At 32.4% G+C, this 63,915-nt stretch overlaps 4 protein-coding genes across 9 annotated transcripts; 2 read left to right on the top strand and 2 right to left on the bottom strand.

The window, feature by feature from the left end:
* The first annotated feature begins 1,049 nt into the window (after positions 1–1,049).
* Positions 1,050–5,085, top strand: LOC148609518 (uncharacterized). Its single transcript, XM_088540537.1, has 3 exons — positions 1,050–1,611; positions 3,915–4,052; positions 4,305–5,085. Exons 1-3 carry the CDS (start codon positions 1,389–1,391, stop codon positions 4,496–4,498), a joined length of 555 nt encoding a protein of 184 aa, XP_088396663.1. The 5' UTR covers positions 1,050–1,388; the 3' UTR covers positions 4,499–5,085.
* Positions 5,086–16,054: 10,969 nt separating this feature from the next.
* LOC148609517 (transmembrane protein 41B-like) lies at positions 16,055–31,540 on the bottom strand. The gene is made up of 7 exons (XM_088540443.1): positions 31,464–31,540; positions 24,244–24,382; positions 23,328–23,456; positions 22,504–22,597; positions 21,746–21,850; positions 20,743–20,881; positions 16,055–19,000 (listed from the first exon to the last, which is right to left on the bottom strand). The coding sequence occupies exons 1-7, from the start codon at positions 31,522–31,524 to the stop codon at positions 18,831–18,833; spliced, it is 837 nt and encodes a 278-aa protein (XP_088396569.1). The 5' UTR covers positions 31,525–31,540; the 3' UTR covers positions 16,055–18,830.
* A 4,066-nt stretch (positions 31,541–35,606) lies between these two features.
* On the top strand, positions 35,607–50,768 carry LOC148609516 (polyglutamylase complex subunit TTLL1-like). 5 transcript variants are annotated; one of them, XM_088596338.1, is made up of 15 exons: positions 35,607–35,702; positions 39,903–40,046; positions 40,570–40,635; positions 40,996–41,138; positions 42,149–42,253; positions 43,315–43,390; positions 45,722–45,856; positions 46,339–46,447; positions 46,766–46,846; positions 47,084–47,146; positions 48,308–48,348; positions 48,729–48,774; positions 49,091–49,200; positions 49,772–49,825; positions 50,218–50,768. In XM_088596338.1, the coding sequence occupies exons 2-15, from the start codon at positions 39,922–39,924 to the stop codon at positions 50,333–50,335; spliced, it is 1,272 nt and encodes a 423-aa protein (XP_088452464.1). In that variant the 5' UTR covers positions 35,607–35,702; positions 39,903–39,921; the 3' UTR covers positions 50,336–50,768. The 5 variants fall into 5 exon arrangements, with proteins under 5 accessions (XP_088452464.1, XP_088452465.1, XP_088452461.1 ...); XM_088596339.1 differs by lacking the exons at positions 35,607–35,702; positions 43,315–43,390 and adding exons at positions 35,710–35,849; positions 43,948–44,014; XM_088596335.1 differs by lacking the exon at positions 35,607–35,702 and adding an exon at positions 35,710–35,849.
* An 8-nt stretch (positions 50,769–50,776) lies between these two features.
* LOC148609515 (RNA ligase 1-like) lies at positions 50,777–60,826 on the bottom strand. 2 transcript variants are annotated; one of them, XM_088596340.1, is made up of 8 exons: positions 60,700–60,826; positions 56,793–57,057; positions 56,011–56,165; positions 54,775–54,859; positions 54,384–54,471; positions 53,712–53,818; positions 52,586–52,758; positions 50,777–52,089 (listed from the first exon to the last, which is right to left on the bottom strand). In XM_088596340.1, exons 2-8 carry the CDS (start codon positions 56,998–57,000, stop codon positions 51,880–51,882), a joined length of 1,026 nt encoding a protein of 341 aa, XP_088452466.1. In that variant the 5' UTR covers positions 57,001–57,057; positions 60,700–60,826; the 3' UTR covers positions 50,777–51,879. The 2 variants fall into 2 exon arrangements, with proteins under 2 accessions (XP_088452466.1, XP_088452467.1); XM_088596341.1 differs by having other exon boundaries at positions 60,619–60,773.
* Positions 60,827–63,915: the final 3,089 nt, after the last annotated feature.

Genomic DNA, 63,915 nt, shown 5'->3' with positions numbered 1-63,915 from the left:
GATACTATAGGGTTAATAAATGGTTATTTTCATATTAATCCTGTATTATGTCCAAGTACAGTCGTATTGGGTTGAGATCACTTGTATTGGCCCAAGGCGAAGCCGAGGGCCAATACAAGTGGTCGAAACCCAATACGACTGTACGAGGACATAATACAGGATTAATATGAAAATAACCATTTTATGATCCCTTTATTAACTGATGACTTAAAATAACAGGAGTTATCTGTACAAACCTTTAAATACAGCTCAGTATGACATATTTCCTAGTGAAGACTGTAACAAAATTCTATAGTCTGTTTCAAACAAAATGGCGGACAAGTTTAACTTTTATACAGGGCCAGAATTAATACAGGGCATGTGCCCTGTATTAAATTAATACAGGGCAATTGCCCTGTATAAATTATGGTTGCTAAAACCTCCTGTTGTATTAAAGGGGCAATTTACATTGTATTTTAAGTCATCAGTTAATAAATAGTAATATTATACGAATATAGTATAGGCAATATAGTATGATAAGAAATAATAATAAAAACATCTATTCAGAATGTAGCCCTAATTTAATCGGTCTCTGCAGGCTTCTAGCTTCTTTTTGACCCGATGTATCAAAACCCAAATAAGTTATTCCACCAGGAGATTTTTGTATCCATCTAAGTCCATTCAAACTGCGGATCCATGATAGGGATTGGGTGAGGCGTCTTGGGCATGGGTTAGAAAGTTTAGTGAAATTTGTGCATGATCTTTTGATTAATTTCTGAATAAGCGTTCCCTTTGAAACTTTTTGGTAGGCCCTTTCTTCCATAGGGAGCATCAATTTGTATTTAATGGGAAAATAAATGAAACATATATCATAACATTACAATGTTATATTTAATGCAATTGACTAGTTTTTCCAAAAATACTCACAAAATGCATAGTTAATAATGTAATTTAAAATTACTGAAATATGAATATTTAAATTCACACTTTAATAGGGAAGTTTAAAAGACAAAGGGAAATTTTCGTTCTTTACGTCACTTTTAAATTTTAGATAGACAAACTAATTTCAAATACTTCCTCTTTTTACAGATTTCTATTGTGTTGATTACCAACTTTAAAAAGTTCATAACTTTTAACCTTATAATAAATATTATCTAAAGCTTAAGGATTAGCAGTCGAAGATGCAGATTTGAAGGTTTCGGAACGGATGCTACTTAACGTACACTGAATATTTATACAGTTAATTTTAAACATATTATGTATACGGAGATTTGTGGCGTTTTTAAAAAATCCGTTTAAGATCATTTCCTGTCAGGAAGTTTGGCTAATAAGACATTGTTAACTAACAAGGACGTACACAAATCAAGACATTTTTTGTATATGATTTTTATGCAGTAGAAATGTGAAAAATGTCTAATAAACCATCAATTCGAGCTATTGATATTGCTGCTTTTATCTTAACTATAATAGCTATTGGTGTGCAGTGTGGTGGCTTTTTCTATCCAGTATGGTGGAGTTATGAATCTAAAACTACACAACAAAAATTGGAATATGGAATGATATTTTCAAAGGAATGTTCCTCAAATGGACAATGTGAGAACAAAGCAGCTGTGGTCATTGAAGGAGGGAAAGGTTAGTATTATTTTTGATACTCATGAAAAGATTAGAACTCATATAAAGTACCATTTAGGGAGAATCATTCTCGATGTTTAGGCTAGACTAAACTGTGACCAATTTTGTTCCTCAACTTTGATAAGTTATCTCCGTAGTTATTTTCCTTATCATGGATATTACATATTTATCGACGTATAACATCTTCTTGAAAGTATTTGTAGTAACTGGTCATATATATTGTATAAGCACCTTGGACTGTGATAAATGGTTTGTTGAAATTACGGGTAATAAAAAAGTTTTTACACCAAAAATGCTTCATATTCGTGGTGTGATGTTTAATTGTGTAATATTTTTTTCCACAGTGGCCAGATTTTAAAATGGGGTTGTGATCATGCCAAATTAAGTACTTTAAACTCGCAGCATTTTTGCGACTGTCCCAAGTCAGGGATTTCTGTCCTATGTATATTGTTGCTTCGTTTTCACTTTCAGTTTACTTTTATGTTGCTATCTTCAAGCAACCATTTCTATGTACCTGTGTATATTATTGTTTTGTGGTCAGCTGCAGCCCGCCCTGTGGTGTGAGTGTTTCCTCGTCCTTCATTGAACACCCATGGTGGCCTTGAGCTGACATATTTTTCCTCCCGATGGGGTTGTTGTCTTATTGATATATTCACTATACCCATTCTCGTTATATTTCAACTGGTAACCGCTGCATGGTCTGACCACTACATGTCGGACTAAATGTACATGCCATACAGGCGCGTAGCTGCCGTTAGGCAAAAAAGCTTTTGCCTGCACTTAATTTTGCCCCCCCTTTTTTTTTTAGATAAAATACATCCAGGAGAGGCATAAATGATGCTCTAAAACGCTATCTCCGCGGAGCTTCGGGGGGGGGGCAAAGACCCCCCCCCAGACCCCCTGCCGTAATTTTGCCTTCACTTCAATTTGGCCTCAGCTACGCGCCTGCCATACATCTTAACACGAATGTAATATAATATCAACCGTCTATGTCACAATACACTTAGAATACCACTTAACGGAAGCTATATAAATTGGCTCATATAATGTCACTCTCCTCCACCATAGAAAATAGATTGCTAGCTTGGTTGTGTTACTGATAGTGTAGATATTTGTAACAAGGTGTTTACGCAAATGAATTATAAAAATGTAGCTATTGGCAAAATGTAATTTTATTAATTATCCTTTCACTTCCTTACTTTTAGGTTTGAAGTGATAACGATTTGATGCAGTATGAATAAGTTGGTTTACTTTATAAAATTTCTAGATAAACTAACTTGATGGAAAATACGCACCATACAATTTATATGTGTCCATCCAGTTAGCACATAAGAAATTTGTTATCATTCCGTAGAATAAGCATTTACACGAAACCATCACATACTATATTTAAGAAATAAACCACGGAAACTGAATTTCACCATTGTTTTGCTCCGGGCTGGCCATTTATATCACATTGTTGTAGCTAAGAACCATGCAAATTCTGTAATATGTGTTAAACCCACAAAAAGGGCTACACATTTTTATTTGAACAGAGGTTATATGAAAAGCTACATGTTAATTCATGTTTACTATAACATTTTTAACAAAATATCAAAAATAAAAATATGTAGGCTTTTCAACCATGAATCACATTTTGCATGATCCTTAGCTGGGGTACTACCTAAAAAGAAATAGTAAGATTTCTCTTTTTGGAAAATCAGAATAATTACCATATGTAACGAGAAAAAAAGTTAACATTTAAATCATAGCCCCTCCCCCATTTTTCCATGAAGTTAATTGGTTCGTCTTTAAGAAATACGTTTCATTTAAGCACGTGACTATTTTCTCAATATAAAAACAAAAAAAATACTCCAGTATCATCTCTACACGTTGACGTCCTCCAAAACAGTTAGAGTGGGGAAACGCTCTCGGACCCACGTGGGGCCTGGGAGTAGGTCAGAGCGTCAACAGAGCAGCCCAGCCGCTAGTACCTCCAACTACTGACAGAGATTTTCTGACAGAATCCCCGTAAGGGGCGGTCGTGGGAGATCCGTAAGGATAGTCAAGACCGTAAAAACACCCAATCATCATCATACTTCAGTATCATAACTTTTCTTCACGGAAGTTTTATAGAATGGTTTCGAAAATACATTCTTAAGTAAAAAATTTCGGTTTCTTAAAATGAGAACATAGTATTTATAAGTTGTGAGTAGGCGACGACGACAAAACGTGAATGTACATGATTCGATGACGTGATTTTATCAATTCAATTCAAGTATGTGGTATTCATCATGAAGATTGAACAACTATTTTTCTTTCAGAATGGCTGTTTTTGACAAGAGTGTTTGAAGCCTTTGGAGTCTTACTATGCCTGATAGCCGTTGTAGTACATATAATATTTTTACCAACAAGAAAGTATTCAGTTCGATCGGCAGCTATCTATACTCTAGGAGCTGCTGGTAAGTTTCTTTTGTCCGTGTATTCTGTAACGAAGTTTTCATTACTTCTATGAATGATACTTTACAAATTAAACAAATATACATGATCGGAAGGAAAAGACTATACAACTACATGTATGTAACAAACGACCGAACTAAACAAAGTTGACATGTATACAAACAATCAAATAAGTAGTTGATTCCTGTTATTTATTCATAACAAGCATGTATACTTATTGTAAATAAAACATAACACTGAACAATACCTTTCAGGTTTATTCATATGGGCTGGAGCTTTCCTATTTGTAGCAAAATATAACGACTTGGGTTCCAATCTACCATCAGGATCACAAGGTACTCTGGCACCGGGGTTTGGACTTTGTATAGCGGCTGGAATATTTGCGTTTGCAGCTGCCGTAGTAACAGCAGTTGCCACAGTGAAGAAAGGAGATGATTATTATGGTTAAAACCACTACCAATGACATGTAGGACTATGAAATATGACATGTATGGAAATACTTACATGTAATTTTATGAATGAAGTTAAGATTCTTATTGGGAGAGAACATTGTGTTTGAATCAAAAGTATTATGTTTTTCCCCATATTACATTAAGATTTTAAATTACTCCTGTATTTTATTGAAGGGTTAAAAGTGAAATTGAAACACTTGAAACAGTTACCATATCAACAGTCAGTATTCAAAGGTACTACGTATGTCAAGCCTAAAACATTTGACATTTGATCTAAATAAAATATACGTGATTAGTGGTGAACTGCTACTTGTACATAATCTATTGAGTCATGACGACTAAGGTCATCCATAAAAAATGTTCATGTCTTAAGGTCATCCCACACAAATTAAAAATACCAAAATAGCTTTAGAATTTCTTAAATCTGAAATTGAAATCAAAAATATACTTGGTCTAAATAGCACAAGTTTACTTGACACTGCACTAAGAAAGGGTTTATTAATTTAATTTAATTTGTAGCACAGGTTATCTTGACTATTTTTTCATTATTTCATGTTATGAATAAAAATAAATGCAGACTGTAGCATGATGTTTTAATTTGATGAATAAAAGAGGACAATGTTATCATAACGGTAAACAATACAATTTTAACCTATGACTTTAAAAGCATGCACTGAGGCACAAGGATATTTCTGTCGCTCAACGGTGACCAGAGATCTCCCGCAAATAGTGCCAGATGACTGCGTACTAATGTACACATATTGGAGTTTATTTATATCTACTTTCGCTTTACCAAAAACGTGGTTTTGTTGCATAGAAAAAAAGGAGTTTTTTTGCCGAAAAATAATCACTAAATACATGTAATTACACACACACACACACGCACACTTACACAAATATATATAATAATAAAGGATTTACAATACTTAACTGCTTAATTAATGTAATACATTAGATCGAAACCCCGATTCATAGATATAATTGTTAAGTGAATCCTTTTTTTTTTTTTATAAAAGTGAGAAATTTTAATTCTTAAGAGGTTCTCAGTAGATGATATAGCTATAAACAGCTTATAAAGGACAGTGTTTATTCTATCTGTTGGAACAAATACATACAGATATAAAATTGGGCAACCCATGGTAGGAGCAAACATATATATATATATATATAATATAGGGTTACCAATGGTCCCCCATAGGAACAAACATATAGATATAACATTATTGGGTTACCTATGGTCCCCTATTGGAACATACATATAGATATAACATTCGGTTACCCATGGTCCCCGATAGGAACATGCATATATAGATATAACATTGGGTGACCATTGGTCCCCTATAGGAACAAACATATATAAAATAACACTGGGTTACTCATTGTCCCCTATAAGAACATACATACAGATGTAACACTGGTTACCCGTGGTCCCCTATGGGAACATACATATATAGATATAACATTGGGTTACCCATGGTCCTCTATAAGAAAAAAAAACATATAAATATACATGTAACATTGGGTTACTCATGGTCCCTTGTTGGAACATTCATATAATATAAATATAACATAGGGTTACCCAAACTCTACCATTGCCGGTCCCAAGTCCGGATGAGAAATGAGGAGGGTTTGGGGTGGGGTCAGCTACCCCACCCTGCAAAAACAGAGGCAGCTACAGAAACACCGACAAGAAATTTACCAGTAAACTCAGCTCTTGGAAGTTCCTTCTTATAGAAGACCTATGACGCCTAAAAAGCCGATTATTCTTACTACAACCAGAGCAACCGACTTGGGAACATGAAACCATGAATGAAGTGGGGAAGTGTTCCCAAGTAGCAGCAGAGATGCATGCTAACAACCTAACCCTGCTTGGAATATGTGAAACGAGATGGATACAATCAGGACAGAAACGTTTAAGTACAGGGGACATGTTACTTTACTTTGGTCATGAAGCGGAGAACAGCCCACATACACGAGGTGTGGCCTTTTTGCAGACAAAGAAGCGCAGAGAGCTCTGATAGGATAGGAACCGCATGGACCACGGATAATAAAGGCAGTTTTCAAAACGAAAGAGAAAAAGTTCAACATGAACATCATACAGTGCTATGCCCCAACAAATGACAGTGAAGAAGAAGATAAGATGCAGTTTTAAGAAAGACTTCAAACATTAATGGACAAAAATGACAGCGTCTCCAACTTAAATGTTTAAACTTTACACAGTGAATCCTGCGTGCAGGTTAAATTTAGGATTATTGCGCCTGCAGAAGTATTACTTACGCTCTAAAAACCAGCTGCGTACAAAAGGGGGAGGGGTTACACACACAATGACATTTTTCATCACTGGAATCATGTTATTGATTCACTTTATGATTTTACGTTAAGTGTATAAAGTTACAGTTGTTCTCATTTGTAGGGTATTCAGATTAAGATTTGTCAACATGTCAATGTTTTGGTATTCTGAATGTCTACCTCAAATGAGGGATGCAATGCTCTGTTTTTCACGATCAAATTATCTGCTATTGATTTTTACATTAGTTTAGGAGTGTTGTTCTATATTATGGTTAGACATGCTTTGTGCAATATTTCAGGTGGTCTTTTGCCTGAACAGTTATGTTCTGACAAACATTGGTAGGGGTAAGACTTCTGTAAAGTGGTCCAAAAAGGTAAATTTTCATATTTGCTGCAAAATCAAACATAAGAAAAATCTGGTCGAAAAAATGAAAGTGTCCTTATAAGTCATGCGCATAAGGCATTATGATTTAATTGACATCACTCAGATTGTACTAATTACATCTAGATAAACACTTTGAATCAAATAATGTAATTTTAACTAATGAATTATTAAAAGGAGTTACTCTCGTATACACAAAACTCTGTGCTAAGATCATGTTCGCTCTACTGGTAAGGTGAGGTCCTTTCGGCTATTTGTTCTCAATCAGTTCTTGACATATTTGGTCGTTCTGAAAATACATCTCACAAGCATCTAGATACTTCTCACAGGCATCTGGAAACTTTGCAGAAGCATCCAGCTCCCTACAACTACTTAGATAATTCTCAGAAGCATCTAGATGCTCCCCACAACTATCTAGATACTTCTCACAAGCACCTAGATACTTCTCACAAGTATCTAGACGCTTGCCTTATTCACATGTATCTAGATACTTTATCCAACTATCTAGACACTGCTAAAAATTAAAAAAAAATACGCAAAACGGATAAAAAATAATATACGTCTCCGCCAATAAAATGCATTGTTTCCTTATTCTCTAAAAAATAAGCTTATGTAACTTGGTTATGCTGTCGTTAATCTAACATGCCATTATCGAACTTACTGATAAATGTAGGATCATATAGCGTTATCATACCTGCTATGAGGAAGTATCAATACAGTGTGAGAAGAATTTAGATGCTTTTGCGAAGTATCTAGATATTTATGAGAAGCATTTAATTTTTTTTATGTATCTAGAAACTTGTACGAATTTTTTGTGTATCTAGATACTTGTAAAAAGCAGCTAGATACTAGTCAGAAGTATCTAGATAGTAGTGCGAAGTATCTAGATGGTTTAGATAAATATCTATATGTATGTTCCTACATGGAACCATGGATAACCCAATGGTATATCTATATATGTATTTTCCTATAGGGGACCATGGGTAACCCAATGGTATATCTATATGTATGTTCCTATAGGGGACCAATGGTCACCCAATGTTATATCTATATATTTATGTTCCTATAGGAGACCATGGTAACCACATGTTACATCTGTAGGTATGTTCCTATAGGAATCCATGGGTAACTCAGTGTTATTTTTATATATGTTTGTTCCTGTAAGGGACCAAGGGAAATCAGTGTTATATCTATATGTATTTTCCTAAAAGGGACCAATGGTCACCCAGTGTTATATCTATATATGTATATTCATATAGGGAACCATGGGTAATCCAATGTTATATCTACATATGAAGGTTCCTTTAAGGGACCATGGGAAACCCAGTGTTATATATATGTATGTTCCCATAGGGGACCATGGGTATCAAAGTGTTACATCTGTATGTATGTTCCTATAGGGGACCATGGGTAATCCAGCGTTATTTTTATATATGTTTGTTCCTATAGGGGACCATGGGAAACCCAGTGTTATATCTATGTGTATGTTCCTATTCGGGACCATGGGTAACCCAGTGTTATATCTATATGTATGTTCCAATAATGGACCATGGGTATCAAAGTGTTATATCTGTATGTATGTTCCTGTAGGGGACCATGGGAAACCAGTGTTATATCTATATGTATGTTCCTATTTGGGACCATGGGTAACCCAGTGTTATATCTATATGTATGTTCCAATAGGGGACCAAGGGTACCCAGTGTTATATCTATATGTATGTTCCTATAGAGGACCAATGGTCACCCAATGTTACATCTATATATGTATGTTCCTATACGGGACCATGAGTAACCCAACGTTATATAAATATGTATGTTCCTATAGGGGGCCATTGATAACCCAATGTTATATCAATATATATGTTTCAATAGGGGACCATGGGTAACCCAATGTTATATCTATATATATTGTCAAATGGATCATTGGTAAATAAATGTAAAATCTATTTGTATATTTTCATAGTCAATTACGAAAGTTAAGAAAATTTGAAAATTAACCATGTATGTTATAAAAGTCAAATAAAATCCAACTGTGGAGCTGCACTTAAACAGGCTAATCTTGCGAAATCAGCCAACAAATGATATCATAATCATCCAGTAATATATTTAACGTTGAGCTACAAGCACAGCTTCTGTTTGTCTGTAAAAACTATATTGTTTTTCTTTTTTTATAATCAGCATAATTTGTTGTTATTGCTATTATTGTATATAGTGTACACTGTTATGTTTATCTTTTCCCTACTTTCATTTTCATTTGCACCAAACTATATTTTGCGTATTAAAAGAGGTTGTGATTAGGTGGGGGACCTCTGGTCACCGTTTGAGCGACAGAAATATCCTCCTGCTGCACTGAGAGCCAGACCTTCATCTGACAGGAAGTTAACCAGTAATACAGAGTATGGATATTCACTTGTTTCGTATCTTTAATGAACAAAATGTTCAAAGTCATAGCTCACATCTTAAAATTTTGTCTAATTATGAAGAAAAATGTTATAACTATTTAATGTAAAACTGAAAAGGCATAAAAATACCAGCTTCGGCCTCTAACAGGCTACACCTGCCTCATATTAAAGTAAAAATAGAATCATTTATAAATCAGTGATGAACCGAGGGTGTTGTTCCAGGTTTGAAACCTTCTCTTTCGTAAGAAAACTTTGTTAATTTTGTGCAATTGTCTTTACAAAAATGAGGAAATTATAATCTGGAACACCCCCTTTTTATCAATTTAGATCGAAGATCAGAGTTGATATAGCAGTCGCCAGAGCATTTAGATGTTTAAAACCTGTTAGCATCTGAAATTATCTTACTCTACCGCAAGAAAATAGTTCCATTTGCATATCCCTTTAAGGTTCAAATACAGAGTTAGGTCCACTTAATAGGTATTTCTAATACTTCATACTTAATTCTAAGCTATTTACGCCAATAAACAACCCCAATAAACAACTTTTACCGCGAACTAAATATTTCATTTGGTTTGTTTTAACAACTTAATCAAAAATAGTTTACTCTAACCTCACCAGTATCTGTTTATTTCTACGCATTTACCCGAAAAAAACCCAAAAACAATCGTTCATTATATAATATGTCGATTTAAGTTGCCTACCAGTGCAATATTCTTAGACGCACAATAAACCATTTGATGGTTACCTAGTAATGAAAACCCTCGGAAGCCCGGAGGTGACAAATAAAAATGGAACTTTGCGTAGAGACAATGGCATAGCAATTTCGATAATGCATTCCTCAGGAATGGTGTCAGTCGGTGGTCTAGTGATATTGCTTTTTGTAATATTTCTATTTGGCTATTTGGCCATGTGTTAAAATGATAGAGCTGTAGGTGCTTCAGGTCCTTAAATGTGCATGGCGAGTGTTTCCTACACCAGACATAATTGTTGAAATTGTATTCTAAGACTTTGGCGTTTATGTCAATGTACATGTCTCTGGAACTATGTTGTCTATGAGATAACTTGAGGGATTTGAGCTATATAGCTTATCAACTTAGAAATGTACCTAGTTGAGAGGGACATGTATCTTAAGGGTATGCTTAATTTCAATGAGCCCCGTGCAGGTCCGGGTGTTAAAAGAATAGGCCTGCAGCAGCGCTAAGCTTGTCGTAAAAGGCGACTAAATAGTGCTCAGAACCCTAGCCGGGGGCTAGGGCGCTCTGCCCCAGAGCAACTGAGATGTGTGTCCCAGGTGGTGGAATGGGGTACCCCTGGCGTGTTACATGCTGGGGTTGTCAGGCTATGGTACGGAAAACCTGACCGCAAACCATAGTGGTGCACCGTGTTGGGAAAGATGCCACATTCCTCGCACTTTACAAAACCCTACTGTGGTATTCTCCCGGAGCAGGAATCATAGGGCTCCGCCACAGGAGGCTAAATTGCCCGACCCTGCCCACCTCTCCCTATTTCTAGTGCAAATCAAAATTTGTCGACCCTGTTGTCCTTGTGTCCCATCCCTTTTTCATTTCATCATCATTTCATGTTCATTTTATCATCAGTTTCATGTTCATCGTCTGAATATAGCTGAAATATTGCTGCTCGGACGTTAAACCCCAACAAACAAACAAACAAACATAATTTCAATGATTGTGGTTAAAGTTTGAATGATTTAACAGACAGTTTCCATCTGGAGATCATTAAATTGAATTTCCACTTGAAAATTTAGAATTTGGGAAAATCCAAACATAGCAGTTTGTTGTTCAATTATGCAGTATGTTTGATGTGTTGTGTTAATTCATCTAGAGGTTCCATGTAAACCAGCACTGAACCCGAGTATTTCGCAAACTGGCGCTCATCATGCCACGATGCATCACGAATTTTGTTGTGTGTTTAATCAAATGTCCTTGAGAATCAGAACGGTGAATTTAAAAAATAAATCAAGAGGTCATTCCATCCATCTGTCTAAATAGATTACAACATTTAGAATCATGAAATACAGATAAATCCGGATTTTAGCCCGATTGGATTATTTGTACAAAAGATGTACACTCCCCAAATTTTGTTGATGAAATGGGGGGTCATCTTTCAATATTAACCATTTAGATACGTTTGAATTCGATCACTGTTAACTTTCCTTTTATCCCTGCTTTTATACCATATTTTTTTTTAATTTGACGATTATTTGAGGCGTACAATTCAATGATCGATATAAATTGACTCAGTACGTGAGTGCTTTGATTAACTTTGGATCTTGACTTTTTACACACTTCTGGGTCTGTCCTGGATCATGGACTGAAAGCCCCAATTAATTGGAATTTAAGCATTTTTAAATGTCGTAAACAAATTCAAAACAAAATATTATGTCCAGGAGGAGATTTGTCCAGACCAGTTTCACTATACTAATACATAACAAAAAAACCCAATAAATATCAATTTATTAAAAGTAAGACTAAGTTGTCCTCTGTGTAACAATTCAATAGAACACTGAATATGATATGAAATTGTGGCCATAACAAAGTAATTCATTTGTTCTCATTTGTTAAAGATATAATTGTAGTAAAAATTATCAATTGATCAAGTGAAAACAATGTTTCTTTGTTGTTTTTCCGTTCTTACATTAGTATACTGAAATACATTAACATAAGACACGTGAGAACAAAGCAATTAGTTAGTATGGCCTAAGAACCAAATACAAATGTTTAAATAATAAAAATTATTATGATAGACTTTATTTTTAGTGGGTAACAGAGTTATTTTAGACTTAAATCTAAGAGATACGTAATGTTCTGATCTGTGCACAAAAGTTTGTTTTTCAACACACAATAATTTCATCATATATCAGTTTCTCCATCATGCTTGTGTGAAAGTGTAATATTGCCAAAAGGATTAATTTTTTTAAACTGCTACATCTCATATCTTCATATTTTTAACTTCAAACTTTAAGAGATATTTAAGTAACATTTTCTGTGGTGAAAATGTCAACATGCAAAACTTATGATAGACAAGAGGCTCCCAGGAGCCTGAATACCTCACCTGGTTAACTTTTTGTCTTTCAATGGCAATAACTCTAACAAGGAGCTGTCTGACAATTTTGACTCAATGAAAACATCCGTAGGCCTTATCATAAGGACCATTTCAGCAATTGAAAGTTTCATTCTATCTATCAAAGTTTTCAAGATAAACTGTTAAAAAACATCATCTTTCACCTTTCAAGAAAAAGTCTGACAACTTTGATCCCTGGAGACTTTTGTAGGCCTTATAATAAGGATCATTTCAGCAAAAAAAAATAATTGGCTAACAGTTTTGGAGATACACGCAAAAAACTTCTGTCTGACCCCTTTTTTTTTAATTTATAGTAACTGCGGCCATGTTTTTCGACAAATCAAAAATTGCCACACCAGTTCCATGCAGGATACCCCAAATAACATTCATACCAAGTTTGGTTCCAATTGGTCATGTATTGTCGAGAAGAAGATTTTGAAAAGAAATAACATTAAAAATAGCAAAAAGTCGAATAAGGGCAATAACTCCAACGTCGTTTGACAGATTAAAACAAACATTCGACCACAGATAGATCTCATTATGCTAAACACTTTTATCCTGTCAAAATCTGGCTAAACCTAACGATTGTGGAAATATATGGGAAAAACTACTGTCTGACCCTTATGTTCTATTTTTAGTAACATCGGCAATATTTTTCGACAGATCAAAAATCCCCACATAGTTATATGCAGGATACCCCAAGAAATATTCATACTAAGTTTGGTTCCAATTAGTCAAATAGTGTCAGAGGAGAAGATTTTTGTAAGAAATAACATTAAAAATAGCAAAAAACGTCGAAAAAGGACAGTAACTCCAACATGGCTTAGCATGGCTTAAAGTTGATCAAAACAAAAATTTGACCACAGATAGATCTCAACATGCTGAACACTTTTACCCACATCAGAATTAGGCTTTACTTGATGGTTTTGGAGATATATGGAAGAAAATTAATGTCTGATCCCTTTGTTCTATTTTTAGTAAAAGCGGCCATGTTTTTCAACAGATCAAAAATCCCCACATCAATTCTATGTAAAATATCCAAAGGAACATTTCAATTAGTCAAGTAGTGTCAGAGGAGAGGAGTTTTGAAAAATTGATGATGACAATGAGGACAGACTTCTAGTGAATGCAATAGCTCACATGGCCTTAGGCCAGTTGAGCAATAAATAGCCTGATTTAAAATACAATACAATAAAACAACATACAATATGGAGGCTATTTGTCAAATAAAGTTATTACTTATCATTTTTTTAAGAGACTTCAGATATCTATAGTACAAAGCTCCTCCTAACAGACAAACTAAGCCTACCTCCATGGAACTCTTCCTAACGAAAGAAGTGAGCCTACCTCCATGGAACTCTTCCTAACAAAGGAAGTGAGCCTACCTATATGGAGGTTGTTTGGCTCCTGAATTATGATCTGAGATTCATCAAACAAATGAAAGCATCAATAGTCTATATGATTTAAAGTAGATCATTCTTAAACAGATAAACAGTACATCATCAATTCAGAAATTATCTAAAAACTCAGATTGGATTAGCTTCAGTTTTTCTACTAGTTGCATTATAGAAATTTAAATGAAACTGAATATGGATTTATATCGAAAACTTATCAAAATTGTAGGTGAGTACAAAGTGTAAAATGTGTTTTAATTAATACACATTGATAGTTACTGAATGTTTCAATGTATTTGTCTATAGGTTATCCTAATTTTACAGTAAGAAGACTTCAGAAAAAGTACTTACTGGTACGTAGGTCTTCCTAACATATGCTTATTAAAAAATCAACAAAATTTTGTAAGTATCCCCCTCCCCCCCAAAAAAAAATATAAAATAAAATGAAAGAGTAAGTATGATCTACCTTAAACAATATAAAACACACCATAAATATTCCTGAGAAACAATTATTTATCTAATATTGATTGTGGATAATTTCAGAATCAGTTGTGGTTTATCAGGTTAACTTTTTATAAAATAAGAAAAAAAATTATCCAAAAAGATTTTCAGTAATAGACCTGCAAAGATACCAGAATGATAACAAACCATATTTTCTATAAAGTTGATGATTGAAGTAATACAAGATCACATAAATCTAAAATATATCCAATTAAAAATTTTCTGTTTAATTTGCCAAAATTGGACTTTGAACTTAAACTGTTATATTGTATAGCCTGCAATTTACAAGATTTTCATCTTCTCTGAATTGTAGTGAACATGTTATTAGAATCACAAAAATAAAATCTTGTGTAGTTAACAATAAAATGCCTCTAATATAATCTAATTCCTGAGGCATTAAAATCAATGTTGATATAAGACCATAATAAAATATTAGGGGAAAAGTATCCCAATACATTACTTCATTCATTACACAGATACAAATAAAAATGCTGCGTGCACACTCACCACTCATTCTATCAGTCCTCAACAAAATGTAAAATAAAGTAACATTGTCTTCTATATAAATACCACATTCTCTATACTAAAACACAATAACAAGGTTAACAATATCAAGACAATACAGAAATGACATAAAAACAGGTAAATTACAATGAATTGTTGCAGATAAAAGATATATACATGTAAGTTGGATACTTTAATATACATGTACAAAAAGGGAGGGTCATATCTTACTGATTGCTTTACTAGTATGAATGGTATAAGGAACAGGTATGGTGAAAACCAACAGATGTACCAGTATATAACCCACATATAAAATAGTAAACACTTTCAGAGATCACCAAAAAGTCATCAATAAGTACAAACCCCACCTTTAAGTAAGCTCTAAAAGGCCCAAACAACAAAAGTCCATCGTAACACACTTCTGCAAAATAAACTTAAAAATAAAATAAGGACACATAGACAAATTATGTTCAACATCTCTGGACTGCAGAGAGGTGCATGAAGGTAATTAATCAAATATAAATATTAACTCTACAATAATGCTATTAAGAAATACATGTAAAATCAAGGATAGCCGGTTATACTATAAAGTATTCAAAATGCAATGTGTGCAAAAATATAAAGAACAAACTTTAAAAAGAGCACCACTATTACTATCATCAATTCATAGACAGAGGTAAGTATCAATTATGTTATGCCACTGTTTGTAAAGATGGGCTGGCAAAGTAAATTGCATATTTGATTTTTCTGAAACTTCTAAGGCAATTCCTTCCTTAAAAACATATCAACCTGCTCATATTTATAAGTGTTACAATTATTCTAATTATCATCCCATTTATATATTTCTCAACATATTCTATGTGGTTTGTACCTTATATAACAAATCTTTTAAATACAAAGCAGAGAAATCTCATGCAGCCAAGTAGGGAAATTCAGAATTTCTCTGACAAGCCTCTGATAAGTTCCAGGCTATTGAATCTTTCTTCAGAGTATTTGAGATTTTTCTTTTTTTTTTTGCATACAGTAAATGAACCCATCCGTGCATCTGTAATTGCAATCGGTTATCGATTACCAATCAGTTTCTAATCAGTCATTGATCTGTCAAACCAATCCGTTAAACCAGTGATCACATCATGTGACCACTGAGCGTTAAATATATTTTACGGATTCTGTTGCTTTATATAATAGATTTAAATATTGATTAATTACTTTTACTCTACATTTCTATTATTATTCACAAAATAATATATAGATTTACTATCTTAAATTTAAGATAAATCTTATATGGTATTACATTGGATTCGTTTCAATGAAAATTCTGAAAATTACATGAACCGATCATCTGCCATTTTATGTAACAAAACTGCAATCAGATCGGTCACCAGTCATCGGTTTTTGATTAGTCAACGATCAATCCAACATCGATCTGTCAAACAGATGCACAGATCCCTTCAGGGACAGTAACAACTTTGATTGCCCTAGCTAGATGATGCTGGCTGTTTATATGACATCATGAAATGATTTCTATGGACATCACAGAAAAAATATAATCTCTCATGTCTAAAATAGAAATAACCTCATGTTTAATCTAAAAAGTTAAATAAATAAACAGATAAAATCACTTCATTTAACATCATTTTTCCTGCTTCTTATTAATCTTTATAAATATCAGACAGGAAGTGAAACATCCTTGTAAAGAACTCAACAAATTCAATTAAATTTTTTATTCAGACAGTTAAACCCCATAACCGTCTTGTTTTTTTTATATTAGTTTGTTGAGATAAGAATGGTATATATTTTGTATGACATTGTTTTGATTCGGAAGGTTTCAGTGGCAGATGAAAGCATGATTTTCTAAAAAATACAGACTACTGTTCCACAAAAATATAGCAAACGTAGACTTAAAAAATATTTGTTAGATGTGTTTTTCTACACCATGAGTTCACTCTTCCATTGCCAGTGTCTGAACTTTATATGGACTGGTACTAAATGACTGTGTAAGATTGACAACAGGTGTAACATATATTTTTGCTAGGAAATGACAACACTTGCTGAAATAGTGGAAGTAAAAAATTTTTTTCTAACATCAATCATCAGTTAATACAGGATATTAAAAATATTGACATGCCCTGATAACACTTTAAATGTATTTCCTGTTTACATATTAAATATTATACTAGTCATTTAAAAATTTAAACAATGTAGTACTAAATATAGACACAGTTAAACCATTAGATATAGCTGAAGGATCCTTCAGTAGAATGATGTATAGAATGGTATATTTCAAAGAATCAGGAAATATGATTTATCTTACTGGGAAGTTAGAATAAAAAACAGAAACTCTGAAACCAGGATGACTTCTAAATGTACTTACGTACCTTGAGAGTAGCAAAATAAGGTACATATCTCAGTAAAAAAATTTTCATTTGTAAAGAAAATGTCTAATTAGAGTAAAAATGGATCCATCATCCATACAAGAAAATATTAAAAATGAGATAGTCAAGTAATCAAACAAAAAGAAGGACTAAATTTTCTGAACAGATGAAATATAATATGAATTAGCCAGCCATCTTGTCGTTAAAAGTTAAAAATTCTTGCTACAAATACTAAAAAAAAGTTTTCTTATTCCTATTCAAACTTTTTTTACAGTGTATTTATCATGTTTATGGTCTCAGGGTAAAATATAATAGCTTTAACCATTTATGGAGTTGGAACAAAAACTCTTAATTATAAGTCAGTAACAAACATGAAGTAGCATGCCTTGTAATGCAAGATAAACCCCCATTCATACAGAAAGTTGATACTGTACAGCACTCAAATTTGCTCACTATGTATGTTATATCTACATAAAGCCACATACTATATTTGAAATCAATACATCCGTCATTAGCTGAGATAATTGCAACAGACAAGGTGACACCAATATACTGCGGACTCGATGAGTGGGGTAGAATAAATCATAGCAAGTAGGATTAACTTAATCAGAAGTTTGCTTTCAAAAATACTAGGAGACTGAATGATAAGCAAAATTCAACCAAGCAACAAATGAGGCTACCGTACTTAAAAGTTGCAGCACTATCATTAGTACACTTTTTATATAGATTGGGTATAAAATATTTGCAGTATCCAATAACCTAAGCGATATAAACATACCCACATTAACAAATACACATAGAGTTGTAACACAACTGATAATAACATACAATATTGCACCATATGAAATTATACTCATATTTCTTAACATTAGTACACATCATATTGAGTTCAAGTTTTCACCAACATTATAAATTCACATTTTTTTATTAGCACAAGTTAAAGTTTATGGGAAGAGGTATTTTTGTGGGGTGCTAATTTTGGCATATTTCAGCAGCCTGGCTAAAAATGTCATAATTAATTTAAAAAATCAATCATGGCTTAAGATCTTAGTGCACAACTTAGCATCTGCCAAAATTAGAAACACAAAATTGTTTTGTATACGTTTCTGCCTCACATCTGCCAAAATAACCAACCATATTATATCAGAAAATTTGGTCTGCTATTTTCTTTGAGTGTCTTGGCTTTCAATAAGGTTTGGTCAATAGTTTTAAAATTTTCTTTGACTGGCCTACATTGTATATATTAAAATTATGAGCAAATATAAAATCTCAAATACATACATTGTATGACTACATTGGAATTACAGCAAATTTTAGCCAGTTTCTGGAACTCAATTTCATGTGGACAAACATCCTACATTTGAAAGGAATGCAGAAAGAAAACACTATACAAAACATCTTCAGTCTAATTTTTCTTGCAATTTCTTTTTGAATATTACTGGGAGTAAAGAAACCAGAGCAAACAATCCTAGAAGCCCTACAGAGCTCCATGAAAACATATCACTTGATGATGTCAGCTGATGTAATGTTGTTCCAGCCTGTATTGCCAGAAATGTTGGTGGTATTACACCTGAAAAATATGAGATAGTCCAATTTAAAACCAAATATAGGTTGTTAAATATGGTCTTTTTCTTAATCTTACATACAGTGAACCCTTTCTAAAATGAACCCGGAAAAAAAGGAAGCTTGTCTACACCAGATAGTTTTTTAATCTGTTCATGTCAATTTAAATGTATTATGTATCAAGTAAACTGTCTGAAGTGAACAAAAACAAGCATTGGGACTTACATCTCATTATGAACACAACAACTGGTTTTGACGCAAAACTGCACAAAATTTGTCATAAAAATTTTCAAAATCAGACCAAAAATTTAAAAGTTGGTCCCTTTGACCCCTCACAACTCAAAAACCATAAGAGATATCTGAAAATCTGATTTATAATGCAGGTGGGAAATGTCATGAAGAATCCAATAAAAAAATTTAGGTTTCAAACCAAAAATAAAAAAGTAGAATTTTTTGGGGTGTAGCCCCTTTGACCTCTTATAACTCGAAAAAATTCAAAAACACATTGAATCTGCTTGATACATGGGTTTACCAGAATAAAATAAGGAACACAATAAAAAAGAAATAATCAAAATGGGAAGAAAAACAAAAATTGTACATGGGTTTTAATACAACACCTTATTCTACAACGGTAGGAGCCACAAACATCACATTAATAATCTTACTTAAGTGGTTAGTAAAATCAGATCAAAATATCTTAACAACTGGTCTACCTAACTTAAGTTATGGCATGAAAACCAAGTGTCTACTGACGGCAATGATGAAGATAGTGCCATACCAATTTATGACAGAAAATGTTTTGCGGTCATATAAAAATAAAAAATAAATACCAAGAACAACCATTCAGAAATGGCCCTTTGTGAGTTGAGAAAATCAGTGTAAGACAAAGTCACCCCCACTCATTTTAACTCGTTCTCTTAACCAATGAAGCATCTTGAAAGTGGCAGCGTCATATTTTCAAAACATAGGTAAGAGAAATGTTACATCACTATATACTTAGTTTCCAGAAATGGTGGTGCCCTCTTATAGAAGCCAACAAAATATTTATGTTTTGAAAGAAAACCTGATCTTTCATCTTTACTCATGTAAAATTTTTTAAAAATTTTCCCAGTATAGTAAGGATGAAGTGTCAGCAACATCTTTCATATTTAACTTGAAACATAAATGGTTCAAAAGTGTTCTGTCGGAAATGACGTATATAATTCAAAAGTGGTTGTTTGAGGTTTAGAATACAGTCATAGAATTGGTTTTGTAAGGAGTCAAGCATCCTATTGGGGGAAACGTAACCATAACAACATGGTAGTACATTATTAACTTAATCATTATTAAAAGGATAATTAATTGGAAAAAGTAGATAGCCAAAATATGATCACGAGTGCCGAAGAACACCTAGATTTAAAGATTGGATGGAACTTGTTCTGCACACGAGTTAAAACTTGAAGCGTTCTTGGTACGAGTGATCATGTTTTGGTTATTCACTATAACCAATTGATTATCCTATTTATTATATAGATTTCTTCCATTCTTCATTGCTATTTTCAACACAAATTTTAAATTTTGTGAAAGGCTTAATGACATTCGTGTTGTGACGTTTTGGTGGGAGAAAGGGCGAGAGTGAGATTACCAAATTTATTTCACAGTGTGAATTATCAAAAAATTGTACACAAGGAACATTCAGTAAAAAACTGCTATCTTTATAATAATTGAGTATAAGCTCTGTCCATAAAATCAAATAAATATTAAACATACCTAGAAATGTGCCTATGAAGAAAGGTAGCAGAGGTACATTTATAACTGGTGATGTTATATTTATGAACCAGTTTGGTAAAAATGGTGTAATTCTTAAGAATATGATGTAGTTCAATAAATGCTCCCGATGCCTATTTACCTGTAAATAAAATAACAAAGTCTTGATAAAGTAAAAAACAAAACAGATTTTTAATTCAGTTGTTATTCCTATTTTTACCCTTTCAAGCACAATATTTCTAACATGTATGTGGATTCTTGTCTTAAGGTACTGCTAGGATTCAAAAGTTAAATAATAAAAAAAGTTCTCATAACAGGGTTTGAAAGTTAGGGTACATTTACTAGTGACATTTGCTTACTGATTATTTTGTGGAAAGTGACGTGTTAAGCCTCAAGTTACATCTCTTACATCAATATTTTGTCTGAACTGCAACAGTTGGTCAAAGGTTATGATTTCCAATAACTTTCTCAAGTCATGAGCTTTTGGATAGTCTACTCTGGTGCAGACATCACATTTTTGAAGAACAAAATCAATTTTTTGTCCTCTTTTTCTTTGTATTTTTTTGCAGTTTTGTGTTGTTATATTATTCAGTTTGCCCATACTTAGCAAGAACTGATTGAAACTACCTTAATTGGTAACGCAATTATACTTTATTCAGTTTTTTACAAATCTGTATGGTGGTTTTACTCTATTTCAAAGTTTCAAAAATATGATAATTGACTGCCATGCAAAATTCGGTTTAGTACTGATATATTGAAGGGATATATAAGTATAAGCTCAAATTTATGTAATACTAAATTCATACTTTACTTTATTGTTACAGCATGAAAGTGGGAAAACTTTATCATAAGCTGATCTTCTAGCAGCTGCATGTATTAAAAGCAATTTAATTCTTTCAAACAGGGTTACCAAAAAGTGCTTCCTATATAATTTTTTTTTCATAATAGAATGATTCACCAAAAGTACCCCTCCCCTTATATCAATTCTCAATGCCGCTTTACTCACATGAGATTGCCATTCTGCCACCCTCTCTGGGATGTATTTCATAACAAGTCTTTTACCAACCAGATATGACAATAAATAACAAAATGAAGCACCAAGACCTGAACACTGAAAACAAAAACATACAATAAAATCATTGTGGAATACAACATTCTATAATGATGACAGTGTTGACCTGATGAGGATTTGTTGAGTCGTTGCCTAATGGGTTATTATTTTGTTTGTGATTATTTGAGCACAAACATTTTATTGTTTATCACCATAACCATAACACCAAAATGTGCCATTTAAAGTAGAATTTCAATAAACAAAAACTCATAACCAGTGACCGATCCGATTGATGTTTTGTTTTGTAAACTAACAGCTGATCGGTTCATGAAAATTTAAGAATTTTTATTGGGAAGAATCTAATGTATTGTTTTATTAAATTTACGTGGAATTTTAAACATTAACTTTATGTTTTGTATTTTTTCTTAAAAAAAAAACAATGTAAATAAAATGTATCTTAAGTTATGTCTTAAATTATAGCATTTAGTAAATTTGTGTAAAATGGAAATGTAAAACAAACAATTCTGTAAACTATATGAATCAATCAGTGGTCACATGATATAACACTGAAGCAATCAGTGGTTTACAAACTGGTTTGAATGAATGCCAACTGATCTGAAATTGTTGATGGATCACAATTTTTTTTGTATGAATAGGTTCAGGTACAGTAAAATACTCTAACCAGCCCATGTAAAAAACAAAAATTAACTCACCAAACAGACTAGAAATAATGCTAGTGGAAATGGAAACAGAAATCCTGAAAGTATACTGAGAAATATAGAACCTGGAATGGCAAATGACTGTAAGCTGTTTGTAATTAAGGATCTAATTCATTTTTGGATAAATACACACTCAAGATAAGGGTATTGTAGAAATAAAACAGCCTGTGTTGTGCTCAGTACTCATACAGGCTGTTTGTTGTTTGTAATTTTTTTTTATTTAAAAAAAAACCATAAATATACTTTTAAATATCAGTAAATATTTATTAAATACATGTATCCATACTGTCACCCTGCTATTGGAGGTAAACTGGTCATTTTTGTACCATATTCTGATAATATCCACTTCGAAAATATAGTACTCATTATGTATAGTATTGTAAAAAAAAAACACTATTTATTCTTCATGACTTGTCATGGAACCATGTGCTTTAATTCAGTGCTATATGTAAGGCAAAAAATGTGCCAAGAAATTCTTACATAAGAGTTAATATCAGCATGAAGATCATTTACTGTAAAATTGTGAAATCATTACTAAAGCTGTTTGTATTTTTGTTAAAAATCAGAAAAGTGATCAGTGAAAACAGGGATTAATGTAGAAGGAAATTATCTCATTTAATATCTGTAAACAGTTTGTAGTACATACTTATCATTTGTTATTTAAATGAATCTTTCCTACAGACTGCAGTTACAAGTTGTGTATCTCAGGAAAGGTGATACAAAATATACGTGTACAGGTATTAAAACAGGTGATACAAAATATACATGTACAGGTATTAAAACAGGTACACTTAAAGGTTAATGTCTTAAAAGGATACAATATGTAAGTTATAAAGTATGCCCCTAAAACTTGAACAAAGAATCTGTCGTTGTAACGTGACAAAACATTTCCTAGTCTTTTTGCGTCTTCTATATCTCTAGGCAACTTAATATACTGTTTTTCTGACCTGAAAATATACGACAAAACTTTATGGATATTTATACATGCAGACAATCTTTGACCATCTGTACATCATTAATGTTCTGATTCAAGTTGTTACAGTGAGTGCAAGAAATACAAAATGGCTCAATGTTGTTTTTTTATGACAACTTTGGTCCTGATTCCTGAAAATTATGTCTCCAGAAAAAAATCTATGAACTCATTGTTTTGGTGTATACTGCGCACCACTCTCCTGGAGCAATGAAAAAGTTGAAAAAAAGTGTGCCGTATTTGCGGAAGAATACAGTATTTAAGCTAAAATTATCAATGAAAATCATGTATTGCTACTTTTCTTACGATGAACATTAAACTTTGAAAATGATAAAACACAAATCTAGTGTTCCAATAATAATTTTGTCAACAGAAAAAATCATCAACCAGAAAGATCACGCGACAAAAATCACAATACAGCAAGATTAGTAATAATCAATGTATCTTATACAGATTTTTTGTTACATTCTAACACGTTCATCTTTAGCAGAGATTATTTTAATTTAAATCCAAATTAACTTTTCATTCTTTATTAGAGATTCAATGTATATTTTCAAGTTTTTATAATCAGTTTTTCTTTCTCTCTTGATTCACTGTGCTAATAACTACATGTACATGTAAATCTTTATAAGAAAATTTGATAGAATTAAATATGCAACTCTTTTTAATTGACTCCATCTTTGTCATGACATGATGAAGCAAAGATATTCTGGATGGTGTGTATACTCTAAAGAACTAGCAAATACATTTGTACATTAACTTACTCTTCCAGTTTTGGAAAATTTAAATATACTACTCCTAATGCAATGATAGCAGCCAAAAATATCAGAACTAATATAATAAAAGACCCTGTACTACTATCATCATCTGGTTTGGGTTGTAACTGCTCAGATTCTTTGTCATCTGTAAAGAAGATAAAAGAAGAATTAGAATTCAGCTATCTTGAATTACCGGCTTCTTCAAAGGTCTTTTACACTTGTTAAAGACCTTTAGGTGAACTCTGGAAGTATTTACTATTTTGTTTTTTTTGTTTGTTTTTAGGTTATTCCAGTAAAATTTCCCTGAATAGGGTGGAATACCACAATTCATAATGGGTATCATCATGAGACTTAATTTCATTCTTGCAATTCATTATATTGAGTAAAATATCAGAAATACCTCTTACCAAGGTATAAATATTTAAGTGGCTTTCCAACACCTCCAAGGAAATTTTACAGGAATAGCCCTTACGTTATACCCTGGTGCATTTGTAGTGTTTCGTCACATTCATTCTTTTTTTACTGCTTCCATAACATAAGAAACAAAAACAAGGACTTTTTGGTAAACAGAAGGAGCAACTGCTTGCTAGAAAAAAAAATAACTACTTAAATCATTCAGACTGTACTTTAAACACTCAGTAACAATTCATTTCCAATATTGATACAAAATGTATGTTTAGATCTGACAGACACTTAGATAACCAGTAAAAATGTTAAGTAATTGAGCAACTAGATCATTAAATTTTATCATTTTCAGAAATGCAGAATTGTTGGACATAGTGTCCCCTTTCACAAAGTAGTATTCATAGTTTTCCACATTAATAAGTTCAACAAACAGTGAACAAAAACATCTTTTCATATAAGACTGAACCGGACTTAAGTTCAATGTTATTGCCCATGCATTGCGCACTTTGACCTAAGATTTGAGTTCTACACCACAGGGCTGATATTAAACCTATGTTTAAGATAAAGAGCAGGTAATGCTACTTCACAATACTAACAGCCCCTGATAATGTGAGAATTGCCATATATTAAGGTTGCAGCTAAGCTTCCCTAATGGCCTCAAGTCAGCAGAAGAAGGGGTACAAGAAAACCTAGTATTACTTTAAGAGCAGGCACGTTATGTAGGTCAATACAAAAATGTAAATATATGTATATGTACATTTGTACCAATATTAATGCACATACAATAATGTACTGTCAAACACTCAGTCAGCAGGTTGATTTCATTTTGTCAAAAATATTTTTACTTACATATGTAGCTAAAGAAAAAGTAACATTTGTCTCAATTAAAGAAAATGAATACATCAAACTGCTTGTTTATATTGTGTGCATGTAAGTAACATATAACACATTTAATTTTAAAGAGCTTTGGTAAAATGATGTGCATGCTCGTTCATTTCTCCCTGTTCATTCCCCACTTCTCCCTAGTGTCTCTCTGAAAGCGAAGTCACTTCTCCCTGTTTTTCTCAAGTACATTGAAGCTTGAGCCTTGGTACATGTATGCAATGTAGAGATTTTCAAAAATGTATGCCATGTAATGCAAAAGTAATCAAGGGAACCAAGATTCTAGAGGAAATCAAAAGAATGTAATCCAGAGACAAAGACCAGACATGGAAACCAGACACACACAACAAAGAATATAAAATAACCAAAATAACACACAAAAGTAACAAATGTAAATGAGAAACTCGGGACTCCACTAAAAACTGAAGCATGGACCATGTGCACTGGAACAGTAAGTGCCCTCTGCTTTCTAGAAACACCCGCCGAGTAGATCATAAAAAGTCCAGGGCAAACGAAAGAAGAAATGAAAACTGTGACACATTTAATAAATCAGTTTCATAATAGAGATGGATACCATGTAATGATGCATGAGTTCATGATGACGACCAGAAAGATTCTGTAGTGATGCAATGAAGCAAATGTAAATATACGCTGTATACACATGTATAACATGTGTGGAATTTGGAATTTTGTTTGGCATGACTGGGGGTCAATGCATTAAGATATCATCCTTTAATTTACGCATACAATTCATAATAAATCCATTGTAAATAATTCTAAGAAATGTATTTAACTACATTGCACTACATTAAATCATTCCATTCCACCTTCAGAAAAGTACATATCAAATCATTTGTGCTATAATAAACCAGCAATATACCATTGTTTATTGTATCCTATTCAGATAAGTGGATGCAACCTGTTACTTGTACAATGCAATGTTAACAGTGACATATAACTACATTGTACATGTTTACAAAAGAAAACAATGTATCAATAAGTCAATTTTTAAGTTAAATTGACAGATTGCTTTAGAAAATGTAAATGCACTTTAAATATGGATATTATTCTAATTTTTTTAAAAAGTATATATTTATTTTTTAAAAAAGTACAAGCATTTGATACTCTGATCCTATTTTGAGGCTCTTTTATAATAATATTTGTCTAAGCCAAATTTATTACAAATCAAGTTCAATAACATTAATTTGAAGACATTATCCTTAAACATTGTTGAAAAGTTAAACTCATCAAAAGTTTGGGTTGTCAAAAAATACATGCACATTGTACTAAATGTACAAAGTACATGTATGTACATTTATTCACATCTACAGATGTGTAGATGTGAAAAAAATGTTGTATTTGTAAATTAATATACATGTGCATGTATACATGTATATATTATATAACAAATACATGTACATGTAAGAATAGATGAATAGGATCCTCAGTGAGTTAACACAGTGAGAATGTACACTGTTGTTAAATGTAAATGAAATGACATGAAAGCTGACAGTGAATTTTTTTCAGTTGGGCAATAATGTAAGAGAATGATGCACTCATAATTCCTCCTACCACTGTATGCTGATGCACTACCAACTGAGCTAAAGAAGTACTTAATGAGCACAGCTAACAATGTGTGGTTCAGTTACATGTATTTACAAAAGTAAGACTACTCTCTGAACAAGGTATCCACCTCTACTACTAATAAAACCTACATTATATGTACATGTGACTACACAAACATCAGAAAGTATTCTGACAAAGAGAACTTAATACAGACAGAGCATCAGTGATGTCCTGTATGTAAAATGTAAGACAGAAACTATGAATGGCTCAAAATATTCTGATGGAAGTGAAGAAATTTGTTGACATAGAAGTAGACTATTGCGCAAGTGCGGGGTGCTGTTTTGCCTAAAATATGACATTGAGCTATGTCTATCATAGGCATACATGTTGCTCACAAAAATCATACTACATTTGTAGTTAGGAAGTCCAAACAATTGTAAAATGAATATTAAGAATCTGATACACTCAGGGGTTTCATCATTATTTTTTTGCAATTCAGGTACCTTTTCATTTGTAGGGGTATTTTTCGTCATTTTCTTTTACAAAACTATATGAAATGTGAAAATTCTGGTGGAACCCTTCAGTAGCTTAGAAGGGTAAAAGTACCTGGTACCACCTCTTGATGAAAAGGCTGTACACACCATTGGTCCATAGCAGTAGGGGTATAAGAATTTCAGCACGGCTTTGGTGAAGACAATTTACTCCACATGACTTAGTTCAAGTCCTAGGATAGCATGAAGTCATAATGAATCAGAGATGAGCAACAATTACCGAAAGAACCAAATACATACATGTATGTAATTGCGAATAGTGTAATTTGTGTAATCGATTGCAATCAATTAAATTAAATTTTGGATAAAGCTATTTAAATTGAATTTCAATTACATGAGTATGGCTATGCATGTTAAGATACACAACTTCAATCATAACACATTACGTAGAATGAAGTTAAGTGTTTAGGGATTAGTAAGAAGTAAACATTGCATACTAACAGGATTAGCAACGTACTGAATACCTGGTTTTCCAAGTTGGGGAAAACCAAGATTTATCTGGGTTGGGTAATATTCCCTGTAATGGCTTATACCAGCTTAAATCTTAAAAAAATAGATAAAGACATGCCATGATTTTATTTTATTATTGATACACCTCTAGTTTTCCAATCTATTTTTTTTCCTCTCAAGATTCTATCAGTTTTTCACATATCTTATGAGTAAACACTCTTCGCCTCTGGATATTTCAAGTGGAGTGTCCTACATGTAGGTGTATTCTGGTTGATTTGAGTGGTTCCCTATGTCCCAACAAATGATATGGTCCAAGCTATAGCCAAAAATGTCATTACAAAATGTATAAAACCCTACCAAATCAATAAATGAAGGTCTGTGGCCAATTGTTTGTTTTTAACTAAGAGTAATTGAAGTTCATTTTGATTTTTAATTACTGTTAATTTATATTTTCAGCTGTAATTGATTATATCTATTCTTAAATTCATCTGATAGAGAGATATAACAGTCATATTTACAAGCATGTACAAAGATTAAAGAAAAGAGGTGAAGTATTTATCAGGTCAGTTTGAAAGAAAAAAAAAGAAAAAAAGACAACTACGAAACGATTAAAGTTCTTCAAATTATCCAATCATTGGAAAAATAGATACATGCCAATTCTCTTGGCAACTTTGCAGAAATGTTAATAAATTTGGGAATGACATCAGACTCTAGACTCGGACAATGTTCCATTAACACAGTAACATTTCCAAGAATCACTTGGAGTAAGCATTCTCTGTTAGTTGAGAAGAGTCAAGGCAGGATTTTTTTTCAAGATTTTGAAAGCTTTGATCACTTTCGCGTGAGAAAATTAGCATCATTTTAATGGTTTGTGTTTTTTTAAGTGTGATAGTATTTGCACCTGACATAAGATATTTCAGCATCATCTGTTATTTACAACACTGTATAAAGACATGAAATAAAACTTAAATGTACATTGCATAAATGAATATACATAATTTTCTTCCACTGTTATGCAAGCATGTTTTCCAGAGAATCCAAATAGCATGTCCGAGATTTAATTAAAAAAGAAACTTCCCAGCCTTTAAGAATAATCAAAAATAGAAATCCCTTTTGACTCTTTTACATTTATCAGGGGCATACATTGTACATTCCTGAGATAATTATAAATGTATTTCATATAATAAAAAATGCTGTTTTCTCCATTGCCACCCTTGTAGAAACACAGAAATACATCTAGCACAGTGTAGATATAGAACTGCCTTAAAATGCACCAGTGCTACATTGGACATACCGTATATAGATATTTTCAAATAGGTATTTCCCAATTGTTACCTCATTAAATTCTATTTTTAGCCAAATTTTCAAGTCTGCTTTTGGGATCCAGACCGATTTAAAGTTAAATTTATGTCATTACTTTTCAGTTGATAAATTTACCATTGGTCCCTCAGGAATTCATTGATAGCATAAATGATATTTCAAGATTGTAAAAAATGTAGTGACACGGTAGTGACAAAATGCCCACATTTCGTTTAAACTCAAGTTCGATGTACAAAAATAAATGATAAATAGCTTTTTATGTCATTTTGAAACAAAATTAATGAGAAGTAAAGGAATTTTCCCAGCAGCAATTGTTACCGGCATTTGAACTTTCATGCTTGAGTGTTTACTCCACGTGCATGATTAGTGTAATTGGCGAAATATTTACACAAATTTTTGACACCTGTTGAGAGTTGTAATTAGGTTGGGGGTAATAAAATTGTCACTTTCGCCACCTGAATCAATGGTGGGCTTATAGCTCTTCACATTTTTTGTACTTTCAAAGATTTCAAGTGACGAAATGAGACTAGATTATTTTCGTCATTTTGAAAAATCTTTTGTCATTGACGAAAATGACGAGTGCTAGAAAAATCAATGTCAAGGTAAATGTATGTTTCGACCCCAAAAACGTCTATAACAGAAAAACAAATAGAAAAGAAATTGAAATTAATTTTGATGATCAATTTCTGTCATCAACTTACAAACTTCTATCAATTGCAATTGATTTGGATTTTTTATTTCGATTACTCTATTCCTGAAATCCTTTTTGAAACATGTAAATGTCAAATTAAATATACATTTGTGCTTTCATCATTACATCATTCATCAGGTAGGGTCAAAAATGTGTAATCCGTACTAATACCTGTACCAACTTTTCCCCGTACCTCAATAATGTCGGTAAAAGGCATTTTTCCACGAGCGTTCGAAAATCTTAGCGGAAGCTATGGCAGATCAGTAACATCCGGTTAGCAAGAACGATAACCGGTCCCGCTTTAATTTTTGAGAAAACCATGCCCTAATCACCCAAATATCCAATCGATTCCGCAAGCTATTATTGTTTTTCTTCTGAAACCAAGGTTACGGATGGACGCTGAAATGATTAAATTTTCGGAATCCGCCTGTCAGTGCATTCCGGGTACGCAAAAACTATTTTTTTTCAACATGTTTTTCCTTTAAATTACGTAAAAAATATGTTTATGCACCAAAAAATTAGCCTGACAACCGGATTATCAAAATTGAAGATATTTCCAAAAATTTAAGCCATAAATGAAGAAAATCGGTCCAGTAACAGCTTGCGGAATGAATTTTGAAATAGGTATGATCTTTGACACATAGTTTTTCCAGCGGCCATTTTTCTCAGAGTATCGTCACTTCAAATGTTTGTACCAAATAAACAACAACTCCAATAACAATGAAAAGTGTATATTTAGGAGGAGAAATGTCTCAACTTCAATTACATATATTTCTTATTGTCATGCAATGGATATTTGACCATTTTCTAACGTGTTAAAGTTGACTCAAAATTGAAAATTTTGCCCTTGCAAGAATATTGATAAACGTACTACCGACCTCCCTACTGCAGGAATTTCAGGTTACAAATTTTAGACCTTTTAAAGCTAAAAATCAAATAAAATAAATTGTTTCCGCAAAACTTTTTTAAAAACCATTAATTTTAGCCTACCATGGTGTCATTTTGTAAATGTTTACTAACTTTCTGCTAGAAATATAAGGTAATAATGAAGAAATAGTTTGGGTATGGGGAAAAGTTGGTATGGGCTACACATTATAGATCATAAGAACTTATGCTTTTTTTCGGGAATGTTTCAAGTTTCAATGCTCATACCAAAAAGTAAGACAGTACATCTAAACATGATCTTTGAAAGCTTCAGCGTACGTAAAACATACATGGAAAAGACAGGGACAAAGGTGCATGGCCAAGAGATGTCACCTTTTTTAACAGTATTTCACTTCTGGGCGAATAATACCCCACTTGCTTAACTGAAGTATATTAGTGTGTTAAAACATATCAATGAAATACGTATAAACATCAACCTTTCGATTTAGTCGGTCTTTCTCTCAGAGACGACGATTTTTCTGACATCTTGGTGGCCATATTTATATTTTTCTGTAATCTCTGTAATATTTATCATTTGAATTTCTACTATGAATAAAGTCATTTCATTACTATAAATACTTAAAAATCCTAAAAAATTAGGTCATGAAAATGTTGAATTACAATTCATGTTTGTTAAATAAATTTAATAGTAAATTTTGGTTTCATAGCTATTATGTGGGTCTTACTAAAAAACACCCGGACGCGCCCGAGAGCGTCCGAGAGATAACAAAAAGCACCTAGGGAGAAATAAAAAGAGCCCGGGTTGTGTTTTTGTGTTTGAATGACAGAATATTTAATGGCTGTGGAGAAATTATATTTGCTATGACAGAAAATATTTATTTATAACGCAATACCAATTTGAATTTATGGTACATCATCTCTAGAACCTCTAAATAAAAAATAACAAAACAAAACCATTCAAAAACACGTAAATGAACTTTTAAGAAATATAATTTGTGAATATTTGATGAAAAAAGTAAATTACACAAATTTTAAAAATAACATTAACTCGAATTAAACCAATGACCTGGATTAAAATTTCTAAAAATAAATATGACACTAGATATAATTATTATCACATTTTAAATGTAGATAGTGAAGCAATTCTCAAAATTTAAATTCAAACAAAAAAAACCCAAAAAATTATTAATAAATAAAAAAAAACATAGTTTTTTCTATAAAAAAATGAAACTTGTAAATACTTATTAGACTAACAATATCAAACGAAACCTTAAAAATAATGTCACATAAACCCTGGAAAAAATGTATATCACAAAAGTATCACAAAAACATCACATATCCAGTATATCAATAAAAGCACTAAAATATAATATAATAATGTAAAAAGTAACACAATGTTCATGAAAAATTCAAAGATGTTGTTTTTCTGTTTCTAATTCTCTTCGTTTTGGTTGGGTTTTCTTGCAGTGGTTGGTGGTTTGGGAATTTTTATCATGCCGTCTGTTGATTCGGTGTATTTTTCTCTCTTTCTCGTTAAATCCATGAACTTCTAGAAGAGTGTTTTGTTTTTGTTTTTTTTTTTAGCCCATAGCGTATGCCTAATTGGTCGTGTACCGCTCGGCGCATGTTTCTATATTGGAGCTGCTTATTTATGTGAATCTTATATATCCACGAGATCCGGTAATTTCACAGATCGCCAATTTATGGATAGCTTTAGAATATTGTTCATTGACTCGTACGAAAGTTTTTTTCCAATTTACTATAGCGAAATCTTTTTTAAGTAATCCAGACATGTGTATTCAGGGTATAAATACATGTATTGTTAGTGAAATATCTTTATAAAATGCTATATACAATTTTCAAATTTCGCCTCGAATTCCATAACTTTCACTTTTCCATAAATCATCGACAGAATACAGAAGGCCATCAGTTCCAACAATATCGTTAATGACAGTTTCATAATTCGAGTCACCTTCACAGATGACCTGACGCAGATGGCGCTTGAAATTTTCCTCAACATGTGACATGAAAATATTTTAGATCGTTTTCGTCACTTAAAATTTGAAAAGTCCAAATTTGAAAAATTCCATTCAAAAGGTATTACAGATATATTTTCGTCATCCTAAATATAACTGTTAATCGAAAGAGTAATCAAGGGAACCAAGGCTATGGCGATAATCAAAAGAATGTAATCCAGGGACAAAGACCAGACATGGTAAACAGACATACACAACAAAGTACATAAAGTAATAAAAATCATACATACAAAGTAACAAAATCAAATGTGCAACTCGGACTCCACTAAAAACTGGGAGCATGGACCAGGTGCACCGGTAGGGTAAGCGTCCTCTGTTTTTCTAGAAACACCCGCCGAGTTGCTCGTAAAAGTCAAGTCCGGGGTAGACAAACGAGGAAAAGAAAACTATGACCCGTTGAATAAATCAGTTTTCATGGTGCAGATGGATACATAACGATCCACGATTTCATGATGACGACCATAAAACTTATGTAGTGATGACTTCAATCTTGTAGGAACATAACCCTGTTCCAGAAGTTTAATTGTTAGAGTTTTAGCGCGATACAAAAATTCTGCGTAGTTTCTGCAATAATCTGGCATAACGTATGAGTTGTGATATGAACACTCCATACGCAGGTGCTAACTGGATGTTGCCACAGATGAAAGGAAAGTTGACAATTTTGAATGAAAAGTCATCACGTTTGTCGTAAAGTTTAGTCAATAGTTTTCCTTTACCATCGATTTCTAAGTGTAGGTCAAAATATGGGACTGACTTCACAGTGTCTATAGTATCCTTTATCTCGAGTTTTTTGGGGTAGATGCGATGTATCAAATCCCCGAAATTAGGATTGTTTAAAGACATTACGTCATCTATATAGCGGAAACTGAGATTAAAGGATCTAGCTAAACGATATTCTTTCTTTCAGATCAGATCAGCTATAAGGTTAGCCTCATAAGAGTGAAGGAAAATGTCACCAAATAAAGGAGCACAATTTGTTCCCATTGGAATGCCGACCGTTTGTTGAAAAACACGTCCACCACACTGGACAAATATGTTGTCGATTAAAAAGTCCAGCATTTTGTAAAATCTTCCTCTGTAATGTAAGTTACATAATTTCATCTGGCCTTACGCTCTGACAAGTTTATGATCCCACGCTTGGTAATTACCTGGTCAACCAGGCGTGAAAGACTATTGTAGTTAACCTGACATCCGTGATATGTGCATTGTCAATATTCCTTTAAAATATCAACAATTTATTAATATTTTGATCTTGATGCCTCGTGCATAGAATTTGTTGTGAGTTGATGAAGCACTTTTCGATCGCTTTCGTTATGGTTCTTTCCTCGTCTGGCCCAAAAAAAGATTTTTACCACTTCATTCGGCTCCAGCAACGTCACTGAGGTACCATTGCAGATAGATGATGCATCTATGATAGGCGTGAGGGTGTTATACCACCGTAAGTAGCAGATTTTTTTTCTGATCAGGTTGTAACTGTGAAAGACGGTGAGTGTTACTCAAGTTGCGCCAAAATTAAATGTTCTGTTCTCACCGATAATTTGCTTCGATTCTGAATTTCAGAGTTTCTTCAAATCCTGCAATTGTTCGTCGCTGTATAGAATGACGGAGTATGATTTGCCGGTCTTTTATGAAGGAACGGTCATGTAGCATTTTTATCAAGACCCGAACACCAAAAATGACGGGGCCGGGTACGTCTTCTTTTTTCTCATTGTATTTCACGTTGTTGACTTGTTTTAGATCCCTATATATAGACGCTTTCATGGAATCATATTCGTTGTCCACACATATTCACCGTGTCTATTTTAGTTGTTACCATGTACACTTATTAATTTTGGGAATTCTCCAATATATTCTACATATGCAATTGGTTTTGATTGTTCGAACTTGACCCTTGACAATCGTTGCTGGTATGAAGGGAAACGCTTAAATTTGGCATAATCTCTTCTTTAAACAATTATGTATGAATCATCTGGTTGCAGGATGATGGTGTTTTTCACAGTTGTTACATAATTGCATTTATGTATTTCAGTACTTTGTTTTGACGAATGTAATAATGCGTTTTCAACGATATGAATCCCCTAACACCACAGTCGTCTACGTATTGTCTTCTTTTGCAAGGTAATTCCTGTTATTCGTGGGCACTATTATCTACCAAATGAAATGTTTTATTTGATGCCTATTGGTATGTTTGGCAGAACATAGTGCACGCCGATCTACTAACAATGTATCTATTGATACGTCTGCATAGAACAATTCGCTATCGTTGTCACTTTTTTGGCACATGATATTTCTTTCAAGGTGTTCACGATATTAATTGAATATGCCCTAAAACAACTTTATGTTACCAGTAGTTGAATAAATCCAAACCGTGAATAAAAATTCGAAAAAATTAACAAATTTATAGTCCTATTTAAAAATCTTTTATTGTTACTATGATATTATAAAAAAAAACGTCCGGGCTCTCCCCAGAAGCTTTTACTTTCTCCCGAGCGTTTTTATTACACCGGACGATCTTGGACGTGTCCGGGCGCTTTTTAGTATGACCGATATTTTTGGGGTAGGGCTATAGCCACGAAACTGATCGCTACCGTCTCTACAGTTAATCGAACCGTTGTATAAATATGAAGGGTATCAAAGGATTATTAGTAAACAGCAAAAGTTAAATGAAATTTCCCTTCTGTAAGAAAGGGTCTGTTCTATTACCTAAGTTAAAACGTTTTGAGGAGATGTTCAATTATTCGTGTCAATAGATAAAAACATGGCGTAAGGGTTGCTGAGGACGCCTTCGCAAACTTTTAAAATTTATTTACAGTACATGTAGTTGTGGTAGGTTTATCTGAGGAGCCCTTATCTCTTGAATTATGCAAGAAAGTGTAACCTAATGGATACTTTCACAAGCAAGATAGATGAAACTGTGACAGGACGGCCTACGCGCTTGTCTATGTCACCGAGTGGTTAAGAGATTTTTCATTTCAAATATTTTATTGATCTAAATCAAATGGATTGGGCAACATGCTATGCCTATGAGATCCTCTCCAATTACCAAATGGAAATACAAACAAGAAAATCATAATTTGAATTAATAAAGATTACTTTAAAACACAGATCTTAAAGGGATTTTTCATTTCAAATATTTTATTGATCAAAATCAAATGGATTGGGCAACATGCTATGCCTATCAGATCCTCCACAAATAGCAAATGGAAATACAAACAAGAAAATCATAATTTAAATTAATAAAGATTACTTTAAAACACAGATCGCTGATTTTTAGCAACCCATTCACTTTTATCTATTTTATTTAATCTATTACTTTATAAGGTAGCAGGTTGATCCCTCCCCAGGTTTTTCTGACCCAAGTTGATCTGTCCCCTCAGATAATTATATTGTAACATGGAGTAGGCATTGCCTAAATCAGCAAGCACCGTGAGCTTTACGATACATGTACTGTCTGTGCGAGACTCGTAAAAATGATAAAGCCATTAAAGGACATTACAAAGGGGGTCGGATGAAAATTTTTGCTTCGCAAGTGCATATTTTTAATTATATTTAAGCAGCAAGCAAAATCAATATTTTTATTTGAAAACTTGCCTTGTTAAGTAATGGGGGAGTTTTTTTTTTCAATGAATGAGTTACTTGAAAAAAAAATGTTTTTCCTAAATCACAATCCCATACCCCCTTTCCCCTTGCTTTCAAAATAGTAGATAACTTTATAGCACTTTGCAATACTTTTCATTTTTTAACCCTTAAGGGCATCTCTAGCATAATCCTTTTAAGTTTTTGGCCGGTCAGATCAATCTGTACAGATACAAATGTACCAGAAATATAACAGTTCTCTACGGATGGTGGGAATATTTTACACATATCATGTGATGTAAACAAATTTCAGAAGCAACTGACAGCTGCAAATTCCAGACAAGAAAATGATTGCCTTTCCTATCTAAGAAATTTATGCTTCAATATGGATAATATAATCAGAGTTATATTTTTTCCAAGGCGGGTTAGGTTCTTGACAACAGCAACATTGGAACAGCAGAGATACATGTACCTACATCCATGAGTTCCCCGAACTTTTTTAAAAATATCATATTCACTTCTTTTGATAAGTTAAAAATAGAGAAAGACTCAAAAACTAACAGAAAAGATTAATTTATTTCTTCTGAAACGTAATCTTAACCTACATGTATATATTTTTATTTGTTTGATATAAGGAAGCGATAAATTTTCCGTAAGGACAGTCACTTTTTGTTACTTCCGGGACATAACTTTTTGTTTTGTTGGTATATTGGGGAACCTTAAGGGAAATTTGGATAGTTCATATAATAACCACAGAGCTCACACCGCTTCTCAGTACTCGCTACTATAAGCTTTGGGTAGGCTTGGGTGCTATGTTCAACTGGTAAAAACCTTGATTAAAAACAAATAAATGGAAAACAATTATTCTTTAATGGTTTAAAAAAAAATAACTGAAATTGACTAATCACTTTTCATTTTGTAATGTAATAATCATGTGTCACTACTACAGATAGGTCTAATATAAGCAATACTTTATGAACTATACATTCATTTATATTGTAAAATTTAAGAAAAGACATGTAGAAAAGGATAAGTAATTTATTTTCAATATTTATGTTTAATTTTTTAATTGTATGAATTCATAATGCACTGAGTTTATGATTGGGGACAGATCAACATGAAATCCTGTACAAATGCAGGTTAGTGCAATTCCTGAGTATATCCAAGTACTAAGTAATCTAGTTTAATATGTGAATAGTCTGTCGATGGATCATTAGTTTCATAATATGCAGAAAATACTTAAAGTTAATTCATAAATGAAATTCAATATGATACTACCAACAAAAATTGACGTGCAAGATTGTTGATTAGTTTCAAATAAGATTTTTTTTTTATAAAAGTAACGATATCATAAAATGCAAAAAGGAGGTGAATTTGAATAAACAGAAAAAGAAATAAATTCTATTTTGAGGAACTAAAATAATTGAAAGAATTGACTTTGAAAGAAATATCAAAACAGAAAGAAATACACAAAGAAAAAACGAAAACCAAAAAAAAAACAAAAACAGAAGGAGCAATCAAAATCGTCGCATCCATTAACCATGAGCTTATGATTTTAAATGTAATATCAGACCAATGTTGCATCTGAAAACAAAAATAGTGAATCAGATCTACATTAGATAATACATACATGTACAGGTACATGTACTATTCAAAGGACATTTTGAATCTGCTGTATATATTTGTGTATACTACATGTATATATATGATGACAATTTAATCGTCTGGAAACTGGTCACTTAAGGGATCAATCCTCGGTGGTGGAGTAATAATTTTGCAAGTTGAAACATGCTCTCCTATTACATATGATGCCAGACCAAAAAAACCAACAAGGTTTTGATAGCTACGTACACTTCCATTAACCAAAATTTTCACAGTCACTCATGTTCTCCACCATGACTCCACCGTGACCACTAAATATATTTTGGTATAAAGACAGGATTAGTCAATCCAACTGGTTGTCTCCAACTGTGGAGAGTGGAGACACTGTGACTCCACTCATAATTACTCCATTGTGGAGAGTGAAGAAATTAAATTTTATGTTGACAGTATTGTACAGTGAGCTAGTTTAGAGTTCTTCATGGAATGAATACTCTTTGAGGTGGGAGTAAGTGTGGCAGGATGACTTATCTGCATTATACATGTAGATCAGATTTAAATAGCCAGTTATTTGACTTGGCTAAAGTATGAAATCTTTAGCCAAAGCGGTTTGTCCCTGGATTGTCACCAAATGTAATTTTGAGTATTGAATCCCATTACCAAATGTTTTAAAGTTATTTTGTATGCCCAGCCACTAGGAGTGTAGCCAGTGAAGGACAGTGGCAAAGTAACTTTTTTTTAAGATAGAACATAGAGGTGGTTTCACCTTTTCCATTACTTCTGGAGAAAGGAAATCAATTTCCCAATCTTTGCTAGTGACTGTGGTGACCGGCCAGAATTCTAGAATTTTCCAAAATTTTAGGTTTTCATGGGAAAACTCTAAATCTGAGGATTAACTTTCCCACACTTGAAATATGCTTTCCATACTTAACAAATCCTTTTAAAAAAATTTAGGCTTCCTACTTGCCAGAAGGAAAGTGAGGCATAGTAATAAACTTTACCACACCAAATTTGCACTTGTCCCAGTTGACGGGAATTTAATTCAGGAAAAATAATCATGATTTAAATGCTGGTAAAATTACATGTACATGTAACATGTACAAAGTAAAATGTAACAAGCTATTCTTGGAAATTTTGCCTGACTTAAATTGGTTTAGGGAAACATAAAATCATGATACTGAAATTGACAACTATAATTGATTAGTTTAGTAGGGCGTTGTGATCCACCAATGCATCGGTCCATCACGACCTTCAAAGTTAGTATACCAGAATCAGTTTTGAACTTGACCCCATTCTGATCTCATTCCTACAATAACATTGTAGCTTCAACTGGAAATAAAAAAATGTAGCAATGCCAGCTAAAATAAATGTTTTTTAATCTGGAACAGTTTGAAAACACATTACATTTACCAAACTGTACAGGATAAGCATTAGTCTTTATCTGTGGATGTGACGTGTCATTTTTTTTATGATAATTTCAAATTAAAATAAATAACACTAACAATTGAAATACATGTATATGTATCTATATACCAGCATTATAAAAAATGATACAAATCAGATCACCAGCCAAGAATTGTGATATGTAGATGTGAGTGAGGAATTGTTAATTGACCCCACAATTTAATAATTCAATGATAATATTCCAATCAGCTTTTCATGATTGTGAGACATGTCTTTCCCAAAAATATTTTTATTTTATAGTTGATTTTAAGGCATCACAATGCAGAGAAGTGGAATGGCCCGTTTGAAATATGCTTGTGACATGGACAAGTCTGTGTTGCTCAATAATTTTGAAGCTCGAGGTTGGATTCCAGTAGGTCAAGATGAGGATTGGAATTTCTATTGGTAAGTTTTCATAACAGGTCAAATACTGGTACTGCAGGGGTTCTGATTTAGTTTGAATAGTGAAAGGTCCTGGACTTTTTTGTATTCCTGAAAAAGGTCACCAGAAGAAAATGAAAGGACTACAATAGGAGTAAATGTAAAGTACGGTACATGTAGGTCCAGGAAATAGGTAAATGAAATTACAATGGTCCTGCATCAGAAATTGGGGATTCTTGACCTTAGACCAGTGCTTATTTGAACTGATGTGAGTTAAAATATACCAGTATACCTAATAGTATGCAAGTATGGTGTACAGTTAAAAAGATCTAAATTCTTACTTTATTAAAATATAAATTGAAAAAAAAAATATCAAGCTAATCAAGTATCGATCGTAGAAAATAAAAAATCTTGAATACATACATGCACATTGTATATGAAAGAAAAAAATAATGTCCTCTGAAAGCTATTAATGTTTCTAGCAATTTTAAAGTTGTACTGATGTTTTAGCTGTAATGATATTCTTTTTTATATTTTCTAAATGTAGGGCTAATGTACAGAGTATTAGAAATGTGTTCAGTATAGACAGTGGATATAGACTTGCAGATGATCAGTAAGTTTTTATGGACACTAAATATAAAAATTAGAGTGACAGTTGATCAGTACTGGTAAGTAACATACAATAATTGACAGATAAAGACTTACAGCTGATCAGTAAGTACATATTGACAATGGGTATTGCCTGGCAGCTTATTTGTAAGTTTTTTTATGGACAGTGGGTTTAGACAGACAACTTATCAAAAGGTTTTATAGATAATTGAATGAAAGATGGAATTTACAAAATACATGTACATTTAAGCTGATAAAAATTAATGTGTGATACTGACGGAATCATTTTAAGCATGTAAGGTCAAGGAAACCTTAATCTGTCTTGATGGTCAGTTTTTATCATGATCTTGGGATTGCTTTTCAGAGTTATTAATCATTTTCCAAATCATATGGAACTGACAAGGAAAGATTTAATGGTGAAAAACATTAAAAGATACAGAAAAGATTTAGAAAAAGAAGGAAGCCCTTTAGCAGAAAAAGACGAGGCTGGCAGATTCATTCACCTTGGTATGCAACATTTTCAATAGATAGATATGTTAAGATAAAAAATAAGATAAAAGTACACTTCCAAGGTTTGATGATTTGTATTTTTTCTGCCAATGGACCTAAATAAAAAATAGGCTATTGGGTCAGTTTGCAAAAACTGTCATCTAACTGTAGTCTTAGAAGGATCTTGTTTTGTCATACAGCAATTGAAAATAAATAAAAGTAACTATAATATTGCTTGCAGATCAATTTAACATGTACTTTCATGGTAAATACGTTCATGAACATTTTATATTTACGGACAGTTTCTTAAATTTGTCCTCTATCAATAAAAAAAATTAATATTATAGCTTTATTTTGAAACAAGAGGCATATTTAATTTTTTACGATAAATTGCTGATGAGAGGAATAAATATTTGTTTTTAATGGGACTTCATTATGGTAGTTATAAAGTTTTCCCTGGTAGCTAAGCTGATCTGACTTGTTCAACATGTTTACATTTAAAGGTTTATATATCCACAAATTTCACTAGCTTTAATGCAAAGTTTATACTGCATAATGTTGTATTGAGATCACCTGTAAATATTCCTTTTCCATTTAACTGCAAAATTTCTAGGTTGGCCATCAGTTCGCTCGTCTACAATATGTTGCATGTTATGAGCAGGATCAAGGGAAATGGCTTCCCCTGCATCACCACCTGCAGTTTTCCTCAGTCTTTTTGACTTTTTAAGGTCATTAAATATTGGAAACACATTCAAACACAGATCTGAAAAAAAATCCTGAAATTCAGAGTTCCACTTATAGAAAACTGTGAGCTTGCAGGTGCATGTGCCATACGTTTTGTGTGGCATACATTAAAAAATCTTTGCCAATGGCACAATGGCACAGTCTGGAATGAACTCTGTAGGTTTAACGGTATAAATTATTAATTATAATTCCACTATGTTTCATGTTTAAAGACTTGATCTTTTTGATTCACTGTTTTCCAACTTTGTAGTTTCTTGTTAACACATGAAAGTATTATTTTTCAGATTTTATACCACTGACATTCATGTTACCAGCTGATTATAATTTATTTGTGGAAGAATTCAGAAAAAATCCAAACACGACATGGATTATGAAGCCGTGTGGGAAAGGTATGATAATGAATTAAAAGCACATGTAAATGAGCAACAGTGAATAACAACAATAAGTACTGTTGAAGCTTTTTTGAAACACAAATTTCACGATTGCCTCTGTAGTCTTATGTTGGCATGCTCACTTTGAGTGGGGAAGGTTGGATTTGTTCTATAGCTGGGTTATAAGACTTTAAAATTGTTAGTCATTGCTTCTCAATCAAGAACCCAGCAGATAGGGAGAAGACATGCCTTCCTGTGGGCTATTGCTTCTGTGTTTTAGCATGTTAACATCTAGTTCATTGTAGTAGAGAGCAGTCTCTGTTAGATTGTTCAAATGCTCTTATTTTGAAATGCTTGAAATATTGGCCAGAGAATTCTAATTTCCAATAAATTTCACAAGTTTGCAGATTTTAAATGTCTTATAGGTGTGTTAATGTGATTCATTCACTAGTTATCAGGTTCTTATCAGTTTAGGATTTCTTTATCAGGTTTGACAGTGTGTTATATGCTAGTCCACTATAATACTGTTGTAAAGTCTATGCTATTTTTGAAACTTTTACCACACTTATTGTTTTTAGTATTCCACTTATTCTGATACTGCTTGAAAATATCAAGAATTCATACTGTCAAATTTGAACTAAAAAGTTATTGGGTTTATGTTATGGTAGGTAAACTGGCTGTCATTTCATAAAAGGTCATAGATTGGAAGAAGGTCATGCAAGTGATACACCAATTTCTAAATGTTTCATAACATTTGCAGTGGCCAACTTTCAACAAAAAATGGTAGTATATTCACAATTAGGTGTTAGAAATTGTAACCTGTAGTAAGTAATTTTTTTGGGAAACATAACTTAATAGGAGAAAATTTGAAATAGCAGCATCACAGTGATTCTCTTTGAATCAGAAAATTGACCTTGTTTATGAAATCATTAGAGCCTTGATTAGTAAGTAGTCTGAAGACTGATCCTAATTAGTACTATTTATTACCTTTTATGGAACTGTCAGTCACTTTATGTTTACAAATGTTTTTTTAACTTAAACTGTAATGTTGCTGTAAGCTAATAATTCTGTGTAATTAGCTAGAGGAGTTGGCATTTTCTTGGTGAACAAGCTGTCACAACTGAAGAAATGGTCTAGAGATAGTAAAACAAACAAGTGAGTTTGGTCAGGAATTTCATTCTAAGAGGAGTTAATTCAGCATTGAATAGTCACTTGTGCTGTATGAAAAATAATCAAGCTTCCAATGAAATAGTTTTGAGTTTTAGTCCAAAAAAAAAAAAATATTTGTGAAAAACATCATACAGCACCAATAATACCCAAATCTTTAATCTTTAAAATGTGTGCATTAATGGTATTGCACATTTTGCAGCAAAGTGCTTTGGAAAAATGCGCTCAATCAACACTTGAAAAGTTGACATAATTATTTGAAAAAAAAATTATTTAGAAGAAATGAATGCTAGTGATAAATTGGTGTAGGATATACATAATGCTGACTTATCTCTTGAAGTACTAAAACCTTAATGACAATGGTTATGACAATGGCTGTCTTCATGTGTTTAAAAATGAAAGGATAACCAGAATTCACCATTGTCATTGAGAAAATTAAACTAAATCTGTTATAAACATTATTCAGAGTGTTTGTTGCAAGTCACTCTTCATTCAGCATCATGCATGTTTTGATAATTGATACATTAATTTGTGCATGTTTTTAGCCAGAGGCGTTGGAATTTTCCTTGTCAACAAACTTTCACAATTACGCAAGTGGTCACAAAAAACCAAGTGAGTCAGTAGCACCCGTCTTTTTCTATGTCTTTGTCTAAACTGTACTTAAAATGTCACTGTCTATTTCTCATGATCTCATTAATAACTAATATATATCTTACCCTAATTCTTCCGGAAAACGCAAATCACTATGAATAATAATTAACCCATTGCAGATTGATGAATCTTTACCAATCTTATACAACATCTGATTTTTCAGTGGTATTTTGAATGCCATCATAGATCATATAAACAGGAAAACTGTTCACCATGAATATGTTAACAACAGCATTAAATAATATCCTCAAACAATTTGTGCTTTGGTAATGTATTTTTAGTTGTGGGAAATAATATCAGTAATTACCCTGACTAAAGGTACATGTTAATTGCCTAAAAATACAGTATTTTTCGGAAGAATTTGACTCTACAGGTCTTATTGAAACTCTGGGAATTTTTCCTTGTGAGCCAAATTCATCATAGATGCTCTTATCATTATAATGATGTGATTTCTCACAACCATGGAAGATATCCCAGATCTTCACTGTAATCCTGTTGGAACCTAATAATGTTTGATATCATTGTGTCATGGACTGTACCATGTTTTGTTTATGTGTGATTCTAACAATTTTGTTATTGCTATTGTGAAGAATTTTGCATGCCTAACTTTTAACCTTTACAACTTGACTTGAAATCTAATAGGATTAGGGGTGATGCATTTTCTCACAGTCTGTAACTGATTTCTCAGCTTATATTGGAGGGAATGCTCAGGTATTTTGCTTTTGCATGATGACTTGTACTTTGTCTCCCCTTATCTACTTCCTGTTTACTGTAGGAATTTATTTGACAGAAATGGTTAAGTGGGGGAATTTTATAGCACAGGGTACATGTAGTGTGCAACATCTTGTTGCTATAGGTAGTGATGATATTAAATTCAAATATTTAAGTTGTTCTTATCTTTCAATCGGAACCAAAATATGTGATGTACTTTCTTAATAGTTTTATGAATACTTGTTTTTTTATATTAAAGTATTGACCAACTTTTCGAAGTCATACTTACTATATGTATCTAAATCATTTAAGCATGTCTGAACCCTCTTTGCACATATCTTTAATTTTAAATGTGAATTGTATCCAAGCTTGTATTCCCTATTTTTATTTTGATAATCATGATGCTTTCTTTAATCTTACAAACTGTATTTTTTCTCATATTCTTAACAGCCTATATTTACAGTTGAAACGTCAAATTCCAACTGGGCCAAAAGTTGAATAAGGACATGTGAAAACTGAACATTTAGCCATTCTAAAAGGCATGAACTATTTTCGAAGTATAAAAAATTGCTATGGTTTATTTCATTTCCTTGATACGTTGTAGCAGTTTTTCAAAGAGGGATAATTCAAGTTCCTTATTATTTGGCATCACTTTCAGGTCTGTATCAAATGGTTCTATCTTCTTTTGAGTATGGAAGAGTTGTATTGAATGACATCTCAAAATTACTTACTAGGTCCGCTAAACCATTTTAAGCAGATACTTGCAATGGGAGATATTTTTTTTACATTAAAGTGCCCAAGATGATGGTGGTGGGGAGGGGAGTGTTGTATCTTCATGTGAGTCTAGGGGCAACACCTGCAGGAAAAACTAAAGTTTACAGACTTGCAGCTCGAAAATAGTAAATAGTGTAGATTGTTTTGTTATTGACTTCATCCTTGTCTTCTCATTTATTTCAGCTTTACACCACCAACATCTAAAGATACCTATGTGATATCAAAGTATATAGATAATCCATTATTGATTGGTGGGAAGAAGTTTGATCTGAGATTATATGTATTAGTCACATCATTTAGACCTTTAAAATGTTACCTGTAAGTCACTTTAGTAGATAATCACCATTCAGTGAAATGAATTCAATAGGTACTGTGGTTAGAAAACTTATATGCAAGGAGATTATGATTAGAACTAGGAACAGGATACTCCTGTCCCAAGGACAAAGACTTACAGTCATAAAACAGACAAAACACCATTAAAAACACAAATTATCTGAAATTTTACAGAATAACTTATCAACCTAGTTTCACTTAAAACTTGGTTCACCAGCAAGATAATTTTTTTTTACTTTTCTAGAAACTCCCGAAGTTGCTCATGTGATGTCAGATTTGAGTTAAATACAAGAGTACCAATGATATAATATCGCAAATTTTGATATGCTGTTTGCATGTTTCAAGGAATAACCTCTCATTAGCAGCATTGAAATAAAATACAAAGGAATCAAACTACAAATGAACAAGAAAAAAACTTAGAACTGGGGGAAAAATGACAATGTAAAAAAACTGGATTTCTATTTCAGATACAAGCTTGGATTTGCCAGATTCTGTACAGTAAAATACAATGCCAGTATGAATGAGTTAGACAATATGTTTGTCCATTTAACTAATGTTTCCATACAGAAACAAGGAGTATGTTTATCATTTTGTTATGACTTGCCATATATTTAATCATGACAACTGTGGTACTATTCATAGTCTTAAACTTGTTATAAAAGGCCTTACCAAAGTATAAAGCTCATTTTTCAACCTGCGTCTAAAACATATTAATGTAATCTTTTTCAATTATAAGTTAAGATGGTTAATGTGGGTACAATTCCAAAAACAATTTTCTAGTCTCATACTACTGGCACAGATTTAGAAAAGAATATAAAGAGTGTTAAGAATCTGATTGGTTTATATATGTTTTACCAATTAACAAACAATGTAACGTGTCTGTTTAATTTGTAGGAGGACTATAATGCTGTACATGGTGGAAAATGGACAGTACAAAATCTGAGGCTGTTCTTAGAAGGAACCAGGGGCAAAGAAGTATGAATTTCTAATAACCATGATTATGGCAACATGAGCATGAATCACAGACATACTAATATAAAGTCATAAATAGTTCAAAACATCTAAAACAAAAACAAAAAGAAATACAAAAAACAAACAAAACATGAGCACATAACACGACTGAATTAAACCAATATTGTATTTGAACAATTGCTTATTACATATATAGTTAATGTCACAGATGATAGCAATGTCTTTTCTTCTAATTTTTAGACAACAGACAAATTATTTGATGAGATGAATTGGTTGACAGTCCACTCACTTAAAGCAGTATCTGTAAGTGTTGGCAGCACATATGTGCTTAATTTTGCACCTCCATTCAATGGATGGGTGGTAATTTTGAGTTACCTTGTCTGTCTTTCTGTCTGTCAGTTTGTCAATCTGTCAAACATTTTCATCACAAAACACTCGACTCCCATTGGCCAGATTGCTTTCAAAATTGGATTGTAGCTGTATATAAATAGGACATAAGTTGTGAGCAAATATTGTTACACTCCAATATCAACTTTCCCATTTTTCACTGTATAGAATGAAAGAGAAAATTTTTGTAACATGAATCTCTGATTCCATTGGACAGATTGATTTCAGATTTGGTATGTGTCTTTATATAGATGGCCCATACATTTAAAGTGACTTTGGTTGCTCTCTGATATCAACTTCCTGTTTTGTAGAACTCTCCCATTTTTCATTCAATACTATATGGAAAAAGTAATCAAGGGAACCAAGATTCTAGCGGAAATTAAAAGAATGTGATTCAGACAAAGACCAGACATGGGAAACTGACACACACAACAAAGAATAAAATAACCAAAATATACATACAAAAACAAAAGTAAATGAGTAACTCTGACTCCACTAAAAACTGAGAGCAAGGACGTTGTGCACTAGTAGGGTAATCGTCCACCACTTTTCTAGAAACACCCGCAGAGTTGTATATGTTCATGTCTTAAGCAATTTTATTTATTGGTTCAGTTTGTAAAGTTTTACTCACCCTACATATTAGTTTGAAAGTTTCTTATTTTTGTATTAAAACTTTTCATGCCAGGTTTTCTTGTTTTGTTACAGACTTCTCTTTGAAACTTTCGTGTGGGTTAAAAATTACGATGAAAAAATTCAATAACTTTATTCAATAAGTAAAGAAAAGCATGCATTAAAAATGTGCATGCATCAAAAGTTGCACAAATGTTATGTTCCCATAAGCTTTAATGGTGAAGGTGGAAATATAATTTTACAAACAAATTTAATTATTGTCTGCAAAGGGAGATAATCCAATTGCAGGTTGATCATGTTTAGTTGTGCTGTAAGAACAAGGGATGTTTAAGGAAATTTTATTGGAAGATTTTGCAGTAAATGTAGATGTACATTTATTGTATGGGGTTGATACAGCATATTTAAGTACTGACTCCATTACAAGTAATTATTTTTTTGTACTTTCAGGGAAATATTTCTAATGACAGACATTGTTTTGAATGCTATGGGTAAGTCTGGTAGTGGGTTTTACTAGAAGGGTTTATTTTATAACCAAGAAACCTCATGTACACATTTTTCTGTGAATATTTTGAATGTTTATAAAAATGGATTTTTACATAGGCATGCAGTACATTTGACAAGAAGACTAGTATTAGAAACTCTCACAACATGCACGATGACAAAACTCATCATGATGAGCTTACATTATACATTCGAATCAAATTCATACATTAGGAAATGTTTAAATTGTCTCATACACGTTAATATAATGATATGTTGCAAGAACAACTACTTTAACTCTATTATGTTCCATGTCATTTTTTTGCTGTCTGTTTTTTTCTTAGTTTTTCTCAGAGTTCTTTAATTAAATGTACTGCTTTCTTTTCAGTTATGACATTATTATAGATGACAACTTAAAGCCATGGTTAATAGAGGTATGTTTACCAAAAGGTTGGCTGATATCATTATATTATGATCAAATGACATGAAAAAAAGCTCTTTTGAACTCATGAAAAACAAATGCAGTAATTTTTTAGAAAAAAATGACCATGGAAACAATAAAAAAACTACATGTATATTTGGAATTCTAAGCATATTTTTGATGGTTTTAAGGTACAATCAAGTATTTATTGAAGAAGGAAGAAAATCAAAAGAAAAATGCTTATACATGCACAGGTGATGTGAATTAGAGTTTACCTGTGCATTTTGTTGCTCCTGTTAAATTGAAAAATATTGAATTGTTTGATTCAGGTGAATGCCTCTCCATCCCTTACTAGTACAACATCCAGTGATAGGATTATGAAGTATAGATTGATGAATGATCTTATAAATATAGTTATTCCACCTGGTCAGATGCCTGAGTAAGTTTTGAAAATATAACATTCTGTTTTGATACAGATTGAACATATGAACAATTAAGGAAGCAAATGAATTTCTTTGTCTGCATCCGTTTGCATTGAATCTTTTATGTAGGGATATTTTGGAAATTTCCACATCTTTTCATTTTTTTGAACACTTAAATCATTAACATGCATTGGTATAGTTTGAGGCTTTTGATAAAACTGGTTAAACTTTGAAGTTAAAAATGATTTCAGAGTTTCTTTGCAGACAAGATTTTTTTCCACATTTTTAATAGCTGAATTCTGCTATTTCTAATTTGGATTTCATCGTTACTGTTCTTTTTTTTCTGTATATTAACTTCCGATTTTGCCAATTTCTGCTTTGTTTGTTAACCTCGTAAAATCGTCTCTGTAAATTCACGGACAAAACAAACAATTGGATTACTATCAGAAAAGAATCCTAACTGATTTGTATAGAATGACACCCCCCCCCAACCCAAAATCCATTTGATTACCCTATATTACTGCTTTCTAGTGAACAAAATACACTGTATAATAGGAATACTCAGTATTTGGTTTGAATATTTTACAGTGTGAGATGGAATAAAGTACCACAGAAGGAACACTTGGGTTACTTTGATTTGTTGTAAGTATACAGTATTACAAATTCTTATTGGAATCAGGAAAAAATATATAATTGTAAATCATGTGACATGGGGAGTTGATCTCACTACATTTTACTTGTATACAGTAAAACCTGTATAAACCAAATCTTTTTATGTCTTAAGAAATGGTTTATAAAGGTAGGTGTTTGGGTAACACAGGTCCAAAATGCATCAGAACTGATATACATGTATAAGGACTCCTGAAGATGTCTTGACAGGTTTTGAGGTTGTTTTTTTTTCTTTACACACTGAATTCACTCTGATAAGGTTCCTTATCAGAATGACCTCATGTATCCATTGAGGATGTTTAAGGACTTTCAAAAGTTGTGCAATTGACATAGTTATTCAACATTAAAATTCCTTTTTGTTATAGGTATGATGAAGAGTTAGCTCAACAAGATGCACTGAATATGGACAAGAAATTAGGACCAGGTGGCCTCGGTAGAGGTAGAAAAGATGGGTCAAGACCTTCACCAGCTACATGGAAATAAATCATGTCAACGACAAATGTACAATTAAATTATTTTATAATATTTTGCAACATTCTTCATGGAGGTGTGCTGTCATAATTTTCGTTGGGTCTGTTGACTGATACAGAACTAATTTGGGATATGGTTAGTTTGGTTATGGAGTAATAACTCCTGTACATTGCTGTTCTACCTGTATTACAAAGAGTCAACAAGAGGATAATCAAAGACTATCAGATTTTTCCACTCTCATGAATGGCAGTCTTGATACTAATATATTAAGAATATTATTTAATTTGTTCATCACAAAAAATTCAAGACTTAATTGCATAGTTTTATCTTGTATACATGGTAAATGATTGCTACCCTGATGAACTTGATGATCTCTTAGATTTACTGAACTCATGTTTGTTTGATTTTTTATACATGACATATATAAATATACTGTGATAATAATTGTAAGGATTTCCATTTCTAAATGTTTATTAATAAATTTTTACATCACGATCATTTCTAATTTACAACAAAAGGTAGCGTCTTCAAAATCATGTACAGCCCACGTGTAGAACCCCCACCTTAATATTGAACTCTGAAAACATAAAAAGACCTGCATGGAAATACAGCTACAAAGACAGAAAACTTATGCCAAACTGTCTTGTCAATGATAAATATTTCAGGATATAACTGTTCCAACACTTTATTTATATACCTGTGATATCCTTTGTTTTAAATACCATTTCGTATAAAAATCAAATTCCGACACTGCCTATGGTAGATGTAATTCATGGTGTTAGGAAACCCATCAAACAATGCTTTTTCAGTTACATATGCTATACTTCTATCTAAAGATAATAATAATTTTTAAATTAAAAATAACAAGACATTCAAATTGTTATCCAGTAGAATTTAACAAAATTTTCCCAATCCAAATTCTATGCATGAATAGGAAAACTTACTCATGTTCTTAATTAAATAAAGATGAAAGGTTAGTTTGGCAGTTGATAGCAGTGAAAATGTTTCATTGCAAGATTAAAAATAGTGATGAAAGTAGCAGTCTGATAGCAGGTGATTCATTCATGTTGAAAACCCACCAGTCACTTTTATTTTTTGTTCTGAAACAGTTAATGACCACATAATGAAATTGGCACTTTGCAAGAGTTATATCTCTTGATTTACTTTGATTAGGTCGATTTTAGTGAGATATTAATGCATGATTTTCTCAAAAGTACAGATCTGTATACAGGAAGGATTATCATTACGTTAAGAATATAGCATATATAGACTGAAAAGGCATTTGTTTAGTGGGTTTCTTTACACCATGAATCACTTTACCATTAGCAGAGTCTGAATTTCATATGGACAGGTGCTTAAATGGTCAGCCCATTAAAACTGAAATGTTAATGATAAGCTTGAAATTGCTCCACTTGATTTTTCTCCAATGCAACTAGACTAAAAATTTCATGCTCTTTTCTTTGGAATTTCATATTTATTAATCCATAGCTTGCATCCTATCAAGCAAAACTCCTTAATGCAAAATGGCATGAATTATATACAACTTTTTATTGTATTCAACCCTTTTGACATTCTTCGGATAAAAGGTCAATCATTTGCACAAGTGAGGTACAATTATGTCCCTTGAATTTACTCAAGTCCCTTAACACAGATTTTTTGTCATCCAGTATTGAGTAATCTCTAGTGTCAACACAGATATGGACTTTACGACAAGACAAATGAGGACCTTTGACAGGCCATCTGACATTTACATGGTGACGATGAATCTGTAAAAAAAAAATCAACAATGATCTTATAAAAAAAACACATATTCATTATCTTTCCTTATTAATTAAAACAAATGCAAAAAAACAAACTAAACACACTTTATTTGCAGTTTTAAAAGCCATTTCATTTGGAAAAACAGTACACTAATATTCTAAGTGTAAGAAAATAAGATATCTTCTTGAACTGATCAAAACTCTCATTGATGTATGTATATAGACATGTTTGTGTGTATGAAACCAAACCTCTAACTTATGAAAATCATACATCTACAGACCAAGTAATTTACACAGACAGTAAACATGTCATGCTTTTACAATCAGACTGGATGAGGATTATGTAGACAAGTAGATCAATGGACAGACAGTCCAAATCTAAGGCATCACTTATCAAAACATTTCTTACTCAAACTTCTAAGTATATACATTGAATACAGTAATCAAAGCATGTTGATAAATGATGTCCTAGACTATGACAGAACCTCAAAAGCCTGCATACCTTATACAGAACACCTGATGAACAGTGCCATACAATGCCTTCTACATGACCAGGACTATCTGTAGACTCAAACCAATCCCGTACACCTTCAAGTCTCAGCTCAGGAGGATTTCTAACTTTGATTGTACCATGAATGACTAGAAAGTGTAGTGGTGTTTTTTTGTTTCCAATACCTGAAATAAATAGTAATTCTTTCATTTCCAACAAGACAGACAGCTCTATCAAAGCACAATATATTTTCTAAAATGTTCATATGATTATAACAACACAAGTTTTGAATCACATAACAACTAGTAGTGCTAAAGTACATGTGCCTAAAGCTTCCTACTGTTTATGGCTTTAAAAGTCTCTTGACTCTGAAATAGTAAAATATCTAACAGGGCACATTTATGTCCAAGTTGTACAGTTTGAGCAAGTATTGACAAAATATTCTCTTAATTTGGATTTATACATGCACATACATGTAATTAAAAAAGATCAATTTTGGCACCTTCTTATCCACTTATTCCAAAACCATTAAGGTCCATAAGTAGTTTTGTTTGCAGTATAAAACTTGCAGTACAGTTTCATTTAAAGATTCATATATTTTTGATAACGTTATCTGGAAACCAGAAAAAAATGTTTTGTTCTTGTCCTGTAATTCCCAGTCAATCAAGTAATAATACCTAACTTCAATCTGTACTTGTAGTATGTAATCTTGAGTACTGGTTCATAGAGATCCATATTATGATTGATTGTTGGGGTTTAACACCCAAACAGCAATATTTCAGCTATATTCAGACAAGAGATCCATATTAAAAAAAATATGTAAGTTATTTAAGTCTATAACAAAGATATTTTTGGCACTGAATCCCTAAACACTTTGGGTGATAACCTTATAAATTCAAACCTTTATTTTGTAATATGAAACCTTTTGATAAATTTTGTTTTGATCCATATACAATATACAATATAAATGATGTCAGTGGCATACCAATATATCACTGCAGATTTTTGGCAGTCATATAAAAAATTAAAAACGAAGATAAGCTCTACACCTTGAAATTTTAAACCATAAACAATACTAAAAAGGAAGACAACCGAATTTCCAAAGCATGCATGTTGAAGACTGGAGTATAAAACCTACTGTATGGGTTAGCATTAACATTGGTTCCTATAAGCTCAGCTGTGTGGCCTAGTAGGTCCCCCAACTCCTTGATTTCTACTACCAGGTCTCCTGAGTTTTCATCCTCTCTGAAAAAATCGGAAATGAAACAAAAATCCAAACAAACATGTATACATAATATACTGTACCACACATTTAGATTTTGAGATTGCATTGTTTTAGGATATCACGAATGAAATTACAAAAATGATACTGGTTCAACATTTACTGAGTAAAGATTATTGTTTTCAATATACCACACATATATGATGTTTCTACAAATGATGCAACATTAAAATAATGATAGTAATTAAATTATGAATATGGGCACCTTACAGAGTTTAAAATTGAAGAAGAACTATAGGTCTCCTACAGTAATGAGTGATTTCTACACTCCAGATGGTAAAATGAAGAATTTCAACATGTGAGCTTCAGCGAGCACATTGATTGGTAATTTACCACAAGAGTGTAGAAAAAGTTAAAATCATAAAAAGGTTGAAGGAGAATCTGTTTCTATCTTCCAGAATTCATCTCCAGTTGATGAAAAGTCACATGCATTTTAAATAACTTGCACAGAATGGGAGAAAAATCCTAATGACATGATAATGTTTTTGGTTCTTAATTTTTCACAATTTATGCTATTTAATTTAGTACCTGAGAATTAAACCAATGCCATTGTCGAGGTCTACTGATGATAGATGCCATACATATTGCTTAGAATGCTTCTCTACTGGTACCCATCCTTAAAATAAATTGGTTTTTAAATGCTTACTGTATGGTTAAGTAAAAAATCATATCAAAAGCATAAGTGACAAAAAAAATGAACTGAAGTTGAAGCACTGAGACCATGCTGTTGATTCTGAATTCTTCAGAAAGGCATTATAACTACAACATGTACAATGTACATATAGAAGAATGAACTGCAGTGTTATCATAGCCCATGGCAACTTTATGGTGAGGGGATATCAAAGATAAGAAGACAGAAAAAAAATATCTTAGGAAAAAGATATCATTAATGACAGTTCCAAACCTCAAATGTATTAACCTGGAATATGACCATTTTCATCTGGCTGAGGCTGTCCTTCAATAATAGGTACACCTAAAGCAGGGATCCAGTATTCTGGTACTTCCTGGAAAATAAAATACCGGTATAAAGCATCATTAGTTAAGTTAAACAGAAATCTGCAATCTCTGTTTCAAAGTGAAACATTATCATGATTGTTTACATATAATGATAAAAGAAATTTTCAAATTCTCTGGTGACAAACAGGTCCATTTGAAAAAAAAAAAAAAAAAACTGCAAGCAATGCTCATTTACTCAATACCCCCACTCCCTCATTTGATAAAATGCACTTATTGACCTTCGAATTGAATTTGATCAAAATCAAAAATAGGTGAAGAATCAGAATATATAACGAATATTCTGTAAAAGGTTCATCAAATTTCATCCAGTGATGAAAGAGGAGTAATGGATAAGAGATTGCCCCCCTCTCTATGTAACAAATGGAAGAACACCCCTATCACTATAAAATAAATAAATGAATAATAAACGAAAAATTGATAGCACCAACAACTTACAAAAGGGTTCTGCCTTTGAAATTTGTTAGTCAAATCCAAAAATCATCTTAGAATTGGAATCATAATTCTGTTTGTCCACAAGATATTTCTGCACAAAAATTCATTCTTTTTTAAATGGTACAAATTCAAAATTAAATATTTAATTTTGGATGTAGTATTTCTTTTGATTTGTTTGTCTCATTTGCACCATTTTTAAATGAGATTGTGGTATAATTAACATTGCTGATTTACTCATAAAATTGTGTTTTTGTTTTTGTTTGGTTTTTTTTGTTGACAATTTGAAATTCCATACATGTATGACCATGTATCTCAATGTGTGTGGTGCCTACTTGAAAATAATTAGCTACACAAGTGTTACTAAGTGTGCATCATATGATTAAGGTTATTACAAATAGAAAAAAAATACAACAATAATTCCTTGAATTAACATCTGCACATGATATGCTGTCATTCTTTTTCAATCACCAAAAGTCAAACAACGATGAAAAATAGGAGGAAAACAATCAATAATGAAAGAGAGTTCTCTTCAATGACAACTTACCAAAATTATCTAACCGCTCATATGATTAATGAGTTACCTTACAACAAGTAGACATAATGATAATGTATATCTTACCATAAAATGTCCGTCTGAAAAATGGGGGTATAAAAAAAAAGAAAAAAAAAAAGGAAGTCATACATAAAACAAGTTTTCTGATCATACCCTAAAATCTGTTTGTATATTCCACTGAAAAGTAGGCTCTATTCCTTGTTTTCCATCTGATTTCCATTTCTGTTTTTGTTGTTGAAACTTCTTGAATTTCTTGTCTGTGTTTTTATTTGGCTTTCTGTCTAACCTTGCCCATAGCCAGGGTTTACCTGAAAGTTTCAATTACATACAAGTTAGTAAGAAATCCAAATTTGGGCGAGATAGGATCAAGTATAAAGAATCAAAATTAAATGGAAAACTATCAGCAGTTTCAGATGAACTGTGTTCCCATTGACATATTGACAGATATACACAAATGTATCACAACTTGTCAATGTTTTGAATCAGGATTGTAATTTTCTTAAGAACATACCATTACTTACAATCCTAAAAAGTTTGATCATAAAAATTCATTGACACGTGTCAAGTACTTTAACTAAGCTACGTACATGTATACCGATACATGTTACTGCATTGGCAAATCAATTAGCAGCTTAATGTAAAAGATACATGTATGCGAACATCAAAAATGATCAAATATATCATTACATGTATTTAAATGGCAGTAATTGGAGTAATAGGTAATCAGTAAACAGTATGCTGATTAAATATATAAATTAGTTTTTATAGTATCATATACATGTAACGACACATGTTCTATTGAGTTAGATGAATAAGGTGAGCTACTTTATGTCTTTATGCAAAAGATCAAAATCAAGTTCACCATTTGTAAAGTTGATTAAGATACGTGTACATGTACATATACATGTACATTTTACATCAACATGATTATATACCTTGAAATTCAGCAAAATAAACACAAGTTCCATCAAGTTTTTCTGTAGCCTTAGCATCTCCAATCCTATCTTCTAATGCTTTCTGTTTAATATTATCAATGGCCACAACCTTATACTGTTGATAGGATCTTTTGTTTGACTGTTCTTCTAAAACTGATGTTTCAAATACACAGGAAATTTTCTGTTGCACAGACCCTAGAGATTCCATAGTATTCACCAACTACATGTATATGTCCAGTATTTATAGTTTTTTTTAGCTTTACAACTGTAAAAGAAACATAAAATTTGAGTTAAATACATATAAAAAAAGACAATATAAAAATAGGAGATATGGTATGATTGCCAAACCACAAACAACTAAACCTCTACACTTCACCAATGATGGGCAAAACTCCTACCATAAAGCAATAAAGCAAGTTGTAAAAGGCCCAGAAATAAATGATGTGGAACCAATCATAAACAGCGAAAATCAACCTAATCTATAGAAGGCTAGTGAAAATGGGCCGACATGTGTTCTGATGACCAAACATAACTACAAACAACAATAGATATTAACTTATTCACCATATTTACTGTTGCCTTACAATGTCTACATGTGTTTTATTTTGATGCATTGAGTAAGCATTATATTCATTAGAAATCATTATTATACTACATGTACATGTTAGAAACTATCAGTTAAGATTTTGTTTTTATCATTTCATGAATACCCAGTTAAGTTATTTTTGGCAGATATTTTGGAACTGCCTGCATCACATAGAATAATGAACACAGAAATGCAATCAAGCCACAAGTGACTATTAACATAATGCCAAATGGTCTGGTGATGTTCAAAGAAAGGATACATGTCAGTTCTGGAAAACTCCAAATTTGTTAATGTTATCGAATTTTGGTTACTTTTAAGGAATTTAGTATCTTTATGCCTACATGCATATATGGTTAATGAATGTGGTAACTTTGACCTATTTCAATTCTTTCAATAAGATTCAGCATTGTCTAACAACTTTCAATGGATAGAGCAGATGATTTTCTTAAGTTCTACCTGCGGAAACAAATTTTATCTACAGAAGTCTTCAAAGTCACTAATCGCCAAATATTCTATGCCACTGGCTTGCTTTCAACATCCAGGCAAATACTCTACTAAACTTACATGTAATTCCCAATCAATTAATGATTTTCTCAATGTATGGACTTGGTTCAGAATTTAAAAAATCACTAATTTTAGTGAGCTGAAACTTTTAGGTCGATTGATAAAATACATCCACTTCACATCTTTTGACATATTGTACAGTTGTACATTACTTACTAAATAATTTATACTTGACATTTTAGAATGTTTCAAAGCCTATGCCTGTTTTAAAAGCTCATATGAGTTTGTGTTGTAATGTTTTGTGTACAAACTTAACTTTGAACTTTGTTGTGTAACGCAACAGTTCCTCAATCGGCTAAGATGTGTAAACATCAAGAAAAGTTGAGATACGCTCTATTTAAGATCGAGTGTTTCTCAATCAAAACAACTCAGAAACTAGGCATTTCTCAGCTATATTACCGAAAGTTCAATGCTAACCGATCATCTCATCTTTTAATGTATACTTCCCACTCTCATACAAGTAAAAAAAATTCATATTTCAAAGAACTGATGTTTGCATTAAACTCTTTGGGAAAATAAAAAAAAAAGAAATATAAAAATACATTAATTTTTTGGTAAATTTGGGCTCTAGAATTAATGAAATGAGTAACCATTACCTCCTAATTCAATAAAAATAATGAATTTGGAGTTTTCCAGAACTGATGTACAAATGTAATAATCAAGTCAACATGACAGGGCTCTCATTTCTTCAAAGAAGCTAAAACTTTCATTCCAATGACACTTTAATTGGTCAGTGGTTAAATTTTACACTAGCTTGAAATTACATGTATTCTTCATCTTTCAATACAGTGCAGGATCCATATGGACATCAATGCGAACGACATATTATGGGCAGCAGAATTTTGTAAATAGTCAATAGTATCATAAACTAAAGACACAAACACACTTAATATATTTATTTTAAGTTTACAGATACAGGCATAACAATAAATATAATAAATGTTACAACAAAATAACTTATTTTCTGGAAGAAAACTTGTATTACATAATAAAATAAAATAGTTACTATAAGAAAAATAGATTTTTTACACCATGAAAAATCTTTGATGCATTCAGTCTAAAAACAGCTACTATTTGACAAAAGCTACTAATATGGTATGACCTGCCACTCAACTAATAAGAGAAAGTCCTCCTGTCCTCTGCCAAACACCACACCTCAAAAGCCCTCTTCAACCTAAAACTCCTCAAATCAGAAGGATGGAGACAGATCTTTAGAAGAGAATTGACTGATGAAATCTTGAGCCTGTTCCTAAGATAGGTCTTGATCAGATTATATTACTAAATCCCCTCTCACAGTCACCAGACGATAAAGCAGAAACTAGACAGATAAAAAGGAGCTTGGTCACATAGCTATAGTCAACTGTAGAATTTCGAACTGTACATGGTTGCTCCATGATGTCTTACTGCTGGGTGGTAATTCTTTAGTAATCTTTGACCCCGGATCATGAGTCGATTTCAAGAAGTTGGTAATCATTGTGATTTGGTTTAAGATGAAAGGAGAATCGTAAAATAAATATTTATCACTGATTGATACTTCCTAACTGTCCAGTATTGCGTTAAAATTAATTGAAATCCATTAAATGACCAAACACACATCGGAGACATTGTATATATAATGTGTGCACTTAAATTCCTAAATTAGATAGCCATATATGTGTGAGGTTTGTGAAGGGTTTGTTTTTATACGGGAGTAAATATCAGTCAGCATCCAATAAAAATCGAAATTGTTTAACACGACTAATCATTAAAATAAGGATATATATATAAGTTATATCAGAAAATCAGAATTGACTCAGTAAACTTGAACCTTTTTCAGCGGTCGAAAATGACTGGCTGAAGACGAGTGAGAACCCTAGGATTATCTTTTGTGTTCCTAATGATAAAAAAATTGATATAATGTTGTTATTTTAAAGGATTATTAACCATGCACATATCAAGGATGCCAGGTTAACAACAATAGAATGTATAATTTCACACCTGGTTGACGAGGTAATTACCAAGTGTGGGGTCATAAACTTGTCAGAGCATAAGGCCAGGTGAAATTATGTAACTTTCGATTGACAGTTTTTAACATTTATATTTAAGGTCATGAAAATTTATCTGAGATACTTTTTGAATGGAAATTTTAATGTATTTTACACTTTTCAAATTTTAATTTATGAAAACAATCTAAAACATTTTGTTATTTATGAAATCCATTTGGAAAAGGCGAAAATGACGAGCGCTAGCTAAATCATTGTTAATAACATTGTACAGCATATTGGTTCTCTACTTGGATCTCCACTCCAGAAAGCTTTCTAGTTCCAACTTCTGTAGCATAGAAATGACACTACTTGTCTTTTGAAAATCCTTCATTGATGTATCTAGCTGCTCTTCTATGGACTTGTTCAAAATAGCAGTGATGTTCTTCTTACTCAAGTGATCCCATACTACAAATTTAACGATGAGCTAGTCAACCTTAGTTTGGGCAATAGCCCTTGGCATCCGGATGATCTTGCATAGCTAGTAACATTTCAAATCTTAATTTCCTTGTGGCCGTGGCAGCCTCCTGGGCTAGTATGTTTAACCCCTGGATCATTAATGGCATTTATTGAACAGAGTAAGTATGAATTACATTAACACTGAAGAAATTATTTTTCAATCTTTGCCAGCAAAGTTTCAAAGGATAACACTTACAAGGCCATGTGCTTTAAATCATTTATGTTCCAATGTCAAACGTGTGACGGACTTGTCAATAAATCAATGGATAACACTTACACGCTAATATGCTTTAAACTTTTTGCGTTCCCATGTCACACGTGTGACGGACTTGTCAACAAATCAATAAACTGGTCCTGTAAAATGATGTACATTTTGATATCGATCAAACGGGAGTGCCTAACCGAGAACCAGGAGTATTGGTAAAGAGCACAACGAAACTATATGCATCGAAATGAAACGAAACATTTTTATAGTACACTGGAGTCCACTTCAGCAAGTTTCGATTTGGCTGACTGACAGATGGATAGTGTAAGGTATCAGGATTGGGTTTCATAAAATTCTAAAAGCCGTGATTTCTTTAAATCATTGAGTTTATTTCAATTTCCTGTGACCTGATTAGTAACACGTCTGTGAGAAGTTAGTAAGTTGTTATTCGGTTTAAACTTTGGGATATCTTTTGAATCTCTTTTGAATTGTATTGTATTACTGTGTATTTTGTTGTAGGTGAAGGTTGATGCCCAACTACACTATTTATCACAGATCAACTTTGCCGCATCTCAAATCAGGTTCCTCAAGCGTTTATTTAATCTGGTGTGATGTATTTTATTTTTCATTTTAATTTTATTTTTAGCGTTCTTTCTTTTTTCGTTTTCTTTCTTTTTTGTTTGTTTGTTTGCTTGTTTGTTTGTTTTTGTTTTGTTTGGTCGGCATGTTTTGTCTCTTTACGTACACTTTCCGTCTTCTTTAGATCATACTAAATATTTCTAGTTCATAGATGTTCCTAGTTTTTCTCAAAGATAAACTTGAATGAACATACCTTTGAATTTACATCACCGAACTTGATTCCGATATAACTGAATATAAATTTGTAGGCATTTAAAACATTTTATATGGATTTTCACTATTTCGCAAACTACTAAATAAAATGGTATACAGGGGGTGTAAGCCGGATCTGCGGTTGTTCCCTATGAAACCAGTGCGTCTATCACATTAGTTACATCTTATAATGACTAAATTGCAGATTTAACTAGATGAGGCAGTTTTATAACTACTCTAACCGTTTAATTACCATCTCCATAACAACCATGTATAAGATTTTCAACTTAAGTTGACCACGGAAGTCTAGGCATTATACTTCCACGAGTTAACCATGCACCCTTTTGACATTCTTATGTTTTTTTATTTATTTTAAGAAACTGAAAATGGTTGAAACTGACTAAATTTATAGTTCTAGTAGCGAATGTACTTTTTGTGTGTTTTTAATTTGATAACATTATCTTACACTAACCTTCAGCATACTTTTGTCAAAATTATAAAAAAATGCATATAACTGTATTAAATTAAACGTAGAACGTGTGTTTAAAATGAAGGTTTACTTATTTTTGGTAATAATAACGTTAACGCGATCTAAAAATAGCAGAAAAAGCTAGAAACGGTTTTATCAACACTAATAGCAATTAATGGAAAGATGTCTAAAACATAAAATTATTCCATTAAGTCATATAAAACGTTTTAATTAAGACACTGTGGCTCTCATGTATTATCATTATTGTATTTACTTTCAAAAGTTAATGGCAGATCAATGTTAAGAGTCCAAAAATTAACGAAAAGTTGTACTATTAATACGGTAGGCATGTACAGAATATAAGACAATATCAGTTTTGGGATTCACGGCTTTCGATTTTGGTTTAAAATTGACAGATCTTTATATACTTAATTCAAGTTTTAGTCCATCATTGTATGTTACATCCTTTGTCTTTTTAATTATTAATACAACTTATTACCCTTTATCAAGCTTTAATACCATCGGTTTGACTTTTGTGATGGAGCTAATGGAAAAATACCACAGCCTTCAGAGAGAAATTTCTTTAACGTGACAGTAATAACTTTTATCATTTATCACATAAATGCTTTTTCCGCCATACTAATTTACCCCTGGGATACGGACTTGATTGTCTTTTTCATTTCTCTTTTTATTAGCAATTCTCATCGTGTCTGATTGTTCGCTTCATAAAGTGAGCTCTTTCTTTGGTAAAAGGGCAGACGAAACTATTGAAGAACGTTAACAGGATCCTATAGACCATTAAGTGCATCAGTGATGCTCTGATGTAGGTAACCCCACATAAACCATATCTTTCTGCGATTAAATCTGAAATACTATAGAGATAGGGTAATACTATCAACTAGATGCAATATTACTAAACAGAAACAATTATGAAGGCAAATAATGAGAAAGAAGTTATTTGAGAAAGAAAAATAACTTGATACTGTAAATATGCAAATTTGAGTGACCCCTATTTCTGATATCAACCCATTTTCGCACAGTTTTCAATTCGCAATTATTCCTTAAATCTTATCGTAATTTTGAAGAAAATATTCACGATATTTTAATTTTCGAGATAAACAGTTAAAACTGGGGGGAACACGATAAGTTTTTCCTCGAATAATTTTAAGTTTTCAGTATAGAGAAAACCATTAATTACCAAAATGAAGGGTAATAATGAAATAAACGAAACTTTAGGCAAAGTCAAAAGGAACAGGCAAAACAAAACAAAAAAAAAAAAAAAAACAAGTGACAATATCGGGGCAAAATCCAGAAAGCCAGAAACAATCGTCTTCCGATCATGTGTCACATAAATTCGATGTTCTATGTTTTAAATAGAATGATATCTGATATCATTGAAAAAAGGAATGTTCGTTGTCGATTTCGGACTGGCTGTTTATATGAATATTACTACAAACATGCACAATTAACGGAATGCAAAGTATGTAGCTTCTGATCACTAAAAAAAAGAAAGGAGTGACCAATCATGCGTCTTAAATGCATACTGAGTATATGGCGTTTTCTTAAGTAATCTTATGTCTTCTAAGAGTAATCACGGGAACCAATATTATAGTGGAAGTTAAAAGAATGTAATCTAGGGACAAAGACCAGACATGGAAAACAGACAAACACAACAAAGAACATAAATAACTAAAATAATACATATAAAGTAATAAAAGTAAATGAGCAACTCCACTAACAACTCGGAGCATGACTAGGTGCACCGGTAGGGTAAGCGTCCTCTGCTTTTCTTGAAACACCGACCGAGTTGCTCATAAAAAAGTCACGTTCAGGGTGGACGAAAGAGGAAAGGAAACCTATGACACATTGAACAAATCAGTTTTCATGGTGCAGATGGATACACCGTAACGATTCACGAGTTCAAGATGACGACCATAAAACATTTGTAACGACGAATTCAATCTTGTAGCAACATCATCCTGTTCTAG

This window comes from Perna viridis, chromosome 8 (assembly GCF_037379345.1).
Source record: "Perna viridis isolate PV_CMFRI_1.1 ecotype Kerala chromosome 8, ASM3737934v1, whole genome shotgun sequence".
Lineage (NCBI taxonomy): Eukaryota > Metazoa > Mollusca > Bivalvia > Mytilida > Mytilidae > Perna > Perna viridis.
The sequence above is the reverse complement of the archived record's forward strand: the minus strand, read 5'-3'. Positions and strand labels throughout refer to the sequence as shown.

Coding starts and splice junctions, on each gene's coding strand:
- LOC148609517 (XM_088540443.1), bottom strand. CDS start 31,524: ATGGCCACCAAGATGTCAGAAAAATCGTCGTCTCTGAGAGAAAGACCG. Junction 24,383..31,463: donor AAGACCGACTAAATCGAAAG/GTTGATGTTTAT, acceptor TCTTCTTTACAG/ATGACAAAGAATCTGAGCAG. Junction 22,598..23,327: donor TACTTTATAACTTACATATT/GTATCCTTTTAA, acceptor AATTACAAACAG/CTTACAGTCATTTGCCATTC.
- LOC148609515 (XM_088596340.1), bottom strand. CDS start 57,000: ATGGAATCTCTAGGGTCTGTGCAACAGAAAATTTCCTGTGTATTTGAA. Junction 53,819..54,383: donor GGCATTGGTTTAATTCTCAG/GTACTAAATTAA, acceptor CGATTTTTTCAG/AGAGGATGAAAACTCAGGAG. Junction 52,090..52,585: donor CATCAGGTGTTCTGTATAAG/GTATGCAGGCTT, acceptor TTTTTTTTACAG/ATTCATCGTCACCATGTAAA.
- LOC148609518 (XM_088540537.1), top strand. CDS start 1,389: ATGTCTAATAAACCATCAATTCGAGCTATTGATATTGCTGCTTTTATC. Junction 1,612..3,914: donor GGTCATTGAAGGAGGGAAAG/GTTAGTATTATT, acceptor TTTTTCTTTCAG/AATGGCTGTTTTTGACAAGA. Junction 4,053..4,304: donor CTATACTCTAGGAGCTGCTG/GTAAGTTTCTTT, acceptor AATACCTTTCAG/GTTTATTCATATGGGCTGGA.
- LOC148609516 (XM_088596338.1), top strand. CDS start 39,922: ATGCAGAGAAGTGGAATGGCCCGTTTGAAATATGCTTGTGACATGGAC. Junction 46,847..47,083: donor AAGGAACCAGGGGCAAAGAA/GTATGAATTTCT, acceptor TCTAATTTTTAG/ACAACAGACAAATTATTTGA. Junction 48,775..49,090: donor TAAAGCCATGGTTAATAGAG/GTATGTTTACCA, acceptor TGTTTGATTCAG/GTGAATGCCTCTCCATCCCT.